This window comes from Amborella trichopoda, chromosome 1 (genome assembly GCF_054954075.1).
Source record: "Amborella trichopoda isolate Santa Cruz 75 chromosome 1, AtrichopodaSantaCruz75HAP2 v2.0, whole genome shotgun sequence".
Taxonomy (NCBI): Eukaryota; Viridiplantae; Streptophyta; class Magnoliopsida; order Amborellales; family Amborellaceae; genus Amborella; species Amborella trichopoda.
Window position 1 is genome coordinate 58,103,916 of NC_142336.1, and position 72,089 is coordinate 58,176,004.

The following is a 72,089-nucleotide window of genomic DNA, read 5'->3' on the forward strand; positions in this document are numbered from 1 at the left end:
CTTTATATACATACACGGTTTCGCACCAAAAACTTATGCAAAAGGTTGAGGTCGGGTCTAGGGCATGTTGACACAGGCCTAACTAGGAAAAGGCCCGGCTCACTAAAAATATTACACAGACATATCGTTGCCCTTAAACTATTAAATAAAGATATACCTTGAAATCCTGTCAGAAGATGCAGTTTCAGTGCCCCAAAAACCTACACGTAAATATTTTTTTAAAAAGAATTATAGGGAAAATTATGTATATGTCCCTAGACAATACTTTTTTTGGCATGTTCCTCTATTACTTTTTAAACTACTCAAAACTACTCAACTAACCCAATTGCTACATTTATTTTTGTAGCCACCTAAAAAGGAAGTAAATAGCTTTGCTTTGCTCTCTGTCAATAAATATATATATATATATATATATATATATATATATATATATATATATATATATATAGCTTTCTTTTTATGAAAATAGCCCCCCATGCACAAACACATGGTTCTCTCTTTAAAATTTTGAAATTTTAAAATTTTAGATAGAGAAACCATCTTAAAATTTTTAGAAAGGAAAATGATCTCAAATTTCAAGTTTTCAGAGAAACTATCTCAAAATTTTTAACAAAAGAAACCCTCACAAAATTTTTAAAGAGAAAAACTATCTCAAAATTTATAAAAAAAGAAACTATCTCAAATTCAAGTTATATCAAGAATTTTAGATAAATAAGCTATATCAAATTTTTAAATAGAGAATCGTTGGTGTATAGATAATGGGAATTTTCATCCAACATAAAACTATTTCCTTCAATAAGGGATTGTTGAACAAATAAATAAAATTAGGTTAATTGTGTTACTTAAAAATCATTGGGGGCTACAGCTACATATTGCTATATAAGGGGTCCACATAATGGATAAAGTTTATCTAAGGTTGCAACCTTAAAATGTAGAATCAAAGATGTACCTCAAAAATCCATCATAAAAGGTTGTTAGGATGTTGGAAAACCCTCTAATTGATCATATCGACATTGAGATTTATGAATATGGAAAGAGAAAAAGATTTTGAGTCCACAAAATAGTGTATCTTGCAGCACATTGTTTGGACTATCCATTTTCAAGATTTTCATGTGTTTTTAGATCTACTTGATTTCAACCATTTTTAGAGTTTAAAAATTTATAATTAGATATGAAAATAGATTCTCAAGTCATCCTAAGAATTTTTTATATCAAAACTGCATTTGTTATAAAATTTAGAGATGCACCTTATTTCGATTGTTTAAAATTGCAACCTTATGCAAACAACACCCATATACAATTTCCCCAATAAAAATTTTAACTTTTTAATGATTGAATTGACGGTAAATACAAGTTTGAAAAGGAAAACTGCATGCTGTTTTCAATATACAACGCCCATTAAAAAAGCTAGGAAAAGCAATCTTTTCAATCCAAAATTATGGGATTAAGAGGGTCTCACTTGGGTATCTTATGGGTTTTCTTTATAAAAAAAAAGGGAAAAATATGAAGAGAAAATAGATGCTACAGGAAAAAAATTAGTTTCTTGTAGTGGGTATTTTATATACTGAGAAACTATGTTTTATGGCTTATAAGCGAGGACACATAAATGTTTACATTCTCCATACTCGCATGAAGTTTGTCTTAATAAAAGAAGAGAAAGCTTTTTATGTTTTTTTTAGAACATAGAAGTTCCTTTCCCTTATCCAACCGTCCATTTTTGAATGGAGGGTTAAGATTGTCCCAATCACAATGTCACGTCGGTAAACTATTTTATTTTGAATTTTTTTCTATAATCTATTTTGACACCAAATTTTGGACGTCCATTCTTCTATTAAATTCGCACTAATGAAAAATATAAAAAATATTTTAAATGAAATAAAATAACCAAAATACCCGTCAACGTTTCAATTGATCATCTTGACTTCGAGATGTATTGATATAATATATATTCGAGATATATATATATATATATATATATATATATATATATATATATATATATATATATATATATATATATATATATATATAGTGCAACTTACAACAAGTTATCTAGACTGTATATTTTCAAGATTTTCAAGTGTTTATGGATCTACTCGATCTGTACCATTTTTAGAATTTTAAATTTCATTATTATAGTTAAACAAAGATTTTTAAGCTATCGCAAGGTTTAGAATATTGGAACTATATCTTGTGGCAAAATTTAGAGATGCGCCTTATTGGTACAATATAAGGTGGTCAGCTTATATAAACCTAAGCATAAGGCTCTTGAACTATTATAGTGTACGCCTATTAGAGCATATTGTATACTCTCTATCAAGAGAGAGAAAAGGTTTAGTAGCCTGAAAATTCGGAATTCACTTGTGAAATTACGAGGAGTATTTTTCTAAGGGGTCCAGTTGGCATACGAATGCATCCGTAGCTGTAGAGGTAAGGTGCACCTTCAAATTTTATCATCGTATATAATTTTGATGAAAATGCTCTTAAGATTATCTCAAAATTTATTTTTATATCTAATTATAAAATTTTAAATTTTAAAAATGGTCAAAATCAAGTAGATTTATAAACATATGAAAATCTTGAAAATAGACGGTGTAGATAATATGTTGTAAAATACACTATTTTTTAGACTTAAAATCTTTTTATTTTCAGGGTCGTACATCTCGATGTCGAGATGATCAATCAAAAGGTTTTTAAATATTAAAACTACTTTTTCCGATCGATTTTTAAGGCGCATCCGTAGTTCTAAACTTTTTCCTTTTCTAAGAGGTGTATGGAATTTTTTATTTTTTATTTTTTTTTTGGGAGAATCAGTGGGGAGAGTCTAATGCATAGAGCTGCCAATTGTCAAGCACTAACCAATTAAGCCCATAGGTTTAACCATCCAAAACCTGGGCCATCTTTATTCCATTCTAAGAGATATGAAGTCTTTTCGAGCAGTGCGCGTGTATTTTTTTTATTGCTTTTTTTTTTTTGGACAAAAACAAAATTTTCAATCACTTTTTTATCGCTTTTTTATTCAAGTTTCTTGCTTGATGGAAGCTCCGAATTATGGGATCCTTAAATTTACTCGTAATAGAGTGTGGATAACATGCCCTAGTTGAAGCATATCTTTTAGCAGAGCACACTTATTAGAGGAGCATTGTATGTCCACTCTAAGGAAAAGAGCGTAAAAAAGGGGACGAATTTCGTGCAGCATTACCTAAACCAATATAGTGGGATTGTACTGTGAGATCATTTATTGTTGTTACGAGGAGGTCCAATTACTGTTAGTTATGTCAAATTGAATGGTTGGTGGTGTGTCATAAAGTTTGAGGATTTAGTTTTATTTTTATTTTTAAAATTTTTTAATTTAATCAATGACAAACTCACAACTGTTTAATTTAAAATTTAATAGACAATAATGATTATGATCTCTTTATATTAAAAATAAATCGCCGCTTTGTTTAGTTTTTCTTTTAACAATTTGTATAGACATGCACTAAATACTCTCTCTCTCTGGGCACGCACACCTGTACAAAATATAATCTCTCTCTCTCTGGGCCCACACACATGCACAAGATACTCTTTTTTGTTTTGTTTTTGAACTTTAACCATGAAACTTCATACAAAATAAAAGAATACATAAGGTGATACCAAAATGAGGTATATTGACTGAGGTCAGTGACCACCAAAGACTGTTTATGGACACCCCCTTTTAGCTATAGCTAGTGAGTCTGCCTCCATATTGGCCTCACGAAAATAATGACAAATATCAACCGATATTGAAGAAATCAATGCTTTGATCTCATTCAGCAATGGCCGCATCCGCTAAGGAGGTTCGACTTCGCTTTTACTTCAAGTGACGATATTCACAAAATCTCCCTTGAAAACTTTATGGCGCTCCATCTTCGAAAGTAATCTAATGCCTTCTAGCATGGCATGTGTCTCCGCCACATTAACAGTAGCCACACCACAATGAACTGGGTAAATGAGTACTGTTTTTCCTTGGGAATCTTTAATTAACTCACCAAAACCAGCCATACTAGGATTCCCAAAGGAATTATCATTGAAGTCTAGCTCAATGGAATTTAGCGTCAAAATACCTTCTAATTGAAGTTATTGAAATATTAGAAACTTCCAAAGGATTAAGAATCACTTGATCAAGAGTCACTAATCTTCCATCTTTACGAATATTCATCCACTCAGCTGACATTGCCAATATATTGGATTTTAGAATAGTAACTTCCAATGAGATACTTACAATGACCTTCCTATTCCTCTCCTGCACAAAATATTCTCTCTCTCTCTCTCTCTTTAGCACACATGAAACCTCAATTTAGCAAGGAATGGGGTTGGAGTTGAGGTTGTGGTGGTAGCACTACTTGAACCTTAGCTATCGATCTAGATTTTTACACCTATTGGCACATTCGAAAACTGCTAATTATTTCTAAATGGATTGACCTGTATTTCCACTTATCTACCCCAAAAAAAAAAAAAAAACCTCAATTTAAAATACTTGGGTTTCAAATATGAACCCAAGATTGGCATTTAGGATAAGATTTCTCGACTCCTTGCACGATTGGTTAATGATAGATAAAAGGGATGTCATGTTTGACAAACAGCAACTTTCTTTTTTGAAGAAAACATCCCCACTTTTGCCAAAGTCATATGTTGGCTTTTTGGAAGGTGTATAATGTCAAAGATGCTACGCCACCCTTTTTCTCTTCAAATGTCTTCATTTTATTTGGGGAAAATTACCAAAACTCCCCTGGACTCAACTTTCTTAACATCTCCTCTTAAAACCATTTTAAACACTTAAAAGAACCTTAGCGCCGATTTCTTTGACAATTACTCCCAATTCAAAAGGGTACTTCGTTTTTTTTTTTTTAACCAAAATGCTCCCATTTGACCCATGTTTACAACATCTTTTTTCTTTCTTTTTTTTTCTTTTTTGCCAGGCAGAAAAATGAGTGTGTTGGCAAAAAAAAGGTGCTAGACATTGATTTTATAGTGTTTGTCCGGCAGCAGGGCCAAAAAATGAGTCTAGTCCGGCAAAAAAAATGTGTCGGACCAGTCCGGTCCGGCAAGAGCAGGTCCGATAGTGTCTTTATCGGATTGGCACTATGAAAGTGTGCGTAGAAGGCAAAGAAAAAAGTATTTTAGTCATAATTTTATTGATATTTTGACTGGGGAAAGAGTAAAAGAAAATAGTTCTTGGGTTCTTTTAGTTTTTTAAGAAGTTTTTGAGGGAAGGATATTAAGAAAGTTGAGCCATGGGGTTTTAGTAATTTTCCTTTTTATTTTCTTTATTTGGGTGTAGAGGGTGAATAGCATGAACCTCCAGGAGCATACTGTACATTAACACCCTTGATCAAAAGGAATACTTTGATGGATTTTTTTTGAATTTTTGGCATCCAACTAAAAAATCACTGGACAATTATTTTCAAACAAAAAAAAAATGATTATGAGTTCTTCAACACTTTGATCTTTCCCTTAAAAAATTTAGCATTCCTTGTTCAATCTTGGATATTTTTTTTCCAAGAATATAGAACATGGAATTCGAAAATTTTCTTTTTGAGGGTGGTCGCTATGCTCAAGATGCTGCATCTCCAAAATTTGGGGCCCTAAAAATTTGTCTAGCTTGAGATTTACCCGACTGAGGAAATGGACAGTATGGCCCCAGTGGGAGCCACATATCTTTTAGCTTTGGTGAAACTCCTTGCACTACTTATTTAATGCGATTTTACTTATTTAGTGTGGTTTTCTAGGATTTTTGAACTTTTTCAATATTGGATGTCTCGTGGGATTCCTGGCAAGGTATGAACATTATTAACTTTCTTTTTGGGCCAATGAAAGTGTACCAGATCTCTGGAGCACATCTGTGTCAACTTAGGATTCATTAGATATGGGATCTCCCAATGCTTTCAATTTCTAATTTAAGTGCCTATACTATGCCTTTGTTGGAACAAGAATTTCATTTATTTACAAAGGCAAATGATTTTGATATGAAATTTTTTAATCCACTTTAAAATCACCAAATGAGTGTTTAAATAAAGAGGAAAGAGAGAGATTTTGTGTACCTAAATGCCTATATCTTATCATCCTAAGGTGTGATGTTTTTTAGAACAATTGTTTCATACAGGCTGAACCGCATTTCTATAATATGCGATCCAGAGGTATAAAGCATCTAGATGCAAATAGGTGGTCCATCTAAAACCAATTATAACTAATGGTTCAAATGTTTTCTCAATATAATTGTTATTTTTAGTTTTCAAATTTATTTATTCTTCATATTCATGATCTCCATGTTAAAGATTATACATTCTTTAAAAATTAAAATCAAATTATATTAAAAATATATATTTATTGCCAAGCTTGCATTTCTACAACATGCAGTTGGCCGTATGCTAACCGCTTCCCTTTTTTTTTAAGGCCAACCCAATAATATTGTGCATTTAAGAGTGCATTTAAGAGTACTTTTTCTTTTTCTTTTTATTCAAGTTGCTTGTTATATTGAAGCTCTGAATCATGGGATCCTTAAAAATACTCATAATAGAGAGTCGATAATATGCTCACTTCGAGCATATAATCGTTTAGCAACATGTCCGTTCGTAATGAAAAGAGTGTAAAAAGCAATTGGAATATCATGAAGCATTAACCACACCAACACATGTCCCCTATAATGAAAAGAGTGTAAAAAGCAATCGGAATATCATGAAGCATTAACCACACCAACACAGTGAGATTGTCCTATGATACCATTCCTCTTTGTTATAAGGATGTCACAATTGTTGTTAGTCATTAGATGTCAAATTGGATGGCTAGCAGTATGTCATAAAGTTTGAAATTTGTTTTTAATATAAAATCCGTTGGACAAGAATGATTGTGATCTCTTTATATTAAAAATAAATGATCTTTGTTTAGTTTTTCTTTTAACAATTAGACACACGCACATGCACAAAATACTCTCTCTCTCTCTCTCTCTATTTAGCCACATGAAACCTCAATTTAGCTTGCTTGGTTTCAAATTTCAGCCCGAGATTGGCATTTAGGATGAAGATTTCTTGACTCCTTGCACGGCTAAATGAGAAGCCACTGAGTTGGACAGCTTTGGTACATTGATTTTACAGTGTTGATTCGGAAACCAGATCGAAAAATGAGTCTGACCCGGTACAAAAAATATGCAGGACCGACCCCAAAATGTGTCGGAGCAATCCGGCAGTATTTTTGTTGGACCGGCACTATGAAAATATGGGTAGAAGGCAAAGATAATGGTATTTTGATCATAATTTTATTGAATTTTTAACTGTAAGTGCAAAAAAAGAAGCAATGCTAGGGTCTTTTTCAGTGTTTTAAAAAGTATTTTGAGGGAGTTAAGAAAGTTGAGTGAAGGGGGGGTTTTAATAATTTTTCCTTTTATTTTTTTAATTTGGGTGGAGAGGGTGCATAGCATGTTCCTCTAGGAGGACACTGTATATTAACTCCCTCGAGCAAAAGGAATATTTTGGAGGAATTTTTTTGAATTTTTGGGTCCAACTAAGAATCACTCAACAATTATTTTCAAACAAAAAATTGATTCTTCTTCAAACACTTAAATCTTTCCCTTAAAAAATTGGGTTGGATGTTGTTTTTCGAAAGATTATAGAATATGCAATTCGCATAATTTCTTTTTGAGGGTGGTCGCTATGCTCAAGATGTTGGGCCCTAAAAACTTTTCGCGCTCGAGATTTACCCGAGTAAGGAAATGGACAAATATGCTCCACATATCTTTTAAATTCGGTGAAACTCCATGCACTACTTATTCAGTGTGATTTTACTAATTTAGTGTGGTTTCTATGAACATTTTTGACCTCCCTTTTTTTTTTGGAAATGAAAGTGTACCATTTCTAGGGCACATCTTTTTCAGCTTGGGATTCCATATATTTGGGATCTGATCTCCCAATACTTTTTAAAATTTAAATCATAGTGCCTATATGATGCTTTTCTTAGAGCACGAGTTTTATTTGTTGACTCAGGCAAATGATTTTGATTTGAAATTTTTTAATACCTAAACTCCTTTATCTGACAATCCAAAAATTGAGCAGTCCACGTGCAATTCTAATGTGTGGATTTTTTTTAAGGCCAACCCAATATTGTGTATTCAAGAGTCTTTTTTTTTTTTAGTTGGTCTCTAGGTTAGAGTAGATCACATCTTCAAAATTGGTTAAGTAGAAATACTCCCACGGGTTTGCCTCTGGGTGCGCTTGTATAATTTGCTCTTGCAAGAGAGCATGTAATATTTTCATCGTCATCATCATAAAATTTTTTTAATTAATTAAGGTCGGCTACATGAATTATGATATGTAATTCGGCTTTATTAAATGTGAGTGAGACCATAACTCTTCGTATCTTTCAAAAACATGTAATCTTTTCAAATTAAAATTATGATGCCAAAAGCTCAGTCAAGCTGCAAAGGGCCACTTATCTATTTTTTCTTCCAAATAAATCGGTAATAAGTCCCAAAACTTTTGCGACTTTGACATTTTTCCTTCGAACTGTATCATGGGCACATCATGTGCATGTGTATGTGTAAATTTTCTACCTTGACAAAACCTCACATGACCCACAATGTGTCGTATGTAAAGTCTCTATCCAACTTACAAAACAAGACATAAATTTAATATTTTATTTGTCCCACTTGTATGCAACACCAAGGGCCCAATTTGGCGGGTACGGCACGTCCACAGCCATTGCCCAAATTTTTATTTTATAAATAAAGGATGAGATTTTGGTGAGGATGCAACTTTATACAACCACACCTCAAAACCCGGTCAAGAAACTTAAAAACTGGTGTTGGAAAACAATTTGATGCATGAAAATCCATTTTTATCCATGATTGTCAAATTTGGAGCTTAAAAAATGATTGTCAATATTCAGGCACTAAATATTCATAGATCCTTCACTTTTTTTAGACCGCTTATTTTAAATTTTTATAAATCCATCATAGCTACATTATTTTTTTTTTTAATAAATTTTTATAAATCCACCATATCTGCATCAAATTTTTTTTTTTTTTCATAAAAAAAAAAAGATGCAGATTTGATGGATCCATCAAAATTTGAAATAGGCGATCTACAAATTGTGAAGGATCTATGAATATTTAGAGCGTGATGTCAACTTCTTTTTCTCCGTCATATCAATGTTTGTTGAGGTGGAGATGGTGAGTTCTTAGAGGTTTGGGAGCCTGGATTAGTTTTTCTAACGAGATTTTGGCCGCGACGTTCCACAGCCGCGGCCTTACAAAATACTCTCTCTAAAAATATATTATGGTTTTGTGGCAAATAGCCTTTGAAGCATTGAACTTTGCAACACATGATTGGTCAATGCATGTGGCGATGTCTACATTGGAAAAGGGTAAGGTACATAATGAAGAGAAGAATCTAAGCATAAGATGACGAATGCAGAGGAATTTATGAAGCAATTACCAATTACCTAGTCGCTAAATTCATGTCATCCATGGGCCCACAAATCAAATCGATCTTTAAACCTATTGTAACTTGAAGGGTCACGATTATTATTAATCTTTAAATTAGAGACTATTTATCTTTGAAAAAAATTTATATAAGGTTGCAATTTTAAAATGTAGAATCACATATGCACTTCAAAAATATATCGAAAATATTTTTTTAATGTTGAAAAGCTCTCTAATCAATCATCTCGACATCAAGATCTATAAATATAAAAAAGGAAAATGCTTTTTAATTCCTGAAATAGTGCATCTTGCAACACATTATCTAGGCCGTCCATTTTCAAAATTTTCATATATTTATAAATGTAATTGATTTTAACCATTTTTTGGAATTTAAAATTTTCTAACTAGGTATGAAAATAGATTTTAAGATAATACTAAGAATTTTTTACAATAAAATTACTTGTTATAATAAAAGTTTAAGGTGCGCCTCAATGGGATTTTTTAAGGTTGCAACCTTATAGAAACCGCACCTTTTATTTTTTATATGTAGAGGTCACAATTATTCTTGACCCTTAAATTTCAAAATGAGTGATTGTAAGAGTGTCATTGAATAGACACAAAGTTCAAAAAAAAAAAAAAAAAAAAAAAATTCTCAGACTTTATGATCACTTAAAGCCATCAAATTTGACATCTAATGAGTGAAAATGATTGCGTCCTTTATGTACAAATGATAAATAGTTTCTTTATAAACAATTCCATTCTTAAAAACTTTTGAAAACTAAAAGTATGCGAGCCAAAATGGAGAGAAGGAAAAAGGATTGTCTGCAAACATACCATTTATTTTTTCCACAAGAAAGTCACAATCATTTTTGTCCCTTAGATTTCAAAATGGGTGGTTATAAGAGTGTTATTGATTAGATACAAAGTTACCGATAAAAAAAAATTATTGTAATTCCAGTTAGCATCAGGTAGTGTTAGAGCGTATAGATATATATATTGATATACATCTTTATGAATACATATGAATATGGATATGTATATGTATATGTATGGGTATATATATCTTAGGTGTGTAGGACATTGATAAGATTAGTTAGTAAGTATCAATATTGGTGTCTATCCAAAACTGTCACTAGCGTATATTTTTTATTAATTAATAAAAAGAGCAGTAATATAAGTTTCGAACATGATATCAGAGCCATAGGCTCTTCAACCTCAAATCTGAGGTTGTTGGATCTGAGCTCGACTTCAAATTTGTTCCGAGCTCAAATTCGTTCCTAACTCTCTGTCAACACCCTCTCAGATGTTGTCTTTCTCTTTATTTGTCTTCTTGTGCGGTACTTTGTGGTTCGTCTTTCTATCTATTCATCTTCTTGTGCAGTACTTCATGGTTAAATTGTTAGTCTCTTATAAGTAATTTGATAAATTTTTCATTTTTAAAATTATTTAGATATAAATTTTTATATATTCATGATCATCATGATTGATATTATCAACCCCTAAAATTTCTCAGTTCCAAAATCAATTCCTAATACGGATTTTGGAAGGAGGACATGTAAATAGATGAATTGACTAATTCACATGCGCGCACACACGCAAAAACACACAAATACAAACAAAATAAGATCCTTTGCTTTGGATATAAGGAGGGTAGAATCACCCTTAGCCATGATGTAAAATCCGATATTAAACTACGAGAAGCTTTTACGTCTAAGGAGGGTAGAATCACCCTTAGCCATTGGATGTAAAATCCGATATTAAACTAACACAAGTTTTTACATCTAACACTAAGGTTAATTGCATCCTTCTTGTACCAAAAGAACGTTAGCTTGGGAAATGGAGAAATATGGAGCAACAATTATCATTTCTCGTGTTCACAAGGTTGTATTACTTTTTCATTTTCGTCCACCATAACCAGTAAATTTAAACCAAATTTTTAGATTTAGTTGGCAGAATTTCATAGTCTGTTTATAACAAAGGCCTCCATTTCTCCAAAACTGGCCAAAGACAAGTAAATATTTTTACACTGCAAACGAAATTTCACATGCAATGAGAAGCAATTTTAATGAGGGAAGTCTTTCAGTGAGTCTTCACACACATAATCATATGCGTCTTCAAACTTACAAGTAAGATGGTTAGATTGAGCAAGTAAGATGGTTAGATTGAGCTAATAACAATGTCATAAGCCGGTTCGGATCATGACATAGTTGTTCTCTCACTCATAGCTGTCTGAACAAAATCAAATGGATGGATATATGTAAGCATATATAGCTCATGTGTGTGGAGATACATAGAAAACTCGTCCTTTTTAATAAGGAAAGAGTATATATAAGTTATCAACTTTGTACTATAGAAATTAGATTAGAAATTAGATATACATAAAAAACCTATAAAAAAAAGGTTAATCCAATACTAGATAAAAAAAACATCAAATTGACTTTCTCAACTTCGAAATGTAAGGATATGAAAAAAAGGATTTCTGATCTTAAAAATAGAGGATCTTGTAGCACATATTCGGAAACAAACATTTAAAAAATTATCAGCTCGTTCCACTATTTTTTTAGAGCTTTAAAATTTTTAGTTAGTGGTGAAAATAGATTTTCAGGTCATTAAGGGTCTCTGGCACCAAAACTTCATTTTCTGTCAGGATGTAAAAGTGTACCTTACTTTGACTATCTCAGGCGGCTTGTATAAATCATACTCAATAAATGATCTACGAGGTGACGAAATTTGCCTAAATTTCAAACAAGAAAAGGAATGAACCAAAATGGCCGCACTATTTTTCCTGAATAAATAAAGTGTTTTAAGGGTTTGGGCACCAATTACTTACCAAATATTTCATTAGTGATTTAATTAATCAGTAAGAATGGTCAATGGCATGTGGAATGACAGGAATCTGGCTGCTAGATTTGCTTTTGTTTAATGATAATAAATAAAAAAGTAATGGGATATGATTAGGGAAAAAAAAATATTTACACTATTTTAGATGGAACAGGTATTAGAATGTCATGACTTTTGGAAAAATGGAAATAAAAATTAAATATTGTATATGAATATAACCGGCTGAACAAGGGAAAAAAAAATATTTACACTATTTTAGATGGAACAGGTATTAGAATGTCATGACTTTTGGAAAAATGGAAATAAAAATTAAATATTGTATATGAATATAACCGGCTGAACAAGGGAAGCAAAGTTGACAAAAGCTCCTTATTTACTTGCAAAGAAGCATCCTTCACGAAATAGAAACCTTATCTTACTAATAGTGATGTTACATGGTGTCATATAACCATGTGCTACATGTGTGAGAGAGAGAGACAGAGAGAGATGACTTGGGAAATGGCTTATGAAAGTGGACTTGCATGTAGTGGAGAGAGGAGGGAAGAGAGAGATAGTAAACATGGTGTATTTTAGACTGTGGTGCAGTTTATACAAATGGAGATCTAAAACAATCGAAGTAAGGTGCACCTTCAGAAGAGGTGGTGTTATTATGATGGCTTAAAACCATATTTTTATTTTAATTATAAAATTTAAAACATTAAAATTGGTACAGATCAAGTGTATTTATAAAAACACATGCATTATACTCCTGCATGAATAGAGTTTACCTCTACTCTCCCTGGCATAATACCTACTTGGGAGGATTTCTTCAAGTCAAAATTAGAACTATCTAAAAATCACTACATGAATATTCTCAAAATAGGGAATTTGAAGTTTGAGTTTCTTGAAGGTTAAATTTCACCATCTAAAATTTGGATGGTCTCTATTCACTATTTTTTTCAAGTGCATAGAGAAGTTATGAATTTTTCTTTATTGATGCTAATATATGGGTTGAAGAGGTTACATCCCCAAATTTGGGGTTCTAAAATAAATTTTAGATGGGGTATTACCTGAAAGGAGTAAATAGACAGTATAATCCTATAGAATTATAGCATCTTTTGGCAATAAACTTTTAGAAGTCTTGAAAATTAACCGTCTACCTAATGTGTTACAAGATGCACTATTTTTAAGTATTGAAATATTGTTTTTTGCATCATTATATTTTCAGGTTGAGATGATCAGTTGAAGGGTTTTCTAATACCCAAATGACCTTTCAATCGGTTTTTGAGGTGCATCTTACTTTTATAATATAAAGTTGATGTATTATACAAACTTTTTCCTTTTGAGAGAAACATTTTGTATTTGATTGGTGGAAGAGGCTACTTGCGTAGTAATCTCTTCTACCAACTTCAAAAGATGCGGCTTTCGTGGTATAGCATAGAAGCTATTATTTAATGGTGTGAATTTGTGCTATTTTAGAAGTTGAGGCTTCACAATCAGCACAACGCTTTCGGTTTAACAAACATGAAAAGTTCTGAAGAACTAAAAGCCGCAATTTCTAGTACACATGCATGCCAATAGGAAGGATTGCATGTGGATGGCTTGTGTCTAAGGAAGAGAGAGAGATTGGATGTCTTTCCAATAATCATGTATGCCATAGCGGAAGGGTTGCAGGTGGATGGCTTGAGTAGAGAGAGAAAGAGGTGGCAACGTTAAGGTCGGGTCAACCTCGACTCAAACCTAAACCGGACAAATTAGGTTTCTCATGAACCTAGACCTTACCTGGATACAGGTTAGGTCTACGTCATTTAGACCCTGACCAGATCCGGATCCCGGTCTAAATAATAAAAAATAAAAAATTTATTTTATATATTGTATACATATTTTATACCAAATCGAATGGGTCATGTCGACTGACCCGACTCCGGTTGGATCCAAGACATCGGGGTCTGAACCCAACCAACTAGTCAACACATGGACTTGAACCCAAACCTGATCCAAACTACCTATCGGGTGGTCCAGTCGACTTGTTGACCCGACAGGTTGACCTGACCCATTTGCCTCCCTTAGAGAGAGGTGTGGAGGGATGGGATGAGAGGGTGGGGAACAAATTTTACAAATTTTTCATATTATTTCACGGTAGATCTTTTTTCTGTTTTTTTTTTCAAACGGCATAAAAAAATCTTTAAAGATTGAAAGTAATTTTTATGATAAAAAATCAATAAAAAAAAATAAGAGATTAAGAGATGCAATGAAATCTTTAAAAATTTTCTTACGCCACTTGAAAAGAAGGTCTAAGACCATGAATTACATGAAATCTTTAAAAAATTTCTTACGCCACTTGAAAAGAAGGTCTACGACCATGAATTACATGAAATCTTTAAAAAATTTCTTACGCCACTTGAAAAGAAGGTCTACGACCATGAATTACACTACTATACGAAAATTTGCCTTAAATAAATGCCATCTTTACTTTCTATTCCACCGTGAATGAAAGTCATGTTTACTTTCTCACTCTAAAAGCAAAATTGCCATTAAATACGTGTATTAATTAGACCCGTTCCATTTGCTCTTATCACTCCCATCGATTTCTTTTCTCAATTGGGCCCCTAACATAAACGACACGTGCCTATATCCAAGCACAATTCAAACGTAATATAAGAACTGGCCAATGCAATAACATTTTCTTCCCGCTGTAAATCGGACGGTTCTAAGATCCTCTACTTGTATGAAATCATTTGTACACCGTCGATCAGAAGCGTGTCGTCTCGGTTACATGATTTATATAATGCTTAGATCACGGTAGAGAAAAGCAATAAAGGAGATAACCGAATTTGACACCTCTAAAAACAACAGAGAGAGAGAGAGAGAGAAAGAGCCTCGATTCCAAAAGCTCAAGGAGAGAGATTGTTGCAGATACATGAAAAGAGAGAGAGCTTGTTAGTAGTGAGTAAAGAGAGAGAGAGAGAGAGAGAGAGAGAGGTCTTAGAGATAGAGAGAGAATGGGAGGTTTCGCTTCCTGCATCCGCATCCCCATCCCCATCAGCATCCGCCCTGCTCAGAAAGCCGACTACGCTCGAGTGATCCACCTCAATGGCTTTGTCGAGGACTTTCCTGCCCCCACCCCCACCGTAATCCAGATCACCGGCCCGGCACCCAAGCACTTCCTCTGCTCCTCCGCCCGCCTCCGCGCACTCAATTCCGATCCCCTCCCCCTCACCACCCACCTCAACCCTGGCGAGCTCTATTTTCTCCTCCCCCTCTCCGCCTTCCAGTGTGGGGCCTCTCCTATCGATTTGGCCGCCCTCACAGCTCGCCTCGGCGTCAAGGCATCCCGAAGCCGGCGACCGCATACCATTTCATCTCCTGTATCTCCTCTTAGGTTGCAGAAGACCCCCACCAGTTGCGGTGGCTCTCCGAAGTCAGATATCGGCATGCCGAGCACTTTGATGCAGCAGGTGATGAGTAGAGAGCGGTCGTGGAGGCCGGTGTTGGAGAGCATAGAGGAGAGATCGTTTGGCCGCAAGGGATCGAGTTAGTTCAGAGAGATATTACAGAGATTCGATCGAGTTAGAGCACATTTTAAAGATTCGGCTTGTCGACTCATATTCTCGGGATACTAGGACCGGTTTGGGTTGGCCCAAACTCGACGCAGTCTTCTCGAGGCCAATCGGTTGCGAACCATTTTGAAGTTCAAGATTTTAAATTGTAATCCGAATTGACTCGGTGAAGGAGTCAACTAGGGCGGTTCCTGGTTTAATTCCCGTTTTTAAACTGTTTCACTGTGAGATACAACGAGTCATGCACGTTTTTAGTCAGGCTCGTGTTGCGATATGCCTTTTCGAGGCCTTTCTAGCGTCCTGCATATTTGATTTTATGTTTTGTATCCGAATTTTGGAAGTGGCAGGGAGAGAGAGACATTTCGTAGGACTTGTTTTAATCTAAATTTTTGGATCTACTTTAGAATATAATATAGTATATATAAATAAAATTCTATGTTTTTACATGCTTAAATCTCATCGTCCAAAAATTGGATTGTTTCTGTTTAACTTTAGGACATAATCATACACATTCAAAGAGTATTTGGTTTTTTATTTTTTAAATTAATTTGGAAGTACAAAAAAACACTAGAAGATGGGGTTTATACGAGAAAGTGAATGGATGATATGCCCCAAAGGGAGTATGTAATCTTTTGATTTTAGAGAGGCCACAAGATTTTGTGTTTCCTTGAAGGCATTTCGTCTATGTACACCCTCTGGGAAATCAGTCTGAGAGTATTTTTATTTTTAGGATCCCAAATTTTGGGGTGCGAACTCCTCAATTGGGTGAATAAAAAAATGATTTTAAAAAAATGTTTTACAAAAAAAAAAAAAGAGGATTGAAAAAAAGAAGAAAAAGATTGCATATAATGAGGCTGTTTATCTTGCAAGGAATTGATGAGTACTTATAATCATCCTATGTGAAATTTGATAGCTTGTGTGTGCTACAAAATTCGAGAGAATTTCTTTTGAATTTCGAGCTCGATCAGTGGAATAAATGCAACAATCCCAAGATTGAAAGAAACTTATTGTTAGTGGATGAGATCTAAGTGTCGAAGAACTTTATATATATATATATATATAGGGTTTGTTTAGAGTTAACAACCCCTCAAAATATAAAAGTTCAAGTTAGAAGGGGTTGTGATGGGTGTATTTATGAAAACAATCATATTTTTTTATTAAAAAATTACTTAAATAGGTAACTTTACCATTAAACAAGAGCAAATTTAAAATTTTCACAAAAATATAGTAGCCTTTTGAAAGTTTGGGTCGTGGAACTTTGTTTGTAGAGCGTCATTATCCTTTAGTTAAAATTTCAATTTTATTTATTATGGAAATGACAAAAATACATTTTTTCATGTAGTAATATCTACAAAATATTCCCACAAAAGTAAATTTTTTTTAAAAAATAAACTACAAAATTAATAAATCCACGTTTCACAACTTTATGTATCTTGAATTTTTGTAATTTTTTAAGGATTTATGAAGTTTATATTATTCAAAAATATATATATATATATATATATATATATATATATATATATATATAAAGTCCTCACATGTGACCGAGAGAATTCAGTCTCCACTATGCACGGCAGCAGCTCACTTTACATGTAGTCCCATTTACTTTGACATTTTTTGTCGGCATTCCCCACTTGCAAAGCATGGATCATGGCATTTAAGAGAGGAAGATTGTTTACGGGCGAATAAATGCATATCAAAAGTCAAAGTGATATGATCTCTGTTAGGGTGACCCCTCACAGTTTTGCACCCTAATTCAAAACTAGTGTTAAGAAAATCTGCATTGAAATTATTTGATTACAATGGTCTAATTTCGCCCAGATTTAAGAACAAGGATGAGTTGTTCTAAATTGCTAGTTTCAATACCGATGTTTTTGCCAATAACATGGAATTATCTAAAGTTTGAAAAACCGATTCTTCTATTTAAATTATTTCCCCTCTTTTTCGACTTTTTTTTTTTTTTTTCTATATACAAGATACTTTCTCTCTAAAACTTTTCTTTTCTCCCTCCTTTTTTTATCTAAGTTTGAATTATAGATTTGCCTCATATTTATGAGAGAGTCAATGTAATAAAAGAAAACCATGAAATAGTGTAAATAAAACACATAAATTTTTGGTAAAAAATATTCATTTAAATAATAATTGAGAGATTTTATTTATCCTCAAAAAATTACTTTTAAGTTCATTTTGAATATTTTCTTGAGTTTTTTTTTTTTTTTTTGACCACGAATATTTTCATGAGCTTATACCGGGTTATGGGTGCATCTCAAAATCGAAGCCAAAGAAATACCTCCAAGGCACTGTGGCTGTCATCCTTGGGGCGAACCAAATCATGATCTGAAACTTAAAATTAATAGCAAAGTTTTACATATTTTTTCAAAATTGGTGACATCTAACGTTGTAATATTGAGGAATCCATAAAAATTTATAATATGTCATTCTGGTTTTACTTTTAAAATTAAATGATGAAACTTCTTTTTAAATAGAGACCATTTTCAGGCTTTTTGTACATACTAGGAACTCCTACCAAAAATCAAACAGTTTTTGCAGAGGTATACATTTTTTTAGAAATAAGACAAGTCCAATCTCTTAAGAGCCATTGTGGGTGTGAGTTGTTGACCCAACCAGCTTACGCGCATTGCAAAAATTGGAATGAAGAGGAAACCCCTATCTTCAAGGCTGACCAAAAGAAACCACCCCACTATAGATTTATACTCAATTACCAAATGCATTCTTTAGCCGTACTTGCAATCACGGTTTGTAAATCGGATGATTCGGATCGAGAATCGTGATTCAGATTAGATTCAGTGGATGGACAATCCAAATCCCTAATTTATTTTTTTATTTACCAATTCAGCTAATCTATATCACCTATCCTGTCAATCCAAATTATTACAAAGGGTAGGCGATTCAAAACTTCGATTCTCGATTTTCAAACATGATGAATGTCATAATGTATCCCATTCCAAGCTGAAAAACCTGGTTACTCATAATTCTAAATCTTTTTCAGTAAAAATTTCATGGCCCAACTTAGACTCTCAGAGTTGGACAGGGAACTCGGTTCATGCCCCAGGCGAGTTGGAGCCTGAGTCGGACTTTCTAAACATTGTTTTTCCAATTAAATTTTGATAACATTTATAGTACTTTGAAATTTGAACTCTTGCAAAGTTCTTGAGGTGTTAGGATGAGAAAATGATGTGTAATTAACTAATCTTATCATATTTTGAATCATTCCTTTGAAGCACCATTTGAATAAGAGAAATATTCCGTGTCTTCTACTTTCTCTATTCCAAACAAAGAAGAAAAGATCAAACCATCCAATATTTTATAACAAAGCCATGTTGGGTTAGTTGATGGTTTTGGTCAACAACTTTACTTTTCTATCCCTTGCTTTTCACCTATGCTAGTATATATGAAAGGGCAGCTATTATAATTTTTGGCACGGTGACATGAGATAGGGGTGCATTTCAGTTTGTCATGCTCGTGGATTTTACTTATAATTTGTATTTACAAAAAGGTACAATGTTATAGGCACCTTGGATAGTATTAGCATCTTTCGGGAATCTAACTACTAAAGTCGGGCAATAGCTCTTCTATAGGAGGGCAGAGCCCTCCTAGACAAGAGCATAAAGGGAGGGCTCTTATTTAGGAGTTAAAGCCATCCTAGACAAGAGCACTATAGTAGGGCTTGGTACCGCATTGATACTTAGCATCAATGTAACATGCAGTTGAGTAGTTTGCAAATCGTAGGAGTTAAGCCTCCTTTTAAGATCTTTTTTTAGTAGTTCAATAGTAGGAATCGAATTTGAGATATAAAGCTGCTATTTTATATTTGTTATCCAAATTGAATTGTATGTATCATAAAAGTGAACAATATCAAATAAATAAGGAAAAATATAAAGAATGTATAAATTAAAATTAAAAACTAAAAATAAAGAATTTATAATGCAAGGAAAATGAATGAGCTCCATCAAAATATATTTAGAAATATCACCGAAATTTAAAAATAGAAAATAAAAATAAATCAGATATTTATTTAATTTAATATTAGAAATATATTTTTCATGTTGGTGGTGCATCATATTTCACATGCCAGTAATTGACAAAGCACAACTATATTTCACTATATTTCGCTATTCATAGTTTGCAATGTTATCTGATTTAAATAAATAAAAAATAAGAAAGAAAAAAACTACAAGAAATATGAACCACTTCCTAAGAAGCAATAATTGGGGCAGGGGGCACTTGAGATTGTCTAGGTAAAACTTCGAAGGCGTTATCTTCAGTTTTCACTAAATGGAAATATTTAGGTACCCAAACAGTCCCCTTCTTCATCCTCTCTCTCCTTATTGACCTCTCCTTTTCCTCTATTGCCTTTTTCGCGTCCCTTGCGTTGTCCCATTCTTTATTCGTTATTGCTTTCATCAGATGGGACCAGACCAAAGCTGATTCAGTTTTAGCCACGCCCTAAGAAGAAAGGGGAACCAATATTTGATAAATAACTTAATAAAAAATGGGTAATTTTATTATCCAAGTCTTGTTTGATCTACACTATTTTTTAAGCTTTAAATTTTATAATTGGATATAAAAATAATTTTCAAGCCATCACAAAGATTTTTAATACTCAAATAATATCTTTCAATACTATTTCAATGTGCACGTTACTTGGATTGGATTGTTCAGGGCCTCAGCCTTGTACAAACCATACCAAACGAGTACTGGGGCGGGCGATAAAGAGATTTTTTCTTTGTCTTTTTTTATTGTTGAAGTAAGAGGCATTTACCTTTGGATCCTGAAGGGCCGGTGTCTTCAGCTTAAAAATGGCTTCCTTCGCATTGTACAAAGTCGTCATTTTCCCGGTGCCAATTTCCTTTATCGTCACCGCCCTGCAACAAGATCGTTGGGTCGCTTGCCTGAATATATTTAATTCATTTGAAAAATTACCAAAAGTACAGTTGTCAACCTGCTGGACCAGACCATCGGTCTACACACCGGGCTGAGTTTGTACCGCCCAATGAGGCTCGCTAGCCGGGCTTGGACCTGGCTCTAGCTGAAACATGACCTGGCCCAAGCTCCCCCGAGCTTGGCCTGAACCTAGCAATTTGCATGTAGAGATGCCAATCAAGTTGTGCAGGGCCTGGTTTCAGGCTAGGCGCAGACAACAGCATGAAGCCCATTAGATAGGCTTGCTCTGGGCCCTAGTAGACTCATATCGGGCCCCGGCCCAATTTGGGCCTGCCTACTAGATTAAAAAACAGTGCAGGGCTAGGTCTGGCTGTTATAGACCTAGCCCATGCCCCCGCCTGGCCTAGCCTTGGGGCTATGTGACCCAGCTCATGGCCTAGCCCTTGGGGCCAGTGGCCTAGGATGAGGCCGAGGCCCTCTAAGCCAAGCCACATGGCCCATTGCGAGCCGTAGGTGTATTCGGGCCAGATTTTAGCCCGGCTTGTTGGCAACCTTAATAAAAATAATTAAACTTCAGGAAAGACACTATGCTTACGCATGTATTAGTGAGAACAAAAAAAATGCGAAATTTTAGCGTGTATAAAGATATTAGAGAGAGATTAGAAAACGCTGTTTGGCTTTTGCAGTCGAAGCGTCCACTTTCTCTACCTAAAAGAAATTTAAGGTTGTGTCGTTTGGCATGATTAGGGTTGATATTGGAGCTTAATTAAAACAAAAGACAAAAAAAAAAGAGATCTAAGACGGCATCAAGGAAAGACAAAAAAGTGAATGATGCAAGAGAGAGAGAGATTCCAAAAACAAGAGAGAGACTCCATGAATCAAAAAAAAAGTTGGAAAAGAAAGTTAACGGGAAGAGGCAAACTGTTACTAATTTTCCTAAATAGATAACCCAACAGATTAAATGCTCCCGAGGGAGTATTTCGTAGATTCGCTTTCATGGGCAAAACTTGTGTAGGACTATTTTCTGGGAACTTTCTATTGAAAAATATCCGAAAGTTGAACTCGTTGGGTGATTTCTAATCTGGATGGTACTCGGTCGGGACCAAATCGGTTCCATAATGGCATGGGTGTTGGCCCGTCTCCTCCTGAACCTCACTCTTTTTTTCTTTTCTTTTTTTCTTATGTAAGCTGATGTAATTTTGCGTTAGGTCCTTTCTAAATCCCCACCCCATAAGCTACTATTTTAATTTTATTCTATTTCATTTTTTTTTTAATATTTTTCTAGATCATCTATTCATATCAATTTAGATTATCGATTCAGGCACGATATGGATTATGGGTGAATAATCCACCCCACCGATCTGAGTTTTGAAACACCGGATTGAACTATTTAAAACCCATTTTGGTGTGGCATTTCATGAGTCGTTTGAACTATTTAAAACCCATTTTCGTGTGGCATTTCATGAGTCGTTTGAACTATTTAAAACCCATTTTCGTGTGGCATTTCATGAGTCGTTTGAAATTCAATCAAAAGAACGATGGGCTATTTCAAATTTAGATTGAAAATATGGGTACGATGTTAAATAGTTAAAATATTAAGAATTATTTGGTAAATTTCCCTTGTCTTTTTCTAACACCCAATCCCTCGGTAACACTCGAGGAGTGTTTTTAGCACCTTAAATTCCTAGTAGTAACCTTTCAAAAAGGATTGAATCAAAAAAGAGAAAATCATATGGCCTCATTGAAAATCTCACTTTAAAACTAAAGAAAAGATGGAAGTTAAATTCTAAATTTATCACATCTAAAATGTCAACTGCGTATATGACCCATTTATCGACACGCGCTTACTCTAACTCGTGACTATGTGTCGTTTGAAGAGTTTTTTAAATTAAATCAAACAAAATGGATGAAATGCTAAATAGTTAATATTTAGAGCACTTTTCGATAAGTTTCTGATGAAATTAAAAAAAAACGAAACAATCTTCTGACTCTTCAGTATTTTACCCACAATCTTACTTGTCCCAGCGACCTTCAAACTCGTAGATCGGTTGTCCACCCGGTTCATAATAGATTTTTCCCCTGACACCCCTGCATAAATTCATTAACGTTTGTAATATAAGTTTTAAATAAATTACCAGGTCGGCACAAAGTCGATCGGTCCAACTCAGGAATCAATCACGTTTTTGCCGATTTCATTAAGAAAAGAACAAGCTATTTGCTACAATAAAATAGTGTTTTGCTAAAGTAAAAAAAGACTCCCCAGTCTAGACGAGTTTTTGACCGGTTTATTGTTTTTGCACGTGTTTTTTCACCGGTTCACTATTTTTTCCGCACGATAAAACAACGAAAAGGACTGCCGATTCACCGATCTGGATTAATTTTTGCGATGCCCTATCTAGATCCCCGGTCCATTTTTTAAATCGCTAATTTATTCACATTAATTCATGATAGTTATTGTCAATGCATTGCATGATGCTCTTGCTAAGAAATTAGATCAAGTGGTCATTTTAAAATATTTAGTTTAAATAAAAATTTGCACATTTCAAATCTATGTCATTTAATATTGATTATGGCCATTTCATTTTCTATGTGACATTTTCTAATTTTGAAGTATTTTTTTTTTCAGATGAAGGATGGGGAGACATACAAGCCCTTTTGCATAAAATTTTATAAAGAAAAAAGAAAAAATGAGAGATTTTAGAAAATTTTGAAGAGAAAAATAAAAAATTTAAAATTTTATAAGTCAGATTTAAGAATTCACGAAATACAACCAAGGCATATCTTTATCATCAAAGGCTGATTACTCAGAAAACAAATTTTCTAGCTCCTTTCAAGATTTTTGGTACTGGAATTGAATTTGCTGGTAGAGTTTTGAAGGTGTGACATTACTTTTTATCATAAAGTCTGCTTCTTAAGCTCATTGCACCCGATATATAATATATTTCATGATATAAATAATTTTATATTTTCACCCAGAGCTGACCTACCCTGACAGGTCCAGTCCAGGTGCCATCAAACCGGACCTGACAAGGTCGAGGTCAAGTCTAGGTCAACCTTGGGTCTGGGTTGGGGTCGACTTGAACCTAGCCCAACCATTTATAGACCTAAACACACATTGAGACGCCTGAGCCTACAAACCATCTACACAGTTGTAAAGTCGACTAGAGAGAGTGGGTTGAGAGAAAAGCCTGAAAACAACGCACACAAAAAAGACTGTGCATACGTGTGTGCGCACGCCTGCATACGCACACATACGTGTGTATGTGTGTGAGAGAGAGACCTTGAATTTCTTTTGAACCCAAAGACTGACCAGCCACCTACAGACACGCTTGCAGCTAAGCCGGATTCTTTGCAATGGATGTAAACGTCTCCAACCCAATCGACTCCTGGCAGTGGGAATAGTGTAATGAGGAGGTTTGGAGCATTCATCTCATAATTCTCATTAAATTTTAACAGTTTTAAATGCCTTTTCCCATTCACAAATGCTTCAACAGATGTGCCTGAAAAAATTCAACAAAATGAGCAAATTATTTTATGGAAAATTTACCATAATACCTAAGAGATAAGAGATGAACTGTTTAATATTCTATTTAAGAAAAATTTACATATAAATCTTATTTTATTTTTTCCATTTAAAATAGTTATGTATTTCATATTTTACAATCGTCTCTTTTTTTAGAATATAAAGTGTAATTTCATAGTATCCTTTTTTTTTTTCTACATATTAGATTAATTTTAAATTTGGTATCTTTATATTGTTCACCATTATATATCTATAAAAATATGTAAAATAAATAAAATCACCAAACTACCCCTATACTATTCAAGGGTAGTTTGATAATTTTATTTATTTTAAGCTATTTTTTAAATATTTTTCAGATATATAATGGTGAAAAATAAGAATATACTAAACTTGAAATTAAACAAATGTACAGAAAAAGAGATAAAATGAAAATGTATTCTTAAAAAAAAAGACTTGATTGTAAAATACGAAGGTTGCCGTTTGTGTAGAGCCTAGGCTCTAAATAATCAAATTAGAGCCTACCTTCAAATAGTGTCAAGAAATGTGGTTTTAATATTGGAAATCTTTGTGCTAGCTTTAAAATATATTTTTATATTTATTTATAAAATTTAAAGCTTCAAAAATAGTGTAGATCGATAGATCTATGAAATCTTGAAAATTGGCGGTCCAAAAATACGTTACAAAATACACAATTTCCAAAACTTGAAATCTATTTTTTTCTCATGTCCATGCTTATTGATATCGAAATGATTAATTTGAAGATATTTGAGCATCAAAACAACCTCCTCTGGTGAAATTTTTGAAGTAGGCTCAAATTTGATTGTTTAGAGCCTCGGCCCTACATAAACTTTTCCCAAATATGAAACATATGTTACTATTTCTAAATATGAAAAGGGCACATATATATATATATATATATATATATATATATATATATATATATATATATATATATATATATATATATATATATATATATATATATATATATATATATATATATATATATATATATATATATATATATATATATATATATATATATATATATATATATATATGACCAATCCTTTCAAATTGTAGACAAGGATAAATAAAAAAGACAACCTTTCTATACTCGCCCTAATGTATAGTAGTTATAGACTTCTCTTTATCTAGCCATTGGATCTGAATGCACAGCTGAGATGGATCCAATTACAATATCATGCCCTTATACTATATTAGTTTTTTTTTTTTTTCAAAATATTTCATACCAAATTTTGAGCATCCCTTCCTCTATTAAACTCGCACCTACAAATATATAAAAACAATATTTCTAATAACCTACATTAACCAAAGTACACTAAAAAACTTTAGGGGTATTTTGGTTATTTTAGTTTATTGAAAATATCGTTTATATATATATTTTTAGGTGCGCCCCATCGATACGATGTTACTTACCAACTTTCATACTTATATAATTTGTTGAATAAAAATGAAAAATAAAACAAAATGAAATGTATTAAGGAATCAATGGTTTATTTGATCTAAATTAGATAACCGGATAGGGGCAATATAGAATTTCTATCCTATGGAATAAGACTATCCTTTTGGAATAAACATGTCATAATCAGGTCTCAATGAAAACATTAACTTTGACCCATAAAGGTCACAAAGGCGGATGTGAAATCAGACTGCTATAGTTGGGTCAAGAAACACAAAAAAAACCAAAAGGTCAGGTTTTGTTCCCCTTCGTACAATCCCAACCGCTGGATTTCATATCAGAGGACTAAAAGAGAATATGACATAATATTTGTGGGCCAAACCTCTTCCTATGCACTAGCCTTGTCCTCGTTATAATTTCTACTTCCTTAATAGGGATAGAACAACTACAACTACCCTGCAACTTAGTAGTAGACTCTTGAGGTGAGGCAAAATTCACATTTCATAGCAAATAAAAATTGCATTTAATAGGTCTTGTCCAAAAAAATGGCATTTAATAGGAGATTTAATGGAAATTAAAGGACATTTTTGGAAAGTTCATTTTAGGAAGGGCACTTTTGGGTTAAGTAAATAAATACCAGTGAACTTGGGCACAGTGTTGTGGCACCAAAGCAGTTCAATACTTTCTTTCACATCCGTAGCATGGAGTGCAGTAACTGGAGGATGATGAGATACCTGTCCAAGAGACAAAAAAAAAAAAAATACATATATATATATATAAATGTGTTTTTTATAAGAAAAAAGTTTATATAGAGCCGAGGCTCTAAACAATCAAATTAGAGCCCACCTCACAATTTTCACTAGAAGATACTATTTTGATGCTCAAATATCCTCAAATTGATCATCTCGACGTCAATATGCATGGACATAAGAAAAAAAAATGGATTTCAAGTTTTGGAAATAGTGCATCATATAACACATTTTGGACCATCAATTTTCAAGATTTTTCAGTTTTCATATATCAGTACAATCTACACTATTTTTGAGTTTTGAATTTTTTAATTAAAGATAAAAATATATTTAAGGCTATCATAAAGATTTCTAGTATTGAAACCATATTTCTCGAGGCTATTTGAAGGTGCGCTTTACTTTGATTGTTTATATCCTCGGCCGCCCTTTTCATAAAGGCAGAGATGCCCCCAAGTGATTGAAAACTCGGCGATTAGAGATTGGATCACTCTGACTTGCTAGGGTCTCCGTTCCGTTAAAGAACTTTAGGTCTCCCTTGTGTCTCACCAGGCTCGTATCTCTATCTTGGGACATTTATCAAAATACACCTCACTGATCAACTATTTAAATTCCAACTATTCCTGAGACACATGTACAAAAGCTTTGTATAGGAATCCACAAAGAACAGATAGAATTGATGAAAATGTACAATCAAGATCATATCCATATAATTTCACATCTCTCGATAAATATAATGAGTTTCGCTATTCTAAATGCTTATTCTATTCTAGGTAATGAAGAACTTGTCACTCTTAATTCTTGGGTTCAAGAATTCTTCTATAACTTAAGTGATACAATAAAAGCTTTTTCTATTCTTTTACTAACCAATTCATGTATCGAATTTCATTTGCCCAATGGTTGGGAACTACAAAGATTTTGGATTTAGGTGTATTTTGATAAATTTTCCTTTTTTAACATACACTCAATTCAGTTGGAGCACAAAAACTAGAGTGGTGTTACTGAGTCCATAAGTTGCCCATGCTTTTAAAAATAATAATACTGATTTTAGAGAGAGAGATAGACCTGTTCTAATAGGACATTAAGATTCCCCTTGGAAACATGATGGGTCTCTCCCAAAATGGGATTAAATGGAACCAACCCAAAAGGTGTTGGTCTAATGAGAGAAATACTCCATGCCACTACTGCTTTGAACCTCTCCATTGAATTATTTCCCTCTACACATCTTCTCAACATATCATCTGATATACAATACACAGATTCCCCAACGCACTGGAGTTGTGACTTTGGCATATTGAACAAAGGTGGAAGCTGCAACAACAACAACAATTTTATTCATAATACTTAAGAAATAAAACCCTTTGATTTTGTAGAAACAACATCGATAGCTTACCTCCTTTTTCTCTATAGCATTTTTTTTTTTTTTGATAATGCTTTTTCTCTATAGTATTTTAAACTACGGTAAAAAGATTAAAACAGTATAAACCCAACAGTCAATATTTCAAAAAATAATAGTATAGGCCCAACAGTCCGGATCGATGCTCACATAAATAAATTGCCAGCATTATGTGTCAGAATTTTATTTTTAGGAAAATGTAATAGTTTGATAGATCAATTTTTTGCACATTTATAAGTCTCATCTAGGCCCTCTAAATAAATTTAAAATTTTAATATACATAAAATATGGGACATGTTTGCATATTAAATCTCACCATATCTAACTATTACAAGTGTGAAAGAATTTGTTGATCCGGCGGGAGCAAAACGCCCATTTGCTCCCTTGGGTAAAACAAAAGTTATTTTTATGACTCCAAATTGTAAGGATGTAATGTCTTGAACCTAATGTCTAACCTCCCAAAAAAAAAAAAAAAAATGTCTGTACTTGAAAACAATAACATCCTAATATTGAGCAAGGACAATCCAACTTTCCGAGGGCAAGATCCAAGCATTGAAGAACTCATAACGTATTCTAAGTGTGCCCCCTTGCATAAGCTTTTTCCCAGTGTTCGATTGCACGAACTGGCCATAGAACCTGGCCATGGACCCAGTCCGGGCAACCTGCCAAGCCAAGGGACAGGCTAGGCAAGAAAAGCGGTTAAAAAAATTTTAAAAAAAAAATCTAAAACAGAAAATATATATTTAAAATAAGATTAAAAAAAACGCATCTAAATAAAGTTAAAAAATATATTTTAAATAATCAATTTGTGTCTGGAGGTATTTTTGAAATAATTTTTTAAAAAAATATAAAAAATAAATACTCATGGCCAAAATACTTTCCAAACTTGTCAAAATGATAGAACGCATAAAAAAAACATGTCACAAATAGATTTTTTATTTTTTTGAATTTTTTATAAGTTTTTTGAAATTCTTCTTAAGATCCCCAAATTGGACACTCAGACCAGTGCTCAGGCTCGCTAGAGTCGCAAACCCGTGTTGCTCAGGCAAGTCAGAGCGGACTCGCCCAATTAGTCAAACACTGTTGTGTTACTACCAAGTATTTGTCAGGAAAATCTATCAAAGTTGGCAAGAGATATGAAATATTCAATATTTTACCCATATTATTTGTTTTATTTAAAATACATGATCAAAAGGTGCGGTTTGTATAGAGCCGACGCTCTAAACAATCAAATTAGAGCCTACCTTCCAATAGTGTGGAGAAATGTGGTTTGAATATTAAAAATATTTGTGATAGCCTTAAAATATTGAAAATCGAGGATCTGCGTTACAAGATGCACTATTTTCAAACCTTGAAATCGATTTTTTCCTCATGTCCATACATCTTCATGTGAGATGATCAATTTGAGGCAATTTGGGCATCAAAACAACTTCTTCTAATATAATTTTGAGGTGGACTATAATTTGATTGTTTAGAGCCTCGGCTCTATATAAACTTTTTCTTGGTTGCAAATGTGTAAAATGTTTAATGGTAAATCTCTTATGAATATTTTAATAAATTTTACTTTTCATATAAATAAAGGACAATTTCTTAAAATACCTATGATAGATTAATTATACACTATTTTGATGAATTAATAAATGGGAATAGCTTCCATTTGTCACTTTAACAAATACAAGAAACTCTTAGGAGGAGACCATTATGAGCAACTTATCCTTCTTAAGAAACAATAAAATAACCAAGGTCATGAATTACAAGATGATAAATTCTTGGTCGAAGGATTCGCACCTGGAAGCGTGTAAGATCAGATCCTGGCCGCACAGTTTTGAAAAGGCTGAGAATCCGAGAGAGCATTCCTGGCGCCTTGCATTCGACGCCAAAAACACCATCCAGAGAGAGAGGAGGAGTCAAAACGGCATCTGCAAAACCGCTTTTCTCGTCTTCCTGCAAGCCGCCCATCAAAACCACTTAAACCACCAATTCTGCATGTTCTTTTCCCTGACCGTTACTATGAAGCTAAGAATCAAAATATCTTATTTTTCTTGATATTTCCCAAAAAAAAACAACTTTTTTTTTTTTTGAAATTAAACTTTGAATAAATCAACTCTTTTATCCATATCAATTAGCAGTTCACCTAATATTAGTTAGAAAAATCGTAATCTTTGCAAAAATAGCATCAATTTTTTTTTTTAATTAGCATTGAATTTGCCAGAATAAACAATTCAGATATGCCAAATTAAGTGTATATCAGTTCCAAAACCTCTATTTTTAGCTTTTTTTGTTGATAAATTTCTTTTTTTCTTATGCAAAACCGCTTTTGAGTGTACTATCAGGCATGAACCAAAACAGCTTAGAATATCCAAAGTTAAAAAATGTGAGGCATTTGTGGTTTTCCTTAGGAAATAAAACCACTCCTTGGGGCAAAACCACTCTCCTAATATCCAAAGTTAATAAATAAAAATACCATAAAGGTTAACAAAAAGAAATTTATCAAAAACCATATTTTGTTTTCTTTGTTTTCATTTCATAAAACCCATGACACTAATCATGAGTTAGAAAAGTTCATTGTTTTTGTATAAATGATGAAATGTTAAAAAGTTGATATTTGAAGTGTGTTTTCATAAAATTTCCATAAAATCCAAATAATACTTCCTTAAATTAAAAAGACAGGGAAAATTCAACCAATTTTATTTTGTGTTTTCATAAGTTCAAAACCTTTAGATAAAAGAGCAAAAAAACATGGCGAAAAAGAGGTGAATGCAATAAAAATGGCTAAGACTTGGAAATAATACATACCATTGAGAAGGATGATGATCTTGAAAGCGGTTTTGCAGTGCTGAGAGTGGTTTTTTAATATGCTTTAAGCGGTTTTGCAGAGAGAGAAATTGGAAAAGGGGCGTAATTTATAGGGGGATTTTGAATGCATGGTATTGGACTGATGGCTCCATCCATAATTAACAATTGAACGGTATGCATTGGACTGAGGGACCACAATAACAATTGCACGGTATCTCTTGGAGTGAGGGATCACGGGAAAAAGTTGCACGGCATGTATTATGAGCGATGGAGACCACGAAGACAATTGCATCACATGTATTGGACTAATAGCTGCCTCCATGACCACGAAATCAAAATTTGATACGTCGATATGAACCAAATTTGATACGTCGATATGAACCGTTGAATTCCATAAAGGGATTTGTGGATACGCGGAAATATATTGTTTTTGAAATATATTATACATTGTTGCATAATATATTACTTATAAATAGATTGTTATCGTTTGGGTAGTATTTAAATATAGAAATATATTGTTAAATATATTGCTATTGTTTGGCTATATCGGGAAGAAATATGAAAAATGCATTATCAATGTTTTACCGGCACTTGCTTATAAACTATCATTTCTTTCTTTTTTTGTCACGAAATTTCGTTGAAATGTGGAATTAAAGTCATCGTCATATAATTCTAAAAATATTTTCTAATAATAACATCATCACCATTCTAAAAAGATTTTCTAATAATAACTCGTATTTTTTTAAAGCCATGATGACATCATTTCTTATTCATTTTGCATGCCTTTAACACTTACATGGAATTACATAATTTCTAACATGATTAGACTTGGTTTCAACATAATAAGCCATCGGAATAATATGATTAAAATAACATTATTTGATTGTGATAAACCTTATTTTTATAGTACAATTTAAAAAATTGAAAGAAGTTCAAAGTTTATTAGTAAACTAGAAGGTTTGGTAATTGAAGGAAAAATTTGAAGGCATTGGAGGTTTATTTCAATTGGCCTTTTACTAATTTAAGAGAAATGGAACACCTTATGCAAACCCAGGCTCAAAAGAGAGAGGGGGCCGGCTTAGAGAGGGAGGGAGTACCTATGCAAGCCAGTTATTATGGCTCAAGAAGAGAGATGGTAGGGCTTCCGAGTAAATAGAAAAGCATCAATTTGGTAAGTTACTCTGACGAGTTTGAGAGACGAAAAATGACGGGTTGGCATTTTTTTAAGTGCGGAATAGAGCTGAGAGAGACACAATTTCCCAAAAGATTATCTGTGACGCGCATTTGGGAAATGTCGGTAATCTCTTAAAATTTCCTTCTTTATTTTTGGGAAAATCTTTGTAATCTCTTTGTATTTTCTTATTTATACCTAGAAATATCATATTTCCTTGTAATCTATTGTCATATAATAGATTTCCAAGTACCTAAACGGCCCCTAAAAGAAAAAGTTTATATAAGGATGTAACCTTATAATGTAGGACTATGGATGCACCTCAAAAATCCATCGAACAATGTAGTTTTGATGTTGAAAAACCCTTTGATTGATCATCTCGATATCGAGATGTATGAATATGAAAAATAAACAGATTTTTAAGCCTCAGAAATAGTGCATTTTACAACATATTATCTACATTGTCCATTTTCAAAATTTTCATATGTTTATAGATCTACTTGATTTTAACTATTTTAAAAATTTAAAATTTTATAATTAGATACAAAAATAGATTTTGAGATAATCATAAGAATATTTTCCATCAAAATTATATACCATGATAAAATTTGAAAGTGCACCTTACCTCTACAGCTACAGATATGCCAACTGCACCGTTCCACAAATGACAAGGAAAAGTACACAAGAACAATTGTTTTATGCTGGCTGGACCGCATTTCTACAATATCCAATCCAGAGTATAAAGTATCCATCTTAAACATAGATGCGGTGGTCCATCTAAAAACATAACTAACGGTCCAAATATATTTTTAATATAAATACTATTTTTAGGTTTCAAATAAAATAATTTGCATATTCATGATCTCCATGTTAACGATTATATATTCTCTAAAGGAAGATTGTTTCATGTGGGCTAGTCCTAATTTCTACATATGCGGTCCAGAAAGTGTAACGCATCTATCTTAAAGATGGATGCAAGTAGGTGTTCCATCTAAAAACAATCGAAACTAACGGTCTCTTACTAGAATTATTATTTTTTGTTTTTAAAATTTATTTATTTTTTCATATTCATGATCTCCATGTTAGAGATTACATGTCCTTAACAATTAAGTCTTAAAATCCATCTCAAAAATATATTTATTTGAAGCCCGCTTTTCTACATATGCGGGCTTAGCCACATAGAAATCGAGTCCTTCTCTAAAACTTAGGATCAAATTATATTTAAAAAATATATTTATTGCCCAAGCCCGTATTTCTACAATATATGGCCTAACCGTATGCTAACCACACCAAGTATATAATGAGGTCATTTACCTTTTATTACACAAAGAAGGTACTTTTTTTTTTTTGACAAGGTTACGTAAGAATAGAACTTAAGAGATATTGCTATGAATACTCAGCTACTACCATCATGAACCAAGCCTGATTTCTAGTGTCACAATTAATCTCGACCATTAGATGTGAAATTAAATGGTTGTATTTATTCTATTGCCAAGTTCTGAAAAGAAATTTTTTTGAACTTTATGACAAACCTAAGAGGTATGGAACAACTTCCTAGGCTGCCCAACTAATTTGAGGTGGATTTTACCTAATTTTTTCTAGTCATAAATGATCTCATTGTATACAATCCCATGACAAAAATAGCTCCAACTATTCTAAAAGTGGGAGGAGACTAGCCTCGACAATTTTGTACTCGGTTATCTTGTTTTTGATTTTTGAGGGGGAAATTACAAATAGCCTCCGAGACCACTTTTTATGCAAAACTTACCCCCAACTCAACGTTTGCTCTCACTTTTTGTTCCAAACTACACTTTCTATGCAAATACCTCCCAGCTAAAAACAAAAAATCTAAACTACCCTCCCTTACCTTTACCTTACCCACAAGTCTCCTTCCTCTAAACTAATTTTTTGTGCGGTCCAACATTTCTTTGGGCAGTCCAGCAAGGTCACGTCAGTCCGGTAAATCATTGCGGCGGTCTGGCAGTACAAGGAACTAGAAGAGGTCCGGCAATCAGAGTGGCACTCTGGCATTTTTCAAATATGGTCCGACAGTAGTCAATTGCGGTCTGGTATATAATTTTCTAGAATAATTGGTCTAGCAATTGAAACGGCGATCCGGCAAATTGCTACTGGATCTGAAAGTCAACTTCAAATATAGCCAAAATGATTTTTTTTGTACAAAAATAGCATTTTCGTCTAAAAAAAAATGAACTTTTTCGCTTGGGGGTATTTGCATAGAAAGTGCATTTTGGGGTAAAAAGTAAAAAATCGTTCGGTTGGGGGTAAGTTGCGTAGTAAGTAGTATTGAGGATTATTTGTAATTTTTCCTTTATTTTTTTTTAAGGAGTTTGTAGGCTTTTTGTTTTTTTGGTTTTTTTTTTTTTGATAAACCACTTACTAGAATGAACGGAAAATAGACACGGAATTACTACGTTATAGTCCCATATTTTCTCAATCCTACACCAAGGTCATATTTTTTGTTTTGTTTTATTTTTTTTATTTCAATTTGTTTCCCGGCTCAAACCACATCTTTTCACAAAACTATGATTTATTTTTGTGATATCTAGAATGGTAAGAAGCCATAGAAATCAAACGGCCCAATATAGGGGCGGTTTGACATTAGCTACTTTGAAGTGTCCAACATGTCAATCTGACCTAGGTACGACCGTGCAGTTCAATGTTGTTGATATCACTTGCTCCATAGTGATTTTTTTTAAAAGTGATTTTTTTTTTTAAAAAAAAAAAAATTATTTATTTATTAATTATTTTATTTATTTACTGTTGAAAATGAGGTGAGTAAAACAAGGGCTTAAGTATCATTGAGAAAATGAAATGTAGAAACCAATAAAAATAGAATTATATGTTTACAACCACACTACAAGAGCGTTCTCAGTATTGTAATTAGCCCCTTCACTATAAAATAACATTGTGTAAAAAGGTGATCAATGCAAAGCAATTATTGGGATATCTAAAACTAGAAAGTCAACAAAATACTTGCTTCTTATCGCACGATATAGGCAAGCCTACATAGCACCAAAGTTGCCTAAAATTAAAAGAGAAAGTGGGCTTGAATTTGACTATAGAACGAGAAAGACTATGTAATTGTAGAGAGAGAGAGAAAAAATTGAGGTAGCAAAATGATGTTTAAAAAATGGTAGAAAATCCCTTTTAAAGAGTGAATAGTGGCTTTTATCTTAGTCATTAGATCTCACACACGCCACACTCGCATATGTGTGGGGCTGAGCCTCGAATCCAATCCGTACTCGGGCGAGGTGCTTGTGCAAATGCGAGCATGCGAAGTGTAGAGAGCGTCAAAAAGCGCCATTGCACCTACTCACATATAGGTCACAAGCTTCATGTGCTTCACGCATGTACCGACACTCACACCTTTGTTCTATGCATATAAGGCATGAGAGTGCTTTCATATTTATATCATTTTTTTCACATTAAAGCCCACTACTTTCTCTTTCTATTTATTTAAAATTTAAAAAAACAATACAAGTAGATATATTATTTGAAAATATACAATAATATTTTTCTATTCTAAAATACTAACACAAAACACCTTCAGTATAAAAAAAATTTAAGTAGAGGGGATTCCAATATTGCTCATGTCGAATTGCTCCAAATACGGGGTAGTTCAATTTGTGAGATTTCCTACAGCTCACAACTATGTGGCTCAAATTCTTTTGATATCTTTAACTAATTTAAGCATGAAAGGGACAAAAGCATTATGGAGAAGAAGAGAGGAAATAACATTTGACCTTATTTTTGGGAAAAACTCTACTAATTTCTACAAATCTTGCTCTACACATTTGGTGTCATGTAGTAGATATCGTTTACCACTGCGATGGCAATTTCGAGAAACATATAATAGAACTTTACTATTTATCCTTAGCGACTCCGAGTAAGTTCATATAAGGTTACGATCTTAAAATGTAGAATCACATGTGCACCTCAAAAATGTTGTTTTAATGCTGAAAAAACCCTTTAATCGATCATCTCGACATTGAGATGTATGAATATGAAAAAAAAAAAAAAAAAGTCGTTGAGTTTTAGAAATAGTGCATCTTGCAACACATTATCTAGACCATCCATTTTCAAGATTTTCATGTATTTATAGATCTACTTGATTTTAATTATTTTTTAAATTTAAAATTTTTTAATTAGGTATGAAAATAGATTTTAAGATGATGTTAAGAATTTTTTATAATAAAATCACATATTATGATAATTTTTTAAGGTTGCATCCTCATAGAAACAGCGCCCTTTTATTTTTACTAATTTAGAGTGAGGGATCTTTATATTGACTCTTCAAAAGTACCTATTTAGAATGGTTGTGTTCTGGTGAGGGGCCCCTATTTGTAGATGGTGATGTGATGACATTTTTGCAAATTAAAATTTGCACATGCGGTGGTGGCCAGTCATGGTCGTGGGTCCTGAGCGATTATGCATGATGCCGTCGCGCTTAGTACCGGTGAGTCCTCTTAATGAGCAACCCTTTTTTTATGTGGCTCGCTTCTTGGCCATGTTGCCCACCTCTTACCTCCTTTGAATTTTGAACTTGAACCTGGCCCACAGCCCCAGGCCCAGCCCACGTGCCCACATGCAACTTCAAATCCACATTCCAGCCATCAACACCCACGGTCGGTAAGCCCACAATTGTTTTGTTTTGGATCATTGAGTAATTTCCATGTTGTTCTTTCCATATATATATGTCCATGGATTGATGCCCAAACCAAATGAGACATGTCTTGTTATCTACGATGTTAAACTCATTTGTGAAAAAAAGATTGAAAAACTTCTCATCTGTTCGTCGCTCGCTGTCATTTAAAACCCTTGCTCTCTCTCCTTCTCTACGCATTGCCATTCATAATTGCTGAGAGAAATTTGTGTGGACATCAAGTGTTGGATTGTAATTTCTTCATTAAAGGGCCGGACTTTGGACACCTTGATAATCATATCCAATATAGTTGTGTGTTAGCTTATGGATATACATCATTATGAATACATATCAGTATGGATATGTATTTGTATGGATATATATCTCTTAGTTATGTGTCTTTTGATTACGATAAGATTATAGATATGAGGTGCGCAGATTTGAGGTTGTCGGATCTAAACTCGGTTATCGAATCTGAGCTCGGTACCAAATTCATTCCGACTCTAGGTTGTTGGATCTGAGCTCGATTGTCAGATCTGAGCTCGGTTTCATATTCGTTCCAACTCTCTGTCAAACAGCTGCACCCTTTCTCTCTCTAACTTAGGTTTTTTTCTCTCTGTGTTTCTTCCTTGTGGTGGGGTGAGAGAGTCACAAACTTTCGACCTTAGGATCAGGATCACTCCTCTGTGAAAGGTCATAAGGGAAATTAGGGCAGGAATCAACGGCTCCCATAGTGTTTTTGTGCGCAGAATAAGATTCCTTATTTGTTTTACTTGTTATTAATATGGGCAAGATTCCTTATTCACTTTACATGTTATTAATATGAGCTTCACGCTACATCCCATCTTTTGATCCCTTTACAACCCATCGATCATCTCTCTCTCTAAATTACTCGGCTTCGATTTCCTGTGAATTTCCTTACATTTGTATCCATGGTGCGCGGTTCAAATTCAATTAAATCCAATTCAGGGCCTCGTCTCCTTTCTCGATTTTTCCCCCCTTTTGCGCAAAAACTTAAGCTCTCTTTTTCGTCCAAAAACTTTAGATCTCATCTTCGTCCATGGTTTAATCAATCAACACTCTCAGCTTAGTGAGAGAAACTCATAGACCAAGGAAGCATTGCCAAAAGCCTCCAAGTTGTGTTTCGACTCTGCAAAACAGCATTTTGTCTCTGTTTTGGCCTGTTTTCTAAACTACAAGTTGTTGAATCTATCTCGGACTGCGAGTTGTTGAATCTGTCTCGAACTGCGAGTTGCTAAATCTGCTTTGGATCCACACCGACTGCGAGTTGCTGAATCTGTTTTGGATCCACACCGAGTTCTGTTGGCTCTTCCAAGTGTCATTATGTGCTTGTTGTTCAAGCAATCTGAGCATAAAGATCACTGCCACATCAGTATCAGTATTGATGTATTTGTATGGGTATATATCTCTTAATTAGGTGTCTCTTGATTATGATATGATTAGTTAGTAATTATCCATAACTCGTCGATATTTATCTTGAATTGTTACCGGCCATATATTTGTACGAGGTCTTGTATATTTCTTGATTAATTAATAAAGAGAGAGCTATTCTATCTTTGTTAGCTAAATTCTAAAATATTGTTATTTTGGTGCTCTTAGTCATGCCAAAGAAAAACCTTTATACAAGGTTGACACCTTAAATTGTGGAATTAAGGTGCACCTCAAAATTCTATCAAAAAAGGTTGCCTTAATATTAAAAAATCATCTAATAGATCATCTTGAAGTCAAGATGTATGGAAGTGGGTTAAAAAAAAAAAAAGATTTCAAATCTAAAAAATAGTACATATTGAAATGCATTATTTGAACCAACCATTTTCAAGATTTTCATGCGTTTAAAGTTCTGCTTGATTTGAACTACTTTTGGAGTTTAAAATCTTATAATTAAAGATAAAAACAAATTCTTGGGCCATCTTAAGAATTTTCGAAACAAAAATTACATACTTTGATTACTTTAAGGTTGCTACCTTATGCAAACACACCCCAAAAGAAAATATATATCTAACGTTTTAGCTATTTCACATTTTTCCGAAGGTATGTTATGATAAATTTCAAAATTCATTTTGATGTGCATTGATAGGCTAGTCGAAATTCGACTAAGAGAATGATAAGCAGTCTAAAATTAGATTAAAAAAAATACAAGATGTTAAATAATTCAAGAGAAAGTATATGTTGAGACCATTTACCTTTAGTATAAAATGGTACAATTAAACTTGATTATTGGATGTGAAATTGGGGGACTGCACCATTTACCTCTGGTACAAAGTGGTACAAATAAAAGTGACCATTGGATGTGAAATTGAGTGACTGCTTTTATTTCATTGACCAAGCTCAAAGTTCAAAATAAATTTTTTTTGAACTTTATGACATATCCAAGCTGTCAGATTTCACATCAGACGATAGTCAATAATTGTGACCTTCTTATACCAAAAGTAAATAATCACATTATAATATTATATACAATCCTTATTCAAATATAAGTGTATTTAGATAAATTTCTCTAATTAACTTACAGGCATTTTGGCGGCGTCCTAATAACAAATGAGGCAACCATTAAGGAAACTCACTCTTAAACAAGCTATTAAAAGATGCTACCAAACAGGGCCTAAAACCCAAGGGGTATCCCATGCCAAACCAATAACCATTAACCATACACAATAGATGGACTCCGTGTAGTTATCCTATGGGTTTGTCTAAAGCCTGCTCCAGGGAGAAACCTGCGCCGGGCCACCCTTGGACCAGCCCTGGCCAGGACAGGCCCTCCCTAGGGTCAATTTTCGGTGAAAACACATACATCATTATATTTCTCAACTATCTTAGAAAATTAACATAATCTTTTTTATTATTTTTCTTTAGCAATGTCATACTTGTATCTTTATGAAATGTCATTTAAAAAAGGGTTTGGTTTGTATAGAGCCCAGGCTCTGAACAATCAAATTAGAGCTTACCTTCAAAGAGTGTCGAGAGATGTGGTTTTAATATTGGAAATATTTGTGATAACCTTAAAATAGAGTTTCACATTTATTTATAAAATCTAAAGCTTCAAAAATAGTGTAGATCGACGTATGCATGAAAACTTCAAAATCTTGAAAATTGACGGTGCAAAAATGCGTTATAAAATACACTATTTTCAAAACTTGCAATCCATTTTTTTCTCTTGTCCATGCATCTTGATATCAAGATAATCAATTTGAAAATATTTGGGCATCAAAACAACCTCTTTTAGTGAAATTTTTAAGGTAGGCTCAAATTTGGTTGTTTAGAGCCTCGGCACAATATAAACTTTTTCCTTTAAAAAATACTTAAGAAGAAAGTCCCAAGTCTACTTAGAATTGGTCGAAGCCCCGAAGCTCTTCTAGACAATCCTAAGGACTTATTTTCTTTGGGTAAATAAACCAAAGGACAACGAATTGGCTTTAACGAGACTTGATCTAGAGGAGGTTTATAATATAGTACCTAGAGATTTAATTTAGTGGGTATTGGAAAAGAAATGAGTCTCTATATGTTATATCAACTTGGTGAGAGATATCTATGAGGGAGCACTAACTAGTACGTGAGCAACCAGTAGAGAGGCGAATGAGTTTTCAATGACGATAGGTCTTCATCAGGGGTGGGTCAGCACCTCTTCATCATAGTTGTGGACAACTTAACTCGATGCCTACAAGATGAGCTAATGTAATGTATGTTATTTATGGACTATATAGTTTTGATCGATGAGGCCTAAAGCAGTGTCAGCACAAAATTAGAACTTTGAAAGGATGCTCTAGAATCTAAAGGTTTTTAAAATTAGCTAAATTAAGACAAAATACATATAATACAAGTTTAGTAACAATAGGAGTAGAGACAATAAAGTAATTAAGACCGATTGCCAATAAATATTAAAAAGAATGTACTTTTGATATCTTGGATCAATAATCCAAAAAAATGAAGATATTAAGGAACTTGTGCATTTGTGTATAGAAATAGATTTGAATGGGCGAAGTGGAGATGTGCAACTGGAATTTTATATGATTGTCACATATCAATGAAGCTGAATGGGAAGTTCTATAGGGCAACTATGAGTTGAAGGGGCGGAATGTTAGGCAATCATGAAACAACATACCCATAGGATGAGTACAAGTGATATGAAGATGTTGTGATTGATGAGTGGAAAAAAAGAAGGGATAAAATTTTAAATAGACTTTGAAATGAATGCATTCGAGAGAACTTAGATGTAGCTCTCAAATAATCGCTAAGATAAGAGAAAGTAACACTTAGGTAGGCTGGGCATGTGCAGCGTAGACCTACTATAATACCTATTCAGAAGTATGAGTTGGTTCAAATAGAAGGGCTTAAAAATGGCAAAGGATAAGTCTCAAAAGACATGATTAGAAGTAGTGAGAAAGGGTATGAAGACTATGGCCTCACTAAGAGTATAATATTTTGATAGAGCAGAATGGCAGACCAATATTCGTCTAGCTAACCCCAAATAGTTGAAAAAAGAAAACTCTGATGTTGATGATAACTTTAACATCCTATAATATAAACTACATAAAATTGGAACACCATCTCAACTAGTGTTGGGTGTGTGTGTGTGAGAGAGAGAGAGAGAGCACTTGGTGTAGCTCAAAATTTTGTATCCTTTCCACTAAATTTTGGGTTTCGGTTTCAAAAACCATACACTTCCTGGAAAAAAAACAAAATCACTTGGGTCTCGAATTTCTCGTAATGTTTTCATTTTAGAGCATGTAACGTACATTTACTCGTTTGGGGCAAACCACTAACTCAAGAGACTATTTTTTATTTGAAGTTTCAGGCTCATTTAATTATAAATAAATGATAATTTTCAAAGGAAGGAAAAAATAGATTTTGAGTTTATAAGCAGCTAGATCATTCACTCGAAAAATTGGGCGGTTCCAATGTAATCTTGGAATGATATTTCTTTCTATGCACATAGAGAGTGAGTTAAAACTTGTTTTCCTTTGAAGTGATTAGCAAATATTATAGAGATCACTTCTTCAAAATTTGAAATTTGAGATAAAAAAAAAAAAAAAAAATCCTGTGGTTTTCTATTTTTCTCACTAAAACTTCCTCAATCTGACTCGGACCAATAGGATTGACATCGTCGACATTCCCTATCCGAGTGCGACCGTTTTTTTTATAGCTGGTGATAACCATCCAATCAATAGATAGAGAGAAAGTTGCTAACTTTTGCATGTGGCTCATCAGGATCACAAAGATGAAGTATACTCGCAGATTGATTAGGATGATTTTGACATTTCAAAGAAAGAATGGGGTATCTCTAAGTTTCTCTCTCTGGAAAATACATTGGGCCCTTTGATACATAAGTCCATCCTGGCCCCAAATTAGTGGGACAAGCAACAACAAATAATGGCTTCCCTTCCTTTTTACCCTGCTTTCAAGAGCCCAGAGACTGGAATTTACAAGTCCCAATTTTGTCCTTCAAAGCCTAATAGAGCTTCATGCAAAATTCCTTCTCTTCTCCCCTTGAACAGGTCAAGAATTGCAATAGCAAATGCTTCTTCAATCGCATTTCAGACTGATCCCAATCATCTCGTCGACTCAATCCTTTCCAAGGTATCAATCCTTTAATATCTCTCTCTAGTTTTTTTTTTTTTTGCATATGGGTCCTTTCTCTCTTGATATTTGCATTGCGTTCTCTCTATATATATAAATTATTGGTTTTGGGTTCTCTCTCTATTGATTTTGCATTTATTGGAAATGGGTTGTTCTCTCTAGAACTGTGCATGGATTAATGGGGATTGCAGAGATTTTTTTCTATTAGAATTCTTTTGCAAATGATTTTGATACCTACTTACTGGTGTGCTGACATAGAGAGACTCCACATGATTCTGATTTGATTCCTTATCTGGTAATCCATCTTGTTCAAAGTGCTATGCAGTATGTGAGAGGGGGAGAGAGAGAAAACAGAGAAGGAAGGGGAAGAGAGAAAAGAGAGAGAGCATGTTTATGTGGCTGTAGAACTTGCCACGTGACACTTTAATCTGAAATGGTGACCCTTCTTTCTGTGTTCACAATCAAAGTAAAGCGCACCGTCTCGAGAAATGTGATTTCAATACGGAATATCCTTGTGATTGCTTTATAATGTGTTTTGATATGTAATTATAAAAATTAAAATTTTAAAAATAATGTACACTAAACATACTCATAAAAAATTGAAAATTTTGAGAATTGATTGCTTAAAAATACATTACGGTATGTATTATTTTTAGGATTTGAAATTCATTTTTTTTACTTATCCATACATATTGAAGTCGAGATGATTAATTTAAAGATATTTGAACATCAAAACGACGTCTTCTAATAAAAAAAAATTTAATATGCAACCCAATTTGATGTTTTATATAAACGTTTTCATTCATGCAATTCAATGCTCTATTTTGATCATAATCAAATTGTGTCAAAGATTCTATCTCCACGTGGGAGCATTTGAGACTCGCCCTTATTAGAATTCCAAACTTTGGGATTTAACTTCTTCAATTTAATAACTAATTTAAAATCATCATCACCATCACCATCATTCAAACGTTATTCCAAATACTCGGAGTCAACTTAGCGACCACAGAACACCAAAAAAATAAAAATAAAAACAAGAAGGAAAAATCACAAGCAACTTGAAAGTTCTCGAAATAAATAATATTCTCGTATTGATAAGAGGTCATCCAATTTTTGAAGGGTCAAAAATTTTCATTCACCCTACGAGTCCTAGAAAGAAATAGGAAAATTATCAAAAATATACCTTAGTTTTCACCTAATTAGAATAAAAGCCCAAGCTTTCATAACGGTGATTAATTGATCATCTACTACCCGCACTTAAAGTGCTATAATTATATATAATTACCCCCTTTTCGAAAGGGGAAGAATAGGGACGGTGACTAGATAAACATTGCAACCGGATCCATCACCAAGATAACCGAGGTGACTAGATAAACATTGCAACCGGATCATCACCAAGATAACCGATCCTTTTCTTCTCGATTTGTATCATTATATTTAGAATCACATCTCTTCCTCATCTTTATCTCTATATCTAGAGAGAGAACCACTTGGGGATTTCCTATATATTTATTTCCTTTATTGCTTGAGGGAGATAGATAGACGGAGTTGAAGATAAATGGAGAGAGTTACGTAGGAGGAGAGGGGAATTTCTTTTTCAAAACCCCTAAATTCTTTGGCACCTTTTAAATAGGATAGGACGAGATTCTTAAAAATAATGTCTAAAAAATAAGGAGAGATATGTAAACGGTATGTGAGAGATATGTAAGGTTGTATGTGGCATCCTAATTTGTCAGAGAGGACACCCTTTCAATTACCAAAAATCTTTAGGCCTAGATGATTCCTGGCGAGATTCTGGTGCTCAAGGGCCACGAAAAAGAGTTTTTCTGTAAATTTCGACAGCGTTCTAGGCCAAAAAAATAATCTTCGTTTTTTTCGGCGATATTTTGGTACCAAGGACATACAAAAAAGAGCTGTTTGGCCTTGGACACTCAAGTAATTTTCCGGCAATTTATGGGCGAGATAATTGTAAACGACTGATGCAGTTGAAGGGAGTTTTTATAAGGGAGGGTATAATATGCCGAGGTTGTTATAGCGATTATTGAGGTGATTGAAAGAAAGACCTATGTGATCTTTTATCGATGAATACTTTTTTTTTTTTTAATAATAAGATCAATTTCAAAATAAGATCAATATAAGAAAAAAAACCTAGATTTTAACAACTTGATGTCATTGAAACAATTATGCACTATGCTTGAGAATAAAAGATAAGATCGCAAGAAACAAAAGGAAGAGTGTTAGAGATTACCTCAACCGGTTATTACACCCCACACTGAGTCACCACCATCCGATGGCGTAGGATCAATGATCAACTTTCAATCTTAACCGGGAAAGCAAGTTTCGGCCAAGCCACACCAATAGAACATGAACCCCTTTAATCACAAACTCAAACCGTAGGTGAATTCTTTTAGTAACCTAGTTTGAGAGAGATGAATTATCTTTTTGCTAAACCCTAAAACCCCTAGTCATAAATCCATAGTTGAGATATAAGAGAGAGAAGAACTCCATAATCTAAACCCTTAAGTTCTTTCACAATGTGTGTGAGAGAGATCAAAGATGAGAGAGTGGTGCGTGCACCCTTTGGCTTTCATGAGAAATAGAAGCTTTTCTTAAGAGAGAGAAATTCTAAGTGAGGCGTGCTCTTTGTGGGATATGAGAGAGAATGAGAATTAGGTATAAGAGATAAGATGCAGAGATTTTTGGGTAGAGACAATCATTTTTTATAAACAATCATTTTTATAGGCTTTGAAGAAAATTAGGGTTTATTAGGGTTTTCCTTGATTTGCCTCTTCTTATGAGATTGAATATGAATCATTGATCTTTGGTGAGTTATGGGGTGAGAGATTTGAGTCATCCATTCCATAAATGGGTCATCAACATTATGAAAAGTGCATGAACTATTATCCCCTTTTCCTAAACCATATTCTTATCAATAGAAATTAAATAAATTAAATCTAATCAAAATATTGTGTATACCATAAAATAGCACAAGTCAACTAAATCTTTCAACAAAATCTTTCAAAGATATATCAAGTCAATATTTAGTCAATATCTTCCAACCACATGCCCACATGTCATATCACCAAAAAAAATAAGAAAGATAATAAGGGTGGGGCGTGCCACCCAAGGGAGGCACTTATGACCCCACGTTCTAGAAATATGGTGGGCCCATACATACAATGGGCCCTCATAATATTTTTATATATTTAAAATTAATAAAAAGATTTTAGAATATTATTTGAATATTTAAACCATTGTAAAATCAATATTTTTAATTTTATAAATCCAAAAATTAAATATTCAGGGGTTCATACAAATTCAAATAATAATCCTAAAATAATTTTCATCATAAACCAAATACAATTAAATTAATTTGATAGGAAAAAGATCCATATGGTTCAGGAATCAACAATCATGGGTCACTCCACTTTCAACTGTGGACTACAGACCACGCTTGTTTTATCAGACAGACCAAATATTTTCCATGACCCACAGTCCAAGCAGGGGCTCATTAGCGCGTCACCAAAGTCCGGCCGATGAGCCAAGGGGTCATAATCCCAGTCTGTGGATTTCAAGTCCTCTTCTAAAGACGAGTCAATGTCACCTAGACCTAATGCGACCACTGCTCCTATAGTATATATAGGTATCTCTCACACATGCATACACTTCACCCTAAAAGGTGGATTTCTGACTTTCCGAATGATTTATCGATATGTATGCCGTGTGATGGCACATAGATGAGGTTTTGGCCCCCGTCTCTGTAGGTCACCATCACACACAAGGGTCACACAGTCCCACCGCTCACTCATCTGGGCATATTCTTCAACCTCATCAAGGGCTAACCAATTAGAACCTTTCTCGGTTTGTTCTTTATGCCAAGGTAACATGGGTTTTTTCCAACCGACTGGCTTAAATCATCAAGCACAGTCCGGTATCTGCAAACATCGTTTGCTTAGTATGGTCCACATGGACCACACTTCCATTGAGTTCATGTTCCACTATATCATTTCATTTTAGAAGCACTCATAAGGACTTTAATGGCTGCATAAACAACAGTAATGAAGTAAGTAGAGAAAGAAAGAGAGTTAGCGAGAAAAAAGATGTAGAGAAAGAGAAAAAATATTTTTAAAAAAAAGAATTAGAGAGGGAAAGAAGAGATAAATATTAAAAATAATTATAGAGAGAAAGAAGAGATAAATATAAAAATAATTAGAGAGATAAATATAAACAAAATCGTAAAGTAATAAAAGGTTTTGGGTAGGATATGTAGGGTGCGATACTAATACGGTATTTGGAGTTTGTAATAAGATTTCAACTCCGTTACGGTACTTTAAATGGTGCTTCACGGTAATATGAAGGTCATTTTAGTCAAAAAAAGTCCCATAATTTAAGAAAAAAGGTTTTGCAAGGTTTATAAGAGTTGAGGATTTTTTTTCTAAATAGAAAAAAATTAAGTATATTTGTGATAAATTGTTTATCCTTTCAACAAAAACAAAGTAGGTTTTGAGAAGAAAGTCTGCCCAAGTGGTACATATGCTCCTTCAAGCAAACTCTTAGCTAGTTTTTAGGACTTAAAATTATGTGATTTACTCAACCCAGTGACATTAAAAAATACCATCTATATGCACACTGGGGCTATAAAAAAATTGCCCTAATGCGATAGACTATCCAATTTTTGAGGAACATACTCTTCTTTTTTCTCTCTCTCAATATACTCATTATGTCATTTTAAAGTGGATCCTAATTTTCAAATGAAAAAAGTAGGGTTTTAAAAACCAGTGATCTGAGTGAGAACCTGCCAATCTGAATTAAGACTCAAGAATCGATCAAGCCGATCTGGATCCTGCTAAACATCGTGGCAATAGAAACCCAAGTGTTTTGTGCATGTGATTCTAGGAAAGAGAAATCTCAAAATCAAAAGAAATTATCCAAATACACTTAAAGAGATGAACTATCTAATATTAAAAGATGAACTATTTAATATTTTACTCATTTTATTATTTAATTACAAAAAAAACCAACAAAAAACACGTGATCATGAGTTGAAAAAGTTGAAAATGGTACAGTGAGTAGTTGATAATTTAGATGCATTTTGATAAATTTCTCTCTAATCAATTAATTTTAAAGCAACAAAAAATTGGAGCATTTTTACATGGGACGTTGTACGTATAAGATATTTGTTATTTTACTTTTTTATCTCTTTTTCATTTAATTTCAAAAGCCATCAAAAAACACATGATCATGAGTTTGAATGGTTGAAAAAAAGTAAAATATTAAAAGAATGTATACAATGAGACCATTTACTTTTGATACAAGGAGGCCACAATCATTATTAACCATTAGTTTTGAAATCGGGTGGTTGACAATGTATCATTATTTAGGCAGAAAGTTAAAAACAAATTTTTTTGTATATTATAATACACTTTCATCCATTAGATTTCACATCGAATAACTAAAGATAATTGTGATCTCTTTGTATAAAAAAAAAAAAAGATGGTCTCATATTATACAATCCCTTAAAATAGTTAAAATTATGGGCCTATTTCGACAAGATTCCCTTATTTTAAAACCTATTTATTTTGCCCATTTTTACTCTTGATGATTTATTATATAGCATTTTAATGAATATTTTTATTGCTAAAAATTTGTGCGTTTTATTCTAGGTGGTGAACACTGATAGGGGTGTTATGCTTGCCAAAGATGACCACAAAAATGTAGCTGAACTGGCACAGAAATTGGGGGAATTTTGTGTCTCTCAGCCGGTCAAGAATCCTCTTATATTTGGAGGTAAATTGCTGAAAACCCTACTTTATACCTTGATATCCTTTTCTCTAAATATTCACTAGCACAGGCACTAGGTGTTATTTTTTAGAGAAGAAACAATGGCCTTGAGAATTTGTAGCAAATGGTCACCATAGCACGCAAGGGTGTGGTTTCTATAAAGGGTGAGACTCTACTCTAAACAATCAAAGTAAGGTACACTTTGAAATAGTATCGAAAGGTGTTATTTCAGTAATCGTAAATCTTTATGATGGTCTGAAAATATATTTTTATTTTTAATTATAAAATTTGAAGCTTCAAAAATAGTATAGATCGAACAAATTTATGAACATTTGATAATCTTAAAAATTAACGGTCTAAAAATGCATTACAAGATGCACAATTTTCAATACTTGAAATCTGTTTTTTCTCGTATTCATCCATCTTGAGGTCGAGATGATGGATTTGAGGCTTTTTTAACATCGAAACATCCTCTTTTAGTGAATTATTGAGGCGTACCTTAATTTGATTGTAATCCATGGGATCATCCACCATCCAGCCCTTGAACTGACAGTGGTGATGAACCGCAATCTCCGCTTCATGATGGCCTTCAAGAACCTTAGACCTGACCCCTCTACCACCCCTAAGTGAATACCCATGTGGTGTACCATACATACACCAATGCATTTTTTTTTTCTAGTTTTTTTGTTTTGGAGTTTTTTGTAGAATTTGCAATAATAAAAAAATAGAGAAAAAAAAAGAGAGAAAAAAAATCAACAAGACATAAGGATTACTCTCGTTTGCCAAAGATTTATAGAGTTACAACTCTTGCCCTTTAGGGAATAAATTCCATTACAATTACAATCCCACAAAATAACTGAATATAGGAAACTTAATATTTGATTACTATAACTATCAACATTTCCCGTATTGTTTCTCTTGAATGTGACTCAGAGTGGGATGTTGTGTATTGCTCAAATCCTACATCACCTGGAGGTGGTTATCGGAGTGCCATTGGTCGCCTCATATTTAAAACAGAGGAGATGGTTCAGACAGTGAAAGCTCCTGATTATGTCTACAACAAAGTCACCTTCTCCATATTTGGTTTCCTCAATGGAGAGGTTTCCTTAAAAGGTAAAAAGAAAGAAACAGAAATGGATCTCTCTCGTTCGTATAAGGAACCATACATGTTTAAGAAAGAAGCCTAAATAATGGTAGTGGTAGGTGCAATTAAGAAAAAAACATGCGTAAATCAATCACTTTACCGACAAAGCGATTACTTCTAGAAAATTCTTTCATTAAGTTACATTGTCAACAAATTGGTTAAGGTGTGGTTTGTATGAAGTGGTAACTTATTTGTGGAGTTATTTATAGAAGTAAGGTTGCAATGTTCTATGCCGTTCATTTTAATCAGATGGTATAGATTGGTCATATCGTTTAAGATAGTGTAAAAAAAAAGTACATTTTTTAAGACAATGACAAATCTAAACTATATAAATAAAATAGACGGCATATTGTAACCTTAATTCTATAAGAAAGTTTACAACCTTATATAAATCTCTTCTTTAGTTAAAATACCTAGATCACCTTTAAACTGATGGAAGTTATCTTGGCAATTCGGGCCACTTAAGTCTTTTTGGCCAAATAACTTAAATACTCCTGTATGTTTTAAATTCCTAATTTGAGAATATGTTTTTATTAAAAATTTATTTTCCTACTTTAAAACTTGGAACAAGCAAGGGCATTTTGAGAATTTAGCCCCACTTTAGTCACCTAAGCCAATAACCTGCATATTTTTTGGTTTTCAAGTCTCCTTTTTGTTTCGCATTTTCCCGCTATCCATGCTGGGCATTATCATGACTCACCTGCCTCAATGTCAATAGAAAGCTTGAACAAGATATTTTAATAGGAAAAACTTCTTCCTAACTTGGAATCAAAACCAAGCACAGGTGTTTAAGTCAATTGGCACAGTGACTTATTTAGCAAAACATCCTCGCTTGTTTAGGACTCTAAATCTGAAACAAGGCAGTTTGGGTACTTCTTGGCAAAAAAGCTAAGGTGCCACCCAAGTGAAGAGATATCATAAACTCCAAGACGATTTAGGCATTTTTTCACATAAAATTCAAGGCGGAATCCAAGTGAAAAGATATGTAACCACCTCATTGATTTTTGTTTTTTCCAAGTGGGTTGACCTAGGAAAAGGGCTGAGGTGGTAATGGTAGCACATCCCATACCTCAGTTGCATGCATGGTTTGGCTTCTGATATCTTCAAAAACCACTGACCTTTTCAAAAACAGATGTCATCCCCACTTAATTACCTAAAAAGAATAGCCTGACCTTGATATTGTTCTAAACAAAAACTTACATCAATGTGTATTTTGCATGGCTTAGGTAAGCTCATTGCATTGGATGATAAATGGATACAAGTAATCTTTGAGCCCCCACAATTGAAGGTCGGGGCTTTGGAGTTTGAGTATGGTGGTGAGAGTGAAGTTAAACTGAAAATCACTTACATAGATGAGAAGGTGAGACTGGGCAAGGGATCTAGAGGCTCCCTTTTTGTTTTCCACAGGCGTGCTTAGTAGTGAACTAGTAATCAAAGTTGTATCTTTCACAATTGGAGAATATTTTGATAGAGCTTCTGATTTAAAGAAATCGTGGTTAATTGCCACCCCTCAATCCCAACCTACCTCCCCCTCTCCCTCTCCCTCTCTCTCTCTCAAAAAAAACACTGACAAATAGATTTTGGGTAAAATAGAGCTTGTTTTTTAATGTAACCATTATCAATTGCCCATCTCTTACTGTAATCATGGTGAACTCCCTGCTCCCCTCTTTTTCTTTCCCCCCTCTCTCTCTCTGACATGGTGAACATTCTCACTCTCATTATGGCCAAAATTGCCTGTGTTATGGGAATTTAGTGACTTGGTCCAAAGATAAAAACTTGAGGCTTCAAATAAGTCATAAAAAACAAGTTCATAGTATCGTCTTAAGTGGGAAAGTGGGAAACAGCCATGCATTTACCATTAATATATTCACTAAGATGCGTGTTGAAAGCAGCACTCGTCCAGTATCAACAAACATCGTTTACTTAATATGATCTACAAAGGATCACACTCCGACTAAATTCACGTTCCACTATATAAATTTATTTACAAAGACCCTTTAATGGCCACACATCCAACAAGCAAAACCATCAGAATCCAGAAAGACAAAATTTGTCGTAGTATTGCATTCTGATTTCCATACACAATTACAGTAAAAAGCTTTATTGAGAAGAAACAGGTTGTGTTCTCTCCTGAAGCAGCGCACAACAGTCCCCCTCTAATATTTATATAAATTACATCACTCATAGCTTATTCCGTCAGATTACAAAGAATACATGATATAATCACAAAACTCATATGGTAAAACAAAACGGAGAGAGAGCGAGAGAGAGAGAAAGAGCTAAAGGTTAATGAAGAGGCCTGTAAACGGCCAAGGTGATTTTGAGTGTCAAGTCCTGAGAGAAAGAGAATGAAATGTTTTGGTTGGTGATGGGGAGCATTTTGTTTTTGAATTGGAGAGGGAGAGACCGAGTCACGGACACTGAAAACAGGGATCCTCACCCTGTGTCCCCTCTCTCTTTCAAGTAGAACCTCACCAAAGCAGCGCTTTTGGGTTAGAGAGAGAGAGAGCATTCAAACCTAAGTACTGACACCCAAAACAGCAACAGGGATCCTCACCATGTGTCCCCTGTCTCCTTTGAGTAGAACCTCACCAAAGCAGTAAGTCCCTGTCACCGATCTCACACTAACAGTCACAGTGAAATTCCTGGTTGCCCCAGCCTCGAGCGTCATTGCAGGAGGGCTCACCATCAGTGAAGCTTCAGGAGCAATATAGGTGGTTGTGCTGTAACTCTCTGTTTCTGCTACATTCATCACACTCCTAACCACAGTTCGGGTCCCTGCTAGGTTTGAAATGACAATGGATGGCGTGTTCAGATCAGTTGGGTAACCGCTATGTGGGTTGCAGTTTGAGCCTGTGAAGTTCTTAACCTCTTGCTGGTTGATCCCAGGCACAGAACAGAGGAATTTTATGTGGTCTTCATATGCTGTTAATCAGAGAGACACACTTTGTAGAACATTGGGGGGGAAGAGAGAGAGAGAGAATGTACAAATTATTGCATGTAGAGAATCTCTTGGAAAGAAGGGTTCAAAACCCTATCATCCCATTTTGCTAACAGACCTTTTTGAGTTATAGATGACCTTTAAACTCTACTAGTGGCACAATTATTTTCTCAAAGAGTTCCTCTCTCTCTCAAAATCTTTAAAAGTGTCTGAACCATGTTTGAAAAAGGTGCATCAAGATATTGTGAGCCTACAAGGTGACCAAGGCCAAAAAAAGCAAACAAAGAGAGAGAGAGAGCGAGGGACATCTGCAAGTAATAATCTGACAGGCAAGCTGAGAGATATAGGAAATCAATTCTGTCCATGCAGATAACTAATCCTCGATGGTATAAGCCACTATCTAGGACTGTGTTACGAAAAGAAAGCAGAACCATTTTCTATACTTTCAAGTAAATTAAAATAAGTTAAAATATGAATTTTAATGGTCCTTATAGTAAAAAACTGAATTAATTTATCCACCTATTAAAACGAATTAATGTGCATTATAGTATAGGAAGCTACATGGATTAATAACTTAACCAAAAAAAAGCTACATGGCTTAATAAAGAAGCCTCCGTGGTGAAACCACTTGTAACAAGAACAAAATTCAAAATCATAATAATGTTGAAGGACTAACTACTTCAAAGCTACCAATTCTCGAACAAAAACAAAACTGCACTAGTTTAGTTCCCTCTGAAAGAGTCAATCTTCTATATTAACCTACAGAGAAAAGATTAATAAGCAATATACTCTCTAAAGCTAAAAAGGCTAACATGGAAACCTTGGAGGTAACTAATAATCATTATAGTTAAATAACCTACGGATGGTGAAAGCCTACCTGATTCAAAGACAAGGCCAGGATCAAGAGCAGCTCTTGGGTGTACAGCTCCACTTCCATAGTCAAATGGAGTGGCAGGAACAAGGGTTTGGACCTGGAGGCCAGTGTACTGTTGGGCCCTAAGGGGTCGGCCAGCACGATCAACAGTGGTGGCCGTGGTCATCAAGGCTGACTTTATGGCAGCAGGGCTCCAATCGCGATGCTTCTGCTTTATCAGGGCAGCAATGCCTGAAATATGAGGTGCTGCCATGCTAGTTCCCGATATCATTGCAAACCCTTCCCCTGTTCGTATCCATATCAGCAAAAAGAATTAGAGTCATCAATGCCCCATATGCAAAGAAAAATAAGCCAAACACACGCAACAATGCAATGAGAGAGAGAGAAACCCAAGTTCACTTTCTTGAGACGGCCAAAGACTTTGACAGATTCCGACGTCCAGAATGCCCAACCTTTCTATCCCATAACACACACTTATACGAACATTGCAAACAATTATACATGTGGAGCTCACATTTTCTTTTCTTTACTTTTCTTTTTTTCCTTTTTTGATTTCCTTGTTTCTATTATTCTGAGGGAGCAGGGGAGGGGGGTTGTCTCTTTCCTCGCAAGTGTTTAGGGCATCTCCTCCCTTTACCAAGAGGTTTGAAGAAAATGCTTGGGAAAAAAAAATATGTCGTATATTTTTAGAAAAACTTAAAATAGCTGAGTCCTTCCAGAACCACTAGCATTTATGTAAAATTTTCTAGAAATGATGGAATCCTGGTATCAAATATTAACAAGCTCAAAATGTTAACGCTTATCAACAAGAAAATATTGACAAGTTCAACTTCCATAGCGTTTGCCAGAACTAAAGAGACCAAAGGAAATAGTCCACACCCATGTAGTTCACTTCATCAGTGCCATTCGGGGTCCATGCTGCCCAAATGAGTGAACCCGGTGCCAATATGTCCGGTTTCAAAACATCAGCATCCTGAAAGCTGAAATCCTTCACATCCGGACCCCTTGAAGAAAAAATAGCAACCTGGGGCGCCGATTTATGGAAAACAGGAGTCAAGCCACCTGCTATAATAGCTGTTCCTCTAAAACTGGTCACTCGACCAGATTTATCTCTTATGGTAGTACTGTTGTAATACTCTATGAGGTCCTGCAATTACATAAAAACTATATGCCTGAGAACTTTTATTTGATGAGTTGAAGAAGAAAACCACTCTATCTATCAATCTATTTTTGGTATGTGTCCACACGTGTGTGTGTGAGAGAGAGAGAGAGAGAGAGAGAGATTGTGTCCTATTTTTGTGAGTGCAAGCATGCAATTGATCAAAGTATAACCTTCATAAACATAGAATAAGAACTGAATGTGTTTAAAGAAAAAAATTTACCCTTGATTTTGTAACATCTGTGATGAGAATTCCTGGCATACCAACAGGAACTGGATCGAATTTGGTTCCTGGAGAGACATTCTCTACCGCAAGAACAAAACCAGCAGCACTCAGATTCTTGGCAGTTTGTGATACTTTTCTAATTGATGCTCCTCCCAATATGAAATTGAATGAATACCCACAAACAAGGATATTTCCTTCCACCAAACTCTTGTCCAAATCTTCAGATCTCTGACAATCTGAAGGGCTCAATAATATATCTGAAGTGTTCAACATGGCATCATTTGCTGCAACAAGTTTGTATGTTTGATTGCTGTGTGTCGCAGCTGCAGTGATAAGCTCAAGTCAAAGAGTTCGTAGAGAAAAGTAATGTCATTACTATCCATTAAACATATGGGGTTTCCAACAACCAAAAGAAATCAAAGTATTGGCGATTAAGTTAAGCAACATTATAACAGAGCACGTCCTGAAGATCAATTGAACAGATTGACAGCTGCAGTATAGCATGTAAGGTCGCAATAACACCATGCTTAACAATCTGTCAGAGATATTTTTGGAGTACCAAACGTTGTGTTAACAGTGGAAGCAAAAAAACACAAAGGGATAAACCTACGAGCCAGGCCAATCCCTGGAAGCAGTTTGCCATTGCCGAGAGTCATATGATTTCTGTAACTGCGATCATCAACTGCAGCAGCTACTGATGTTATCCATGGACTGAAAGACACCATGCTTTTTGGGAATGGACCTCCATTTCCAGCTGCCTGGGCAACAAAGACTCCAGCTTTTACAGCCCCAAGAAGCGCCAGATCAAAAGGGTTCAGAAATGTTGTCTTTGTAGTGGCTGGTGGATTGTTTGGGCCAACTGAGAGATTAAGAATGTCCACACCATCCTGAACAGCCTGGTTATGAAAATTATTCAAGAAAGCTTTTCAGAAATGTCCCATCCCAAGATACTCACTCAAAAGAAAAGAAAAAAATGGTCAATGCCAGTGACAATAGGGCATCAGAGTTTCAAACGGATACTTCAATGAGATAATAGATTAAATTATCCACATACCCCTTATTATATTGGAATCAGAAAAACACAAACTTTCAAGAAATAGCCAAAACTCTATATGAAGAATCCAACACCTTTCTATGAAATGGCAATTGTTCTGTTAACCTAGAAGTCGTATAAAAATACATTAACTGGAACAAAAAGGAATATGAGGCAGATGAACATTTAGGGTGGCTTCTATCACAATACAGAAGTAAACATGAAATCTACACATTCTGTCACAGAAAATACCTAATAAGACTTTTCTGATATTAAAATGCATACGCCAGTCTCTGATTGGGAAGTCCTTGAAACCTTCAAACTTTTAACACCATTTACCGTAACAAATTTAATGATCATCATGACAAAGTGGCCAATTTTCTAATATTCTCAGAAAACCAAGGTAATTACAAATTGGTTTATTTTTCCAATTCAGAAGTGCACTTCTCATTTTATGAAAAACCATATATGCCTAGCCTACCCAACCACCATTTTAAATTTATGGCAAATTAATCAAAGTACCCATGAGAGATGCACTATTTAATATTTTATACATTTGCAACAATTGCAACTCATGATAATATGCCTTTTCTTGGGTATTTTGAAATAAAGTAAAACTATATGGATGAAATGTCAAACAGTTCATCTTTCATAAGTATTTTGATAAATTCCCTAAATTTATTTAAGTACCTGATCAATAGCGGCGACCACATCTGCAACAAATCCGCCAAAAAGTCTGTAAATGGCCTTGTATACAGCAATCCTAAAAAATACATAAGAAGAAAATTTAACCTGGCAAATAATCTCAAGCTGAAACTGAACGAAAACATGGAAAAGAAGAAAAAAAATGATCACGGTCATGCTAAAATATCTTACCTAGCACGAGGAGCCATCCCACTTGCTCTACCAAACTCATAACCATGCATTCTCACAGGAATCCCATTATTTCCGGCAGCGATCGCTGCTGTGTGACTGGACCAACAATCAAATCCAAAAACACAAAAACCAACAATAGAAAAATTACATCAAAGGCCTACAAGTAATTAATTATTAATTATAATTAAATAAAACCTCTGAAATCAATAATTAGACATCTCTGGGGAAAAAAATGGCTAGGCCCACATCAAAGGCAAATTCAACAACTTAAATAATAATCATTAGAACATAGGTACAGCAGATTTTATGACTTTTAGCAGCAATACAACATATCATAATATAGAGGTCACGTTTGTAACTTTTTTTTTTGAAACAGCCGTTTGTGACTTAAACATTTCATGATCAAAATATTACAAGGTGATGAAATATACCAACCTTCCGTGGCCATCACCATCCAAAGGAGATGCAAAATCAATTGCAGGATTGAATGATCCAGCAGCAATTGCGGCTTTCGCAAAATGCTGGGCCCCAACAATCTTCCCATTGCAAAAGTCCCTCTTGGTGGCCGGATCAATCTCACACTTTCCCCTATAACTTGGAAGAGGCCCATATGACGGAGAATTGTAGCTCGCAAAGCTTGGGTGTTCTGGATATATGCCCGAGTCAATCAATCCGATCACAACATCTTCACCAGCTCTCTCACTACCACCCCCAGTTGGCCAAACTCCAGTTGGGAGACCCAAAAACTGTGGTGTATGAGTTGTTAACCTCTGGACCTTCCAGTCCTTCTCCACCCGTTTCACTTTAGGATCTTTATTAAGTGCTTCTGCCTTTTAGGCATTCACAAATGACAGAGAGAAATGACATGGAGAAAACTCAGGCAAAGCTAATGACTAAAAATTACTCCTTATTTTTGTGATAATTGGTTATTGCCGAGTTACATTATTTAAGTAGAAGAATAGAATAAGATAATCCAATGTACACCACTGAGGTCATCACCAACCAATGAAATGGACAGTGATGGAAAGAGGGCGACCTCATCAGAACAGGAAATGACCCAAGTTGTTAGGGGCCCATTCTCTCTTAGTATCAATTTTATTGGGAAATAATGACCTCAATAGACTCTGGTTTCCATAGTCAATTTGATTATAGTATGCTTTCAAATATGTTAAAGTATAGTAGTTGTTAGTTATTAACGGAAAGAGTAGAAGTTGTTGGCAAAAATTAGTATAATAATAGGAAAAGAACCTGGGCTTAATTGGTTAGTGCTTGCAATTTGCAACACCACATCTTAGGCTCAATTCCTACCAAGGTTAGGGGCCCTCTCCCCACTTACTCAACCAAAAAACAAAAAACAACAAAAGAAAATTGGCACAATAATCTAATTGACCTGCGCTGGTGATAAATGAACAGAGAAGCCGTTGATAAGATGACGATAGCTGTAAATCTTCTCATAGGATCCCTTCTCAAAAAGCGAGTTTAGAAGAGTGTCATGTTGTTTTTCAAGGTGTTGGGAATAGGATACGACATGTTCACTGCCAAAAGAGTCAGAATGACAAGTGAGAAAACAAGAAACGGTTTCAAGTGTCAATTTCCTAACCCATATTGGGAAACAAATAAAAAAGAGCAGTAGAGAATGTTAAAATCAAACAGCTTATGATATTCGACTATCCTGTAAAATTTGGAGGAAATCAATCGATATTGCAGACGAGTTTCCCTATTGTTCTATCATTCACAATGGTAAACATGTATTCAAGAAAAGACATTTAAAGATTTCCAAAATAAAACTGTTCAATCCAATTTTTAATGAACATGACTAAATTTTAGGCTTGATTATTTCATACCAAATTGAGGGGCATACACTAACTGCTAATCTGAAGTTTGTAGCCTCCTTTAAAGGTTTTAATGGCTGACTGAAATGGTACAAGGATCACTAATTCCGGAAAAAATTTCGGGTACCCATAGAATCAAAATCCAAAGTTTGAGTTCACAATCCATGGCCAAATTAGGCATGGTACATGGATCACAAAGTTTGCCAAAAATTTCAGGTCCCCATAGAATCAAAATCCAGACTTTGAGATCACAATCCATGGCCTGGAAGGAATTAATCTTTAATTTTTCTTCCCTCCCCCAACCTCAGGCCCCCCTCCCTGCTGGATTGGTTTATATTAATTTTTTCATCATAAAAGGCAATGTCGTCAATTCAGATTTGGTCCAAATATTTATTCTTTCTTTGACGACCTGTTGAGTCACTTGACCAGTATTTGCATAAACTACCAAAAACCAGCGTCCATCCATGCTCCAATATGACTATACTGCCCTAAATTTTTCCCATTTATGACCTAATGCCCCACCATCAGAAACTTCAATGGCCAGGCTAAAAGTACAAGTACAAAAAAAATATAAGCTGGACCTGAACTTAACCGAAATATCAGCTGAAATTTGACGAAACAATACAAAGCAACATACTGAAAATTTAAAATTCGGTTTCTCAATCCGAAAAAGTGTAGGAAAATATCGGGTTAAATATGTGGGGCAAAATTTGCCGAAAGATATCATATTCTCCGAAAGTTTCGCTCGAAAAAGAACAGAAGAATAAATATCGGCAGTGGCAAAAGTTTCGGGAGAAACTGTATTCGAATTTTCAGGTGAACATAATCAAATACGACGAATAGTGACGAAATATTAGACGAAATTTCGGGAAATTCCTGAAACCCCAATCTCCCAATATTTCTAGTAATGGCTAAGTACTCGTATAAGATTTCTGAATAAGATCAAAATATCGGTCCACTCCAGTGTCCAAAAATTGGCGAATTTATCAGCAAAATACCGACAAAACCCGAAATTGCAGTTGGCCCGACATGTCAAAAAGAAGGGAAATATATTGGAATAAAAAAAATTCATGTAGTTTTTGGTGGCTCTGGCAAAAAAATACGATCATTTTCCGGCAAAAACCCAACTCTCTAGCCGAATTTCCGATTAAAAACACAGACAAAGCAGGTCATTTACTTACCTGGTTGTATCCATCTTGACTCCTGAAGAAGAATCAATGGCCGTTGCAGAAAACCCATCAATGCCTCCTTGATAGGTCACAACAGGTTCCCCTTGGACTGTGACTATGTAAATTTCGCCATTTCCATGTACCAGGAAGCATAGAATCACTAAAACCCTAAGAAATCCCAGAAATCTGGCCGCCATCACCATCATCGACCAGTATTAATACTTTGCACCAGTGCTTTTACTGATAAGCACTGAAACTATATACAAAATAGAGGAAATTTAGCAGAAAACACTGGACATGGAACCACCATTACCAACATCGAGCAGTACTAGCCCTATATTTCAAGTTGGCAACATTTGTACAAGAACTGTAACCACACACTGTAGAAATTCAGAAGAAATAGCTCAAAACAATGAGCAAAAGTAGTTACATTGCATGGATTAAAAACCCTAGAAACTCCAAAACACTGAACCACTAAATCACACTGTAACTGATCGAACCAGCAAATAGCTCAGTAAAAACGCTTCAAGAAAATAGGAAATAAGTTAAAGCGCGAGTTAGCGCAGACCAAACCCCAATTCCACTGATCGCAAGCCTTGAAAACAACAATTAAAGGCACTAAACCCTAATAACAACCGAAAAAGAGCATGCGATCATTACTGCCGGAAAAAGGTGTGAAATGGGAGTTTTCCGATGAAATTGTCAGAAACAAATATCAGGCGTTCAACAATTAGAAAACGACTTAGGGTTCAAAATCCGCCATTAAATTATGCAATGGAGTTGCAGAGAGAGAGTTCTAGGGTTTGCTCAGACAGTGATGGGCTTTGGTAAGATGGTGGGGTTAAATATGAATGAATGAATAATGGGACAGAATAACATGTGAAGCTTTTCTGCTTTGTCTGCCTGATTAAGACGTAACCCAAGTTTTTTGTGGTCTGTTTTGTTCATATATTTTTTGTTTTGCTTAATGTCCTTTTAGAGAAATAATTACCAAAATACTAAGGAGTATTAGACTTGTGCTAACTGTGGTGCCTTTATTTAAAGTTCAATTTTAGTAAAGTATTGTAAATGTGGAAAGAAACATGTGACTTCTGAGACGAATAGGCATTGAATAAAGGGCAGAAAATGAGGAAGAGAAGGAAATAAATTGAGAGAGAGGACATAATTTAATGGATAGAAAAGGAGAGAGAGAGAGAGAGGGTCTTATGGGTTTGTATTTGAGGAAATGCATTAAATTTGTGCAGTGTCTAAAACTAGGGAAATTTATCAACATGTATATAAGAGATGAATTATGTAACATTTATTATTTTTTATTGGCTGTAGTTGGCATATGAAGGCGTTTATAGGTGTAGAGGTACATACGGTATCCTTCAAATTTTATCATGGTATATAATTTTGATGTAAAATATTGTTAGGATTATTTCAAGAGTTATGATCTTATGAGACCTTCTCACACCCATGTGTGTAAGACCCCAAAGGATCACTATTAAATTTAGCACAGATCTCTAAAAAAATCAAGTCTCACACCCATTTGATAATTTTTCTAGAGATCTGTGTAAAATTTAATGGTGATCCTTTGGGGTCCTACACACATGGGTGTGGGAGGATCTCATAGGATCATTACTCTTATCCTCAAAATCTATTTTTATATCTAATTATAAATTTTTAAATTTAAAAACTGGTTAAAATCAAGTAGATCTATAAACATATGAAAATCTTGAAAATGGACGGTGTAAATAATATGTTGTAAAATGCAATATTTCTGAGATTTAAAATCTTCTTATTTGTCATATTCATATATCTCGATGTCGAGATAATCAATCAAAGGGTTTTTCAACATTAAAACTACCTTTTTCGATGGATTTTTTATGGGCATCTGTAGTACTACATTATAAGGTAGCATCCTTATATAAACTTTTTCCTTTTTTATTTAGATCCAAAAATTCCATCAAAGTAGATACAATTGTGAATTGGAGTTGTTGAAAATTGATAAAATGTTAAATAGTTGATGAGTAAAAATATGGATTCGAGCGGGATTCATTAGCTCTCAAATCCGAATTACTTGATTTTGCTAAGGCAAGCCTTGAGGGTTAAGGAAAGAGGCCGGGCTTAATTGGCTCTTGAAGATTTGCAACGCTATGTCCCAGGCTCAATTTCTATCATGGTAAAGCACCCTTCTCCCCATTGACTCACCCTCACATCTGAGAAGACTCAGGCAAGCACTAAGGTGAATCAATTAGGATTATTTGACATAGTTCAACAAAAAATTTATTTTAGTTCGAGTCGATTAATAATATGGCTTTAATCGCCTCATTGTGCAACTAATAAGTAAAAGTGATTGTGACCTTCTCATACAAGACATAAGTAGTCATATTATATCGTTTTCCCATATATTTACAGTACATATGGGGGAGAGATTCGGGCCAGACCTCATATGAATGCGATCCCCTAGGTATTACATGGTGGAACAATAGAGTAATGAATTCAAGCCCTGCAGTTTTAATTCCACTCCTATTAGATGGCTTTAGAGCTCCATGAGTGGTCTAAATTGGATGATTCATCATTATCATCGTCATTGAAACCTTTTTCTAATTAATTGGGGTCGGCTACATGAATCATGATCCGGTATTCTGTAATATTAAAGGTCATACCCTCATTGAGATCATAAGTCTCCATATTTTTTCTCACTAATTCTAACCATATCTTTTGGAGCTTACCTCTTGCTCTTTTTTAGGCTTCCACTCGAATTAACTCGCATCTCCTAACCAGTTCAAAAAATAAACATGAAATTCGTTGATAAACTAAAATAGATAGTTCAAAAACTGTTACATCGTGGAGGTGTGGAGAATGGATTTGTTTGTTTTTTTGATAGATGAGTGGGGAATGAACATCTTGGCCTAGAATAGGAAATGGTAATCATTATTTTAATAGATCCCATAAATTTAGCCCATGCTTAGAATAACCACCATTAAAAATTGGGAGTTGCGTTTGTAACAACTTTCTTTTCTTTTTTCCTTTTTCGTTTAGCAACCCATAAACTTTTTTGGAAAATGAGACTTAATATGGTTAAATGGCACCATAAATTAAAAGCTGCGGTTTGTATAAGGTCACAACTTTAAACAATCAAATTAAGGTGCATACGTAAATTTTGTCACGAGATATCATTTTAGGGTAAATTTTTTTTAAGATGGTGCGAGAATTTACTTTCATCTCTAATTAGAAAATTTAAACTCTAAAATGGTTCAAATCAAGTAGATCTATATATGCATTAAAATTAAAAAAACAAACGTTCCAGATGATGTATTACAAGATGCACCATTCTAAAAACTCGCAATCTCTTTTTTTCACCATATCCATACATCTCGCTGTCAAGATAATTAATTAAACGTTTTTTCTGCATCCAAACAACCTTTTCCAAAGGATTGCAGAGGTGCATCTTAATTCTACATTTTAAAGTGTCAACCTTCTATAAACGTTTTCCTAAATTAAATTACATCAACCAAATTTAATGCGATATTTAGGCCAGGAGCTACAAAATCCCACTTAAAGGTCTTCGACGATCAACACATAATTATCATATTTACCACCCTAAAAAACACACATAATTATCCTAGTTGGTATAGCCTTTGGCATAATGGCCAAAGTTACCCAGATTGGACTAAATTTTTAGTTTTAAATAAATTTATCAAATGACTCCTATGATTTTATGATTTGAGTCGTTCGATATGTCATGTGTAGATTTTATCTACTTTTAAATTGCTTATATTTTTCTGTTGGTCAAATTTCAAATAGCCCAACAAACCACATATCTAGGATAAAATATTAAGGAAATTTGTTTAATGCGAGCTAGACCGCATCCCTATATACCTGGTCCACAAAGTGTAAAGCATCCATCTTAAAGATGGATGCAAGTAGGTGTTCCATCTAAAACAATGAAAACTAACTGTCCAAATATTTTCTTACTGGAATTATTATTAATAGTTTTTAAAATTTATTTATTTTTTCATATTCACGATCTCCGTGTTAGAGATTACATGTCCTTAAAAATTAAGTCTTAAAATCCATCTCCAAAATAGATTCATTAAGAGGCCCGCATTTCTACATATACAAGCTTGACCGCATACAAACCGCGTCCAAATATTAAACAATTCAAAATTTAGGAATATTTTAATAAATGGCCCAAATTTAAAAAACGTAGTACAACATTGAGAGTTTAAGCATTTGCTATATAGATACAAACGTGTCTCAATGTGGGACAGAAATACGAGTGTCAAAAAATAGTAGTGTTAATTACAAAATTGAATTTTTCAAACATGACATGTCATTCTAGGTGACTAACTATATATTAAGTGAAATTTCAGTAATAAATTTACAAATAAGCATATAGATTTTAAAATTATATGATACGAGTATCACCATGCTTCATATATCAATACAATTAATTTACGATACAAGTATCACCATACTTTATATATCAACACACTTGAAAAAAGAAACACGTGTGTTACACATAGTATAAAGTCTCATAGGCAAATGAAAGAAAAAAAGTTACCTTTAAGGGGAAAGATATATCTTTAAGAGATGGGTAAATCCATAATTTCACCCGTATATGAATCAATTCTATTTCACCTAGAGAGAGAGGTGAGAGAAATTTGTTAAGAGAGAGAAAGAGATTGTTGTCCGGGTGTGGGGGACCCCACTATCCTACTTTCACGAGTAAATTGATCAATTCAATGAAGATGGAGGAGAGAGAGAGAGAGAGAGAGAGGAAAATTGTTGAGAGAAAGGCCACGGATACCTTGGTCTTTTCAATTTAAATGAGGCGCTCTCACACCTCTTAAATTCTACTTATTTCCATTTTATTTTATTGCATACTATCCATCTAACGACCCCATTCTCTATTAAATTAACGACTGTTTGATATAATCTAGGATAGTTATTAAAAAGTTATATATATATATATATAGTTTTTTAAAAAATCTACATTCATACCTATTTTGTCATGGTTTAATTTTTTTTATCCAAAATGCCCTTCATAGACTTCTCAAGTTATGAAGAGTCATCTTTTTATCAAAAAAAATAAAAAATTTAAATTGCATATGATGAGATTCGAACCCTTAACGTGAAAATGCAGCAGCATGCACGTTAACTAAAAACCCAATTCATGCTCAAGTTATGAAGAATAATCACGGGCCTATTATCTACTGTGTAATGGTCCAAAGACCTTTCAGCCAGGCCAGACTCTTGAGCCCCCGCGGACTATCACAATCCAATAGAACCGTGATGGTCTTGATCCACGCCATCGAGCTTCATTATCCTATTAGGACCGTTCCTCATTGACAGACCATTACAGCGACCATGATGGTCCTTGATGGATTGTGGGATGAAGGACCATCGCGGTCCTACTAAGATCCTGGCAATTCATCAATAAGCGTCATCACGGACTTTGATGGTCCTTTCAGCACCATGGGAATAAAGAGATTGGCCTTAAGCCATCAATGACCTATTAGGTCCGTGACAACTCAAAGGCATTTTGTGTAAAAATAAATTGTGAGAAAATAGTTGTAGATGTGGATTTTTAAATAATTTCACAATTTTATTTTATTTTTTAAAAGAGAAATATAGGATATTTTTTATGCTTACCCTATAATCTACAACCTTTGCAATGTCGAGACCAAATTGATTTAAGCATAAAAACAAAAAGGAAGAAATTAAATTAATTTTCCAACCCTTTAATAAATTATATTCGAAGTCATGTAATGGTTGGTCTCCAACGGCTGCTACAGATCACGTGTATTGGGCCCACATGGAGTGTCTTTATATGTGGACACAGCACGTGTGCACAAAAGTCCAACGCCGACGCACAGTAACCGAAAGAAACGACGTTTTCTTAATTTGGGATTTTGGTGGAAGGGCGGGAGCATAGCATCCATTTGCTCCTTCCGGTTCACGGCCACGTTGGCAGTGCTTGTAGGACTCTAAATTTTGTGGATATAACCTCTTGAATATGGGATTGTTTATAAAGAGATCATTTATATTTCATACATGGAAGTCACAATCATTCTTGTCTCTTAAATTTCAAAGTAGATGGTTGTAAGAATGTCATTGAATAGATAAAGTTAAAATAAAATAAAAAATTAAATTTTGTGACTTACCTCAAACCATCCAATTTGATATCTAATTAGTGAGAATGATTGTGACCTTCATAAATAAATAATAAATGGTGCCTTTGTAGAAAATCCCTTTGAATCTAAAGACCAACCCCATAAATAAGATGAAAGGTTGTATAACTTACATACTCTATGTGCCCGAGAGGAATAATATCTTGGTATTGAACAATGGACCATCCAATTTTAGGGAAGCAAGATCTAAGTGTAGAAGAATTCACAATACATTTTCCTTTTTAAGAGTAATCATCTGCTAATTTTAACTCTCAAATTTTCATTACAAACATTAAAAAAATGTTCCTAAAAAGTTATTCTATCGGAGACACAAACTGGTATTTTGGTGCGGGTTTTATAGGGCCGCGACTTTACAGCATTTGATAAAGCCTCATACACCTAGCTGGAAAGTATAGCTTTGATGCCAAAAACAGTTATGATGGCATAAAATTTTGTTATGCCTTTAATCGTGGAATTTGAAGCTTCTAGACTATGCACATCATCTAACAAACTTGAGAATAGTTGTAACAGACAATGCAAAAATTTCATTACAAGATATATTATTTTTATATTCGTTTTTTTTTTTTTTCCATACCGAAGATTATCATTTTAATGAGGTCGAGATGATTGATTTACAAATTCTTTTAATTAAGGGCATGTTTGATTCGCATGAAATCATTTTTTGGAAAACATTTTCATGTGAAAAAATTATCTCGTGGTTAGATGTGAGAATATTTTTACATCAATTAGATGCCAATTGGTATGAAATGATATACTAAGACTAATTGGTGTAAAAATATTCTCACATCTAACCACACGAGATAATTTTTTTATGTGAAAATATTTTATAGAAAACAATTTTATGTGAACCAAATGTGCGACTAGAACTATATTTTCTGGTGATCCGGGGAGGCTTTATAGGGCTGCATCCCTACCACTCTCCTATTTTTCTTTTCTCAAAGTTAATCGCTGCTTTCCTTTTCCTTCCAATAAAGGTCAGGGTAACTCTTGTGACTTCACTATCCCATAAAATTAAGTTCGACTTTTCATTTTATAAAGCTCTACACGGGTGTGAAATGGAGTGAAATAAGTCCTAGTCTAAAGTGTGCTCAAAGACTTGAACTGAATTTTGAGTAGTTTTTTGTTTTATTGTTTGAATGCTGAATGTGAAGAGTGATTTTTAAGTTATTATAATAGGAAGAATAATACGTGCATGTTTCCTTTATTGGTAGGCATGGTTAAAATATTGCAAAAAGAGATCCATGAATATGATAAATTAGTGAGAGAATCAAATAAAGAAATGAGAGAGATGCATTTCAATGTTTGTTTATAGCAAACCACGCGTTTATGTGGATCGCTTTGCTCATTAAACTTTCACTTTTACCTTTGGACAACGCGGTTTTGTAAAAAAGTGGCACACTCCAAGTTCTTGTGTGTATTCATTGTCACAGAGTGGGGGCGGGTGGAGGGAAGAGAGATTGATGGAGGACCCCAGTCCTTCGGCTTCGACTCTACAGAAACACAGATCTACACAGAGAGAGAGAGAGAGAGAGCTACATTAATGAATTAATGTATAGAGAGGCGTATCAAGGGATGCCAAAAGATTTTACTATTCTAAGGGAGCATACTGTCCATTTAGTCGCTTCGGCAAAATCCTCAAATTTTGGGTATGTAACCACCTTAACCCATATATTATTCAATAGAAGGAATTTTGAAATTATATTCACAATGGGTTTGAAAATGATAAATGATCCTATAGGATCCTCTTTCACCTATTTATAGATCCGTGCCAAATTTAATGGTGATCTTTTGGAGTTTTACTTACATGGGTGGGAGAGAGCTCTATAGGATAATTACTCTTAAAAAATAATCCCTCAAGATTGAATAGTAACTGCTTATTTTTGAAAGACAAGATTTAAGTGCTAGAAACCTCAAAAAAAAAAAACTAAATAAAAAAAAAAAACAGAAAAATTTGAATATAATCGATTTTTTTTTTTGTGGCTTTTAAAGTTTTAGATCAAACGGTTACTATTCTGCCTGAGGGTGCAAGTTAGCATGCTCTCAAGGGAGCATAGTATACACTGTTTGGATGAATTATAGTTTTGCAGCTCAAAGCCCCACCCCCGAGGCTACTAACAATATTTGTGTAACACAGAGAGAGAATTAATTAGAAGGGTAAAAAAAATCTTAATATAAGGTATCAACCTTTATATTATAAAAATTAACTAAAAATAATGTATCTTGTAACATATTATCTGTACCATTTATTTTCAAGAAATTATCTACAAAGAGACTATTTATCTTAGGAAGAAGTTTATATAGAGTCGAGGCTCTAAATGATCAAATTGGAGCCTACCACAAAAATTTCACTAGAAGAGGGAACCTACCACAAAGGCTCTCATTTGATTGTTTAGAACCTAGGCTTTATATGAACCTCACCCTTTATCTTATCTACGAGGAGGTCACAATCATTTTCACTCATTAGATGTCAAATTAGATGGCTTGGAGTAAGTTTCGAAGTATGATAATTTTTGAACTTTATGTTTATTCAATGACACTCTTACAACCACCTATTTTAAAATTTAAGGGACAAGATTGATTGTGATCTCCATGTACAAAAGATAAAAAGAAAAGTTTATATAGAATCAATGCTCTAAACAATCAAATTAAAACCTACCTCAAAATTTCCACTAAAAGAGATTGTTTTGGTGCCCAAATATCTTCAAATTGATCATCTTGCATCATGATGCATGTATATGAGAAAACAATAAATTTCACGTTTTGAAAATAGTGCATATTGCAACTCATTGTTGGACCGTTAATTTTCAAGATTTTCAAATTCTCATAGATCTGTTTGATATACACTATTTTTTAAGCTTTAAACTTTATAATTAAAGATAAAAATGTATTTTAAGGTTATAAAAAAGATTTTCAATATTGAAACCATATTTCTCAATACTATTCGAATGTGGGATTTAATTTGATTGTTTAGAGCTTTAGGTCTATACAAACCGCACCCAAACATAAATGATTGACGCCTCATGCCAACCGTATGCTTAAAAATAAAGTAAAAGAGAGAGAAAAATGAGAGTTTTTTTATTGGTGCAGTTTGTTAACGCTTTTGAAGTAAATGAGAGAGAAAGAGAGTTAATTAAAAATACGGTTTTTTTATGGGTGCGGTTGGTATGAGGCCGAGATTTTTATTTAGAGAGCTAATTAAAAGTGAGAGAGACAAAAGAGAGAGAAGTGGGAGTTTTTTTTTATCGAGACTTAATTAAAAGCAAGCGAACGAGAGTTTGGGGCTACTAGTTACTACTCAAGCGAGTCAAAATTACCTCAGATTCGCCCGGGTAACTCGGGCTCGTTAGGGAACTTTCAAGCGAGTCAAAGTTAGCTCGGTTTCGCCTGGGTAACTTAGGCTCGTTAGGGAACACTCAAGCGAGTCAAAGTTAGCTCGAATTCGCACGGGTAACTCGGGCTCGTTGCCCTAGCGAACCTGAGTATCCCAGAATTAGGTGTTCAACTCGGGGCTTAAAGAAATGATAAAGTTATAAACAAATTAAAAATAAAAAATCTATTTGTAACATGTTTATTTTCATTTTTTTTAGATTATTTCAAAACCATCTCTGGTGACAAATTGATTTTATAAAATTTATTTCTTATTTATTTTTAACCTCATTTGGATATGTCTTGTTTAATCTTACTGTAAATATTATATTTCTTTTTTAGATGTATTTTATTTTATTTATAAAATTTTTAATATTTTTTTACTTTTACACCAAACTTTGGCCAATTTACTCCGACTCGCCCGAGTCATTCGTTCGAATAGTTACGTCAGGAAGGCTATTTGCCTGTTCTTGCGCATAAGAGAGAGGGAAAAATTTTTGGTATGCTTTTTGTTGATTTACTTGTCCCATTTAGAGAGAAAGACTGGTTATTATTTGTTACATGCAAATTCATGTATTTATGTGAAGACATTCATTAGAGAGATGCCCAATATCTACCATAGATAGAGGCTTTATTATTCAAATATGAAAAAATGAAATTGGAATTTGGAGCAGTATTCAAAACAATGTTTTAAAAATCGGCGATTTGATATGGAATTGGACAATCTGGATCAAATATCGTCTAGCCCGTTCTGGATCTAGTGGAAAAACGGGATCCAGCGTCCTTGACGTCTTTATTATTTGAATAAAATGAACGGGTTATTATTTGAATAAAATGATCTGTTTATTATTTGAATAAAATGATCTGCGCTGCCACATCACACCATTGAACGACATATTTATTATTTGAATAAAATTGAGGGGAACTGTGTTGTCTCATCACACCATTGAAATTATCGAAACTTGCACGAAACTTCAATCACTGCCATCCAGCTCAACATTGCTTGATGTTTGGTTTAGTACGGTAGAAATTATACACGTTGTGCCTTTCCTCCTTTGTTGATATGAGACAAATCCTTATCTTTCTTCTACTACAATATTGCTTGTTGTAGGTAAAATAAGAAGATGACAATGTAGTATTGGTTGGTGTGGGATCCCTGGATGTTAATGAAGACAGAGGAGAAGAGGTGAAAGTGTCAAACTTTCCCCATTTTCTTACACCCGCCTCACTTTTTATTTATCACTAGTTTATCATTAAATGGTACAATTTTTACTGTAAAAATGTATTTTAATTTTTTTTTAATATCATAACATTAAAATTGATAGCCGATTTTATTTTTATTTTTAATCATATGATATGGAAGTGTTTTCTAATAATTTTTTGATCATGTTCATTATGATATTGTAATTAAGAATTATACATTGGTAACCACATCTTATATTTTATTTATTTATTAATTTATTAATTTATTTTATAAATTATATAATATATTAGTTTTCTTATAGTTGTAAATAAAAATGTTTAAATTAGATGATATTATAAGATATTTTTAGATTTTTTTTTTTATAAATATTTTATAAAATATAAACGAACAATTTCAATTCCAGTGTATAATATTATAGTTAATTAGGTTGTAATGTATTATTTTTGTTTATTAATTTATTAAACCAAATCTTATATTTTATGTAATGTATTATTTTTTGTTATAGTTGTAAACTAGATTTTTAAATTATATGATATTATAAGATAAATTTCAAATTTATTCGTATTTGTATAGTAAAATGATGATAAAATAATAAAACACAAACCAATAATTATAATTTTAATGTATAATATTGTATTTAGTTAGGTTTTAATAAATGTTTGATCAGAATCTTCATCTAGGAAAAGAACATCTCAATATTCGCATATTGATGCAAAAAAATGAAAGTTTTTAATGGAGTAGCCCCATTTTTTACTGGATTCCTAAAAAACAATATTTATAATGAATTTTAATAATTTTTTTGGAATTTTTTAAGGTTGAATCCAATTGATTCGGCCGATTCCCGATCCGGATGTTGATTCTAGATTTGGATTGTCGATTAACCGATTCGAATGGGTTTTTGGAGTGCACGATCCAGGGCACCGATCCGTTTTTTAAACCATTGGTTGGAAAAATCGAACCGGAACGGTTAATCGTACATGGACATGGAAGCGATTCAACCAGCCTAATCGGTAAATCGCTAGGTTCAATCGTTCTAACCGAGCAAGTCTCGGGTGGTTAAAAAAATGTTAAATAAAATATAAAAAATATTAAAAATCTAATAAAATATGAAAAATATATTTAAAGAATGATTAAACAAAACACATCCAAATGAAATTGAAAATTAATGAAAAAATGAATTTTAATGTGCCTAGGGTTATGTTTACTTTTTTTAAAAAAATATATGGAAAAATATAAAAATAAATATTCATGGCTAAAATAATTTTTAATTTTTCCCATAATGACAAAAACATTTAAAATACATTATGACCAAAAACCCTTTTTTTTTGAAATTATATATATATATATATTTTTTAAAAAAATACCCGACCGATCGTCAAAACTGGCCGAAACCGAAACCGGCCAGCCAGTGGCTAATTCCTACTTAACCGGGCTGTTACCGGTTAGAATGGCCGATTTTTGCAACAATGGTTTGGAATCGACAGCCCATATGATAATAGGAAGATTTTTGGGTCTTTACACCACCAACACCCGCCTTTTCACATGCATGACAACGTTGAGAAAGATTCTTTCCCTCACTCGAAAGCTAATAGGATTTGATGTGTTCACTTTATGCTACCCTGCCTTAATTCATTATCACTTCCATAAAAGTCTACGTACAAGACTGTATAAGGAGGTCACAAATATCATTAGCAATATGAAGTTAAACAAGATATTGTTATTGGGAGGAGTGTCATTGATCAAGCCCAAAATTTGAGAAATTTAACTCAAACTTTACATACTTAAATGATATTACTTTTAATAAACCGATTTTAAATTTGATAGCAGAGGATAGTTGTCACTTTCTTGTATCAAAGATAACCCATTTACACTTCTCAGGTTGTTCCGGGTGTATTACAAAGTTTAAGAAGATTTTTTTTATAGATTATAAACCCATTCAATAAATCAGTAAAGCATTGTCAACCACCAAATTTTACATCTAAAGGTCGAGGTTAATTGTGAGTACCAACAATAAACAACTTTATTATATATTTTTTGGTATAAGGAAATTAAGAAACAAATATATACTCCATTTCTTTTACTTCTATGCAGAAGTAGTATTGAAAAGTGTAGATGTGATTGAGGTGAGATCCAATTTTGCTCTTTGCTTTCCACTTTAATCAAAAGTTTCTAAGATGAACCAACAGCTAGGCCTTTTCCACAATGACATGATTGTTTTCCCATCTTTAGAAAGAAAGGAACTATTTTGCTTTTAAATGATAACATATTTAG

The 72,089-nt window shown here is 33.9% G+C and overlaps 3 protein-coding genes across 19 annotated transcripts; 1 reads left to right on the top strand and 2 right to left on the bottom strand.

Annotated features, from left to right (window-relative positions):
- Positions 1–19,912: 19,912 nt before the first annotated feature.
- On the bottom strand, positions 19,913–30,680 carry ORP4C (OSBP(oxysterol binding protein)-related protein 4C). 12 transcript variants are annotated; one of them, XR_016042074.1, is made up of 8 exons: positions 30,603–30,680; positions 29,595–29,750; positions 27,476–27,721; positions 26,302–26,398; positions 23,999–24,104; positions 22,723–22,806; positions 20,597–20,699; positions 19,913–20,280 (listed from the first exon to the last, which is right to left on the bottom strand). XR_016042074.1 is itself a non-coding variant. In XM_088848811.1 (8 exons), the coding sequence occupies exons 1-8, from the start codon at positions 30,603–30,605 to the stop codon at positions 20,029–20,031; spliced, it is 1,035 nt and encodes a 344-aa protein (XP_088704937.1). In that variant the 5' UTR covers positions 30,606–30,680; the 3' UTR covers positions 19,913–20,028. The 12 variants fall into 12 exon arrangements, 9 of the variants coding, with proteins under 9 accessions (XP_088704937.1, XP_088704936.1, XP_011625744.1 ...); XR_016042073.1 differs by having other exon boundaries at positions 23,999–24,218; XM_088848811.1 differs by having other exon boundaries at positions 22,735–22,806.
- Positions 30,681–41,804: 11,124 nt separating this feature from the next.
- Positions 41,805–50,462, top strand: LOC18440706 (Plastid-lipid associated protein PAP / fibrillin family protein). The gene is made up of 4 exons (XM_006850844.4): positions 41,805–42,031; positions 47,695–47,818; positions 48,746–48,925; positions 50,183–50,462. Exons 1-4 carry the CDS (start codon positions 41,825–41,827, stop codon positions 50,371–50,373), a joined length of 702 nt encoding a protein of 233 aa, XP_006850907.1. The 5' UTR covers positions 41,805–41,824; the 3' UTR covers positions 50,374–50,462.
- Positions 50,463–50,998: 536 nt separating this feature from the next.
- On the bottom strand, positions 50,999–59,885 carry LOC18440705 (PA-domain containing subtilase family protein). Of its 6 annotated transcripts, none has more exons than XR_016042095.1 (10): positions 59,079–59,885; positions 57,456–57,600; positions 56,501–56,895; positions 56,066–56,161; positions 55,880–55,952; positions 54,763–55,052; positions 54,154–54,479; positions 53,651–53,918; positions 52,775–53,056; positions 50,999–51,881 (listed from the first exon to the last, which is right to left on the bottom strand). XR_016042095.1 is itself a non-coding variant. In XM_006850843.4 (10 exons), the coding sequence occupies exons 1-10, from the start codon at positions 59,270–59,272 to the stop codon at positions 51,475–51,477; spliced, it is 2,472 nt and encodes an 823-aa protein (XP_006850906.2). In that variant the 5' UTR covers positions 59,273–59,885; the 3' UTR covers positions 50,999–51,474. The 6 variants fall into 6 exon arrangements, 3 of the variants coding, with proteins under 3 accessions (XP_006850906.2, XP_088704980.1, XP_011625741.1); XR_016042098.1 differs by having other exon boundaries at positions 50,999–51,901; XM_006850843.4 differs by having other exon boundaries at positions 54,767–55,052.
- Positions 59,886–72,089: the final 12,204 nt, after the last annotated feature.

Coding starts and splice junctions, on each gene's coding strand:
- LOC18440706 (XM_006850844.4), top strand. CDS start 41,825: ATGGCTTCCCTTCCTTTTTACCCTGCTTTCAAGAGCCCAGAGACTGGA. Junction 42,032..47,694: donor TCGACTCAATCCTTTCCAAG/GTATCAATCCTT, acceptor GTTTTATTCTAG/GTGGTGAACACTGATAGGGG. Junction 48,926..50,182: donor TGGAGAGGTTTCCTTAAAAG/GTAAAAAGAAAG, acceptor TGCATGGCTTAG/GTAAGCTCATTGCATTGGAT.
- ORP4C (XM_011627441.3), bottom strand. Junction 24,219..26,301: donor CACTGTGCCCAAGTTCACTG/GTATTTATTTAC, acceptor GAATTTTTTCAG/GCACATCTGTTGAAGCATTT. Junction 20,727..22,734: donor TTTGAAGGTCGCTGGGACAA/GTAAGATTGTGG, acceptor AAATATATTCAG/GCAAGCGACCCAACGATCTT.
- LOC18440705 (XM_006850843.4), bottom strand. CDS start 59,272: ATGATGGTGATGGCGGCCAGATTTCTGGGATTTCTTAGGGTTTTAGTG. Junction 55,053..55,879: donor TGGTCGCCGCTATTGATCAG/GTACTTAAATAA, acceptor TTTCATAACCAG/GCTGTTCAGGATGGTGTGGA. Junction 53,919..54,153: donor CAGATGTTACAAAATCAAGG/GTAAATTTTTTT, acceptor ATGTAATTGCAG/GACCTCATAGAGTATTACAA.